Below are 70,754 nucleotides of genomic sequence, written 5' to 3' on the forward strand. Positions count from 1 at the left end.
CACCTACTGCTGCTGCCTCTACCCTTTTGCTAGCGGAAGACCTCCAAGTAGAAAATCCATGAGCAGCCTCTTCTGGTGGTGTTGACCTCACTCGCTTGGAGAGCCTTCGCCCAGGACTCATGGCAGTGCTGCCTTTTGTCCTACTGGTAGAGCCTCCTCTATGGATTCTCCAACCTAGACACTGAAATTGGCAGTGTTTTCCTAAACGCTAAACGGTAAACAGTCGGTCACCTACCGTTTAGCTATTATTCGGGCTAAACGGTCCACTAAACGGGCTAAACGGTCAATTAAACGGGGTAAACGGACGATTAAACGGAAACGGATGGAAACGGCGCACCACCGTGTAGCGTGTACACGGCGTGTACACGGGCTACACGGCCGTGTAGGCGAACAGTGGAAATTGGAGATACAAACTTAAGTAGCAAGCATGTATAGATTCCATTGCTACCCAAACAGTAAAGCATTGCATGGCTACCTACACCCCTCTCTCCCTCTGAACTAAATACAAGATAGAACAAGCACCTCAATTGATAGGGGCACTGGCTCATCTTCTAAATCTGAATCTATTTTATTTGTATCATCAAATCCCTCAACCACCTCCCCTAGTTCAGGGATATATTCCAAATCTTCACCATCTACCCTTTGTGCTTGACTTTTTTGCCTTTGGAGACACATGTTTTGGGCCCACATGTATTCCAAGTTCTTCCATCTTTCTATAATTCCTTGCGATTGGTGCATCCCATGCTCGTTCATAAGCAGTTAGTGGATGTTCATCTAGATTACAAAGGCATTTATTAACTAAAGCTTCTACGGAATGTCAACACAACAGAGCAAGAGTATGCAAATAAGCACCTAACTAGTAACTACAACTTATACGAAAGTCATTAATCCAATAAAGCACATGTTAGCTATACTCAACTATAGGAAATATGTAACCCCATCGCTATCTACATATCCTTGGTTCAGCCACTACAGTAGAGCACACATCATAAAAGGAATTTGGATACCTCTTCCTCCATGTTCCCTAGCTTTGCTTTGTCGTCGGCACTGTCGTCCTATCATCACGGTCGTGGAGCTAGTGCGACCGGCGTTGACGAAGGGGTACCAGATCTGGCTTTGGCTAGGGATCAGATCCAGTCAGTCGTGATAGGTGCCGAGCTAGGTAGGGGATCTGGATCCGACTTGTACCGTCATCGAGGCGGTCCTTCCACCATCAACTGATCGACCTGCTGTTGATGAATCGAAGGGGATCCGGCTCTGGCTAGGGTTCAGAAATTATGAGAGAGGGTGCGGCTGGAGAGTGGAGATGGAGTTGAGCTGCTATTCTGATGGCTAACTAGTCACAGTCCATCCAAATAGGGCCTAAGACAGCCCGATACTAAAGAAATCTTGATAGGACGGATCATAGTTTTGATGAAACAACAAAATACAGATCGTGTCAACTCTTTCGCTATATATGTGGGGTCATGGGAGTGCAGCCATGCGCACGTGGGTCATAGGGTGGTCCATGACCCACAAACTATATAACAACAGAGACAAGGGGTGAGAGGAAGGCTCTCCAGAGCTCATGCTTTAGTTCCATCCCAAAGATTTTGCCCTCCTCCCTACTACTGGGTATCTTTGTTCTTTGTTTTTTTTCTACATATTGTTTTCTTTTTTACACAGATCATAGATAACTATGATCATTTTTGGGACATGTCTGTATATTGCTATGTCTTCCGCAAGCTTCATGTTCGCCATGGCCTACAAACAAGGGTTGTAGTGCTTGCAGTGCATTCTAACTTTTATAGTAGGTGGTACATTGCTTCTGTAGTTGTTCATCAAGTTCTTGGCCGTCGAAACTATCATCTTGCTAAGGATCATCTAGGACCCTATGTGTTTGTTGCAGTTCGTTTAAATGCAGATCTCTAGACATTGCTTTCATACCACTATGATTTCCGTGGTGTAGAAGTATTTTCTCATCGTATCTGCTATCTTACAATCCATCTGAATGATCCAGAGATTGGTGGAGTTCATGCAGTTCCTTTCAACTGAGTAGTAGCAACATGGTTAGATGATGTTAACGTTAGTATGTATGGCATTAGAGATATGCCCTTATTCTCTGTTTCTGAAATAGGTGTGATGTTCAAGTATCTCATAACAATGATGTTCTGATTTGTGTTTTCAATGTTCACTAGAGACAATTGTGATATTCTTTAGTTTATCTTGCTGTAATAATATCCATGCAAATGGACTTTTGTTGAACTTTGTAATAGGTGGGTTAAACTCTGTTGACCAAATATAATAGACAAGTATAGTATTGACAAAATGACGTTTACCTATTTCTTGTAAATCATATGCACGCCTCATAGTCCGAGTCATGTAAATTTGACCAGCCCGGACATTTTATGAGCTGTGACTAGAACTTTTGCCAGATCGGGTGTGCTACAAAGATCAGCTGCATCGGCTGTGGCTGCATGCATGAAGTACTAGTAAGGTAGTTGGATTTGAAGCGGTATCTTCAGCCACAGTCGAGCGAGTGTAGACGATCAGGACCTATGAAACCATGTAGCCATCTCTAGCTAGCTGCTGCTCTGCAAATCCAAGCAAGAGAAATTGATTATGGAAGCAAGAGCAACTCGTATTCATTCTTTAGTCTACCCCTCGATTGTTGTGAATGCTTGGAGTAAAATAACTGTAGAGGCTTTCCTCATGCATTCAATTCACTCATCGCAACCGCGCAAGGGTTGCTTTGTGCCTTGGTTTGTTGAACCAAACACGTATCAGTAGTACTAGTAGTCATGAGTGGCTTTGATCTTGCAAGAACTAAACACGTATTAGTAGTCTTCGTTAAAATTTGTTGAACTTGCAAGAACCATGCAGCGAGGAGTTCATCTCAACAAGTATCTCCTTAGATCTAATGCATAACGGATGAGACATTGCTGTTGAATTTTACTACGAACAGAAGAAAGTCAGGCCGCTATATATTTGATCTCATAGGACACAATATAAAGGGTCATCAGTTTTGAATGTCGTAGCAACCAGTCTGCCCCTCGACTATTGTGACTGCTTGGATTGGAGTAAAAAAGTACAAAAAAGACCCATCACAACCGCACTAGGCATTCAAGTCTCAAATGTGTCATGGTGGTCAAAACCTCCTTTTCTTGATTCCTTCTTGTGTCCCGCTTTCCTACCGCATTCACTTCACTCTCGTCAACCGTGCAAGGTCTATATGAAAGGAGCATCCCCCCTTCCCTCGTCCAATAGCATTGCATCAATATGCTTGCTTCCCCCTTCCCTCACCCATTTGCATTTTCCCAATCACGTTCCCTGGTGGTTTTAGGATTTGGATAAAGGTAATGTGCTTCATATCAAACTATACTATTTGTATGAACTTATTATTGTGTCTGCTAACCTCATTTCTTCCCCCTTTCCTCAATTGTCATTTGTTCTAACCGAAATCATGTTTACAGATGGCAACTACTTACCATACCATGGATGTGTACTCTACAACAAACGATATGTTTTGGCAGCTAGGTGTGGAGCTAGGAGAATAGAACAGGTTACTTGTGACTTGGGGGCGTCGTGTACATGACCGAGCTACGGATGCCTAATCGTTGAAGCTACTGTTCGTGCGGTTGTTAGGCAACAATGCATTACCAGAGTTGTTGAAGACCATGATTCTAGAGAAATCTTTATGCTTTGTAGCACTGTTGTGGATGCCCATTGACTCTCTGACTACAGTGTTGACGTCAGTGGAGACTGTGTCATTTTCAAGATGGTTCACCGTCTCAACTTGATCAGAAGTCCTTATGACCTCGACTATCTCAACAAGAGCAAACCGATTCTACGACATTGAGATTTTGTGTGCTTTAGGTACTATCCGTTGTCCTATATCAGTAGTACTAGTACTAGTAGTAGCCATGACTAGCTTTGATCTGTGGGATAGCACAAAGTCATGTAGTGTATGTGTTGAGCTCATGTAGTAGGAACCCTTGCTAATATATGTTGTGTTATTTGCATGTCTGTGTCAAACTTTGTTAAACTTGCCAGAACCTTGAACCGAGGAGCAAGTTTGGCCTTAATCTAATGTAGAAAAGAAGAGCCATTAGTGTTAAAATGTTACTGAACAAGCAAGAAAGTCTATCTGCCATTTTTTAATGCCTCGGACAGTGAAGATGCTGTAGTGGATGACATTTTCTTAGTTGGTTTCTGTTTGTTTTTTGTTGCCTTGGCTGTCTGTCCTGATGGCCTGAAGTCATGTATTTTATGTGTTGAGCACATGTACGAGAAGGCAACCGCCCGTTCCTCATGGTTTAGATCTACAGAGGGAATGGGAGAGCTCTGGGAAGGTAGGAAATAAAACAAGTGAAGTTGCAGATGAGATCGCGGTGGTTAGAGCGACGAAGCAGAGAAAGCGACGGAGCGGAGATTTACTCAAAGATTCTAAATTTTAATCAAATATATATAGAGGAGTATGATGCATAATAAGTATTTTAGACCCATAGAGTAGCCATCGCCATGAGGTCCGCTAGAGATCCTGCTGCCTAGTTTTCCACTTTCAAACACCGTGTTAAGTGTAGAACGACATCGAAGAACATCTTCATCATCAAGGATCCATCTGGCGGGATCGTCCTTGAAGCATCATTCTCTATGACCCTGGAATGCATGGTGACCAAGACCCTCAAAGCCGATGGTCACTGGCAGCCGGTGTACCTCCTATACGAAGGATGCAGTGCCACCAGGATCTTGAAGGCAAATCAAGCCGTGGGCATCTCCGGTGACCAGGAAGGTGTCAGTGATGTCCTCTGTGGCTTGATGAGTACATTAATGAGGCTGCCGAAACTCAACCTCGCCGACGAGTAGTGGGAGGACATCCTTCCTGAGCCTGAGGTTCCTGAACTCATGGCCCTAGCGCGCGAGGCCTACCGGGATGGCTACATCGCCCACGCCACGCTCGAGCTTTGGGTCGATGAATAGTTGAAGTTCATCGTGTCCGAGTGCTCTTGACACTCTGCGTGGAGGTGGAGGCGGTGCTAGCGGGGTGTTGGGACTACAACATCTGCCTGGAGGATGAAACAGGCAAAAAAAAATCAAAAAAAATCGGTGTGGAGTCCTGGAGTGGTCGTGGACCTAAGCCTAGGACCACGGCCTAATTGTGGTCCAGGAACCCAAGTACCCCAGTAATCTGGCCCAGGAACATCAAGGCCCAAGTACCCAACTAGAACACACCGACACCAGCGGAACGACTGAAGGAGCCTTGCGCTCGTTGACTCGTTCGTCCGGGCGCTGACCTCCGGAGTGCCGCATCCCTCGGATCCGTCCGCCGCCCTGGTTGAGCTCGCCAGATCAAGCGCTCGGCGCCTCGATCGGATTGAGAGCCGGCCGGGCAAGGGGCAAGGCCGGCGGCACCGCCGCTCGCGCGGTTGGGCTTTGGCGTGAGGAACGAACTGCCTCGGGTTCCGGGCTTCCGGCACTGTGCTAGGATCCAGGAGATTCGTTCTGCTAGGCTGCTCCAGCTCCAACTCGAGGTCTTTCTCTCTAGTCTCTGCTACTCGAATACTTCAATTTTTAGTTCCAATGGTAGTAGTAGTACAGTCTCTAATTTCCAACTCCAACTCATACATGTTTCCACTAGATCACCATTTTCTGCTGATTTCCAAAGTAATAGTCATCTTTGTGTACATCAGTCCGTTTCATTTTCAGACCGCAGCTATTCAGAAATTATTTGAATATTTTCTCAAGAACTAATTTGCAAATGTACAGGCTACTGCGGTCCGCGCGTCCAGCACGAGCAGCAGCGACGGCAATGGGCTCTGGTTCCAACTCCGAGGGAGAGGAGCGGGTGCTGAGCTACGGTGACGTGGTGCTCATCCGCTCCGACCTTGCAATCCTTCGCGGCCCGTGCTTCATCAACGACCGCATCATCGCCTTCTACTTCGCACACCTCTCGGCCGACCTCCAGGACGACGACGACCTCCTCCTGCTCCCGCCCTCCATCCCCTACCTCCTCTCCAACCTCCCTGACTCGGCCGCTGTCGCTGACCCGCTCCGCCTTGCCTCCCGCCGCCTCGTGCTGCTCCCTGTCAACGACAACCCCGATGCCTCCATCGCCGAGGGCGGTTCCCACTGGACCCTCCTCATCCTTGACAAGGCCACTAGCCCCTCAGCGCCCCGCTTCGTCCACCATGACAGCCTCCCCGGCGCGCCCAACCTCCCCGTCGCTGCTCGCCTCGCCGACGCACTCCGCCCCCTGCTGTCAGGCAGCGATTCCAAGAGGGACACTGTTCCGCTCATCGAGGGGCCCACCCCGAGGCAGACCAATGGCTATGACTGCGGTGTCTATGTCATGGCCATCGCCAGGGCTCTGTGCGCCTGGTGGAACAATGGCCAGTATCACCGGGAAGGCGATTGGTTCCAGGCGGTGAGGAGGGACGTGGACGCCCACAGCGTCAAGGCCATGAGGGCAGACTTGCTGCAGCTAATCAACACTCTCATCCAAGAGAAGGCCAAGGCCAATTCCCCATCCAAGGGCGACACTGACCCAGGGTCATTAGAATGATAGGCAGTAGATTAGTTGCTGGTAGGGATTTCTCAAACCTGGTGCCTCTTCTTTATCTTAATTAATCAAGGTCTTTGCTCACTGGAATTCAGGATTTGAGAACTACATTACAGGTGCAGGTACTTGTTTTCTTTTAAGTGTTTGTATGACATTTCAAAGTTAGTTGACAACAGACAAATGTTTCGCGGTTGGTTGAACAGTTTTAAGTATTGAAGTTTCCTGTGAACTTTGCTCACTGGAATTCAGGATTTGAGAACTACATTACAGGTGCTTTGGCTGGGTTCGTGCTGAAGTTCTATTCATTTGGAGTTTGGTTACTAGGCCAGTGCTATACATGTATTTCTTTGTGTGTTTGGAATTTGGATGACACTTGAGAGCTTGATAAGAGAGAAAAATGGTTGGTCGAGGAGTGCATGTGTGATTTCTTGAAACTAATTCACTGGAATTTTAGAATTCGAGAGCTAAATTACATGTGCTTTCACATGTCCCTCTTACTCAAACGTTTCACTCAATATGATATTTTGTTGCAAAACATGCTAGTATATCATCCAGGAAACAGCTGGTGTTGAACTAGGTAATCTTGAACCTGTTTTACCTGAGATCAATTATGTCCATTTATAGTTTAAAATTTTCTGTTATTTTTCGTATATCAGCAGCTCTAGAACCACTTTGGCATGGTGTATTATCAAATGTGTTGTAATAGTTTAAACTGCATGTTTTTATCTTTTTGATGTGATAGTCAGATTTGAACTGTAAAGTGCTGCATGATGGTAGATAATTCAAACCTGTGCTCTTTGTTGAACTGAAACAAGCTTACAATGCAGAAGGCAGATATGTAATATCCCTTGCTTTGTGTCCATCAAATCCACATACTTTGACTAGCTTCGTCACGATGTTTCTGGCTGCATGACTAGTCCCAGCTGCGAGCAAGTGTCTTTGAATCCATTGAAGAGAAGGATTGGGTGGTACAGAATGACAATTGTGGGAATCCTGCTATGAGGTAGCCGCAATAACTGAGTTAAGCAACTGCATGCTTCACCTTCAGGTTTGCCCTTTAAATGTGCTGGCTAATCAATTGTTTCAAATCTGTCTGTTACTCGAGCTAAGCCTTGTCTCTGATGCCCCCATCAAAACAAAAGGAATAAAAGCTTGTCTCCAATGCTGCTACACATATGCACCTTCGTTTCTCTCATATACTGACATCCAGAACGTTTATACTACTGTTCTCTAATATTTCAGAAGGATAAAGGTTACACATATTTGTTAGCAAGCAATTTAGGACTAAATATGAAAGATACAAATTCCCTTTCTCCTGATTGATGACAAGCGTGAGTCTTTAGATTTGAATCCTTCTTCACTTGTCTTAGTTCAATGATGCATTTCAGAATGTATTTTGTTGTCAACATTTATGTTGTTTTAAGTCCCATCATAGATATCTTAAATCTTAAGGTTGCTGTGCTAGCATGAAATGATCTTTAGTACTAAGTTTAGCCATGTTTTGCAAGCTGCACATAGCATGGAATGGTTTTACATTAGTACTAAGTTTAGCCACGTGTTTTGCAAGCTGCACATAGCATGGAATGGATTTACATTCTGGAGTTTCTGTTGCTTGCAGGTAGGTTATTAACAGCACTTGCATGCAAATACTTGAAGTGGGCGCAACTAAGTCACATGAAGAAAGTTTACCCTTCAGTGTAACCTGGTAAGTGGTGACTGTTCCTGACATTTTGTTTGTGCATTGCAGAAATTAACATTTACTAATGTTTCCTCGATTCATTTGTAAATTGGCCCAATGACTTCTGGAAGAATGAACTGATGGACTTTCTAACAAAAGTGAAGCTTAAGGGAGCAGGAATGCTTAATGCGTTTAGATGTCCTTGAAGGTTACCTGAAATATGAGGTTTATATCTCGCTTGATGATTATCATATTGCAGAAGCAAGAATCATCTTTTATGAAGGGCGGGCCTGGTGCAAGCGGTAGAGTCTTACCGCATGTGACCGGAAGGTCCCGGGTTCGAGTCGCGGTCTCCTCGCATTGCACAGGCGAGGGTAAGGCTTGCCACTGACACCCTTCCCCAGACCCCACACAGAACGGGAGCTCTCTGCACTGGGTACGCCCTTTTTTTTCCAAGCATATATTAAAAAAAAGGAAAGCTTTCGGGGCAATGTACCTAGTTTTTGTTCTCCCGGAAAACTCTCTTTATGGATCCTCTTATGCATTATGTTGGGTATCAAGTAAAGGTGGATAAAACCATTCAGAGAATGTAGACAATAATTCTTAGAACAACCAGAATCGATGAAAATTGTTATGGTCCTTGAGTTTGGTCAGTTGTCTTATACAGCATGCTATTTATGTTTACAATGCATTATCATTACCATCACACCGAGATTTGTTTACGTGTGATTTGTCAATCTCAACATATCAATGCAAGGACCTGTTGTCAATGTCTCCTTTTGATGGTCTGTGGTGCCTTACTGCTTGGGGTATGAGGCTATGAGCTGCATTTGTGCTGTTGTCTGCTTATGAACTTTTGTTCACTGCATATAAGAAATTTACTTTTCTTTTTCAGCTTGGGTTTTCGCTGTCCTCGAGCAAGTAAAGTAGCTTTGCATACTTTTTTGTTACTAACCCCCAAATATAGTCAATATGCTCTAAATTTGTTGTGTTGGTCAGAGTTTGTCTCAAACAAGGATGGACAGCAGGAGGAAAGATGTTTCATGTATTTTGATAACGACAACTTTTTGTGAATTGGAGCCTTCTAAATTCAAATATTTGTCTGTCAAATCTGCGATTGTTGAACTATCCAGGGTATCATCATGTAATCTTGTTTGAACTGTGCTAAACTTAACTTGCAGGATGCCGGGTCGGATGCCATATCTGAGGAGGTGGAAGTCAATGCAGAGCATTTCACGTGTTGTGACCATGTAACAGCATGCCAAACCACCGGGCGGGTTGGCATGCGCAGCCGTTTGTCACTTGATGGGTACAACTGGAGGAAATATGGGCAAAAGAAAGTGAAAGGCAGCGAGTTCCCACGGAGCTACTACAAGTGCACTCACCCTAGCTGCCCTGTGAAGAGGAAGGTGGAGACGACAATAGATGGGCAAATCGCTGAAATTGTGTACAGTGGTGAACACAACCACCTGAAGCCAGGCAAGCCTTGTCCCCCCAGGAAGCCATTGTCGTCGACAAGCACAGAGGTTGTGATGTGTGACGTGCATGGTATTGACGAGACGATGCAGGAGTAGAAACGAGGACAGACGATGCATGGTATTGTCAGATACTTTGTTCCAGTATATGGAGGCAGTTGCATTTTCTTGAATGAATTTGGAAAGAATAGTTAGCTTGCTGGTTGCTAGAAAATGGTATGTTCTTGTTCCAGGACATCAGTGGGCATCATAGAGTGGCAAATAACAGAGTAGCTGTTGTCGATGTACATATACTGTATGAATCAATCTGCATCCGATTCCGATGCCACTAGTGTGCTGCTGAAACTGCCCCCTTTCAATTCAGTTGCTGGTGTTTCTTCTCTGTATTTTTCTGTGATGAATAATAGATTAGTGGGAGGGGAGGAGGGGGTGCTCATCAGTTAAGAGAGTTTTGACCCAGTGCAACACAAGAATGCATACCGTACTTGTAATTAGCAGTTGATTTGAACCATGTGGATGAATGGAACAGAATAGAATGTTCATTCGGAGCCTTAGATGGTGATGAGACAAGGAAGGCGGTGGTGGAGAAGTGGGTGGTAGCGGGAGAAGCAACAGTGGTGCAACTTCAGCGGGAGCAACCGGGCTGCGGCCGCCATCTCTCTGCTCTGATAAGATTATAGTGAATCAACCAAAAAAGAGCGAATGCAGTAGCAAAGAAGAGGTCATGCTTCATCAACGACCACGATAGCCTCCGTAGCGCGTCCAACCTCCCCCTCCCTGTCGACGCCTGCCTCGGCGACACGCTCCGTATCGACACGCAGTCAAGCAGTGATTCCTTGAGGAGGGGCAATGCTCTGCTGTTCTGCTTTGATGAGGGAGGGGACCATCCCGAGGCAGGGCAACATCTATGACTGCAGCGTCTACATCATGGATTCATGGCCATCGCCAGGGCCATCTGTGCATGGTGGAACAACGACCAGGACCGCGGGGGAAGGGATTGGTAGCGCCGGACGCCCTGACGTGCGAGAGCGTGCGGTGCGTCAGCGTCACTCGGGGCGGCCCGTCCTCCGTCCGAACTCCACGCACCGTCCTCCGGTGACCGTCGCTTCCCGGCCATCGGCCCCGGCCCTGGCGCGCCCCACCCGGCAGCCCCGTCCCTATCCTCGGCGCGCCCCCGTCCCTCTTCCCCACCGCGCCCCATTCCCCCACCGTGTCCTCTTGAAAGCTCTAGTTTAGTTTAGGTGAATTGAAGAAACTCAAACTGCTAACCTAGTTTATTAAAGTGATCATGAGATAGGTAGCACTATTTCAAGTGGTAGAGCAATGGTGAAGATCATGATGATGGTGTGACCATGGTGATGATCAAGTGTTTGGACTTGAAAAAAAAAAGAGAAAAACAAAAGGCCCAAGACAAATGTGAAATTTGATAGGAGTTTTTTGGTTTGGTGATTGAGACACTTAGCGAGTGTGATCACATTTATGATCGATAGCCGTACTATTAAGAGGGGTGAAACTCATATCGAAATGCGGTTATCAAAGTACCACTAGATGTTCTAACCCATTACATATGCATTTAGATCTAGTGGAGTGCTAACACCCTTGAAAATATTTATAAAAATATGCTAACACATATACACAAGGTGATACACTTGGTGGTTGGCACATTTAAGTAAGGGTGGAGAAGTTGGAGAAGTGGAGAAGTTGTTTTTCACTGAAAAACACTGACCGAACTCTACTGTCGAAGTGACCGGACACAGGGTGGTGAGTCCAGTCAATTATAAACGAAGAAGGCGCGCTCGGACTCTGTTGGTGGAGTGACCAGACATTGGGTCAAAATATAACCTGATGCACAGGGGTGAGTCCGGTCACATATGACGTACGGTGACGTAGCTCGGGCGGCTGAGGCAGCGAGGACCTAACGCTCGGCTATGTCCGGTCAGGGCGAACCTAACGCATCCGATCGAGTTTTAGGCGCTCATGGAACTCTCTGGAAACGACCTGACGTGGCTCAGAAAAAAGAACTGAAGCATCCAGTCGCTAACAAGTGGCACGCGGTTTTCTGTTGACCTTACTCATAGGTGGTGCGTCTGGTCATTACGTGTGGCGTCCGATCATCACTTGATCGCTCAGGCGGGAAATTTCGACCATTGAGATCGTGTGGATGCGGTGGAATCGAGTGGCCACGTGGCGGCCATCCAGGGACCGAACGCTGGCTTGGGTGCGTCCGGTCGCCTCGACCAGTGCGTTCGGTTAGTGCCTGTTGGGCTGAAGTGAGAGCCCAACAGCTCTATTCATGGGGCTCTTTATTTAAGCCCCTTGGCTGGCTCAAGCTCACTCTCTTGATCATTTTCATTGACACAGCAACCTTGTAAGCTTAGCCAAAACTCTCACTCTCATCTTCATCATTGATTCATCATCTTTGTGAGATTGGGAGTGAATCCAAGTGCGTTGCTTGAATGATTGCATCTAGAGGCACTTGGTGTTCGTGTTTCGCTGCGGGTTTCGCTTGTTACTCTTGGTGGTTGCCGCCATCTAGACGTCTTGGTGCAGCGAGGATCGTCGAGCGGAGGAAGGTGCTTATCTTCGGCTCCGATCGTGGTGATTGTGAGGGGTTCTTGACCTTTCCCCGGTAGAGAGCCAAAAGATATTCTAGTGGATTACTCATGGCTTGTGTGATCCTCATCTTATGTTGGTTGTACGGCACCCGATTGTAGGTTTGGCATGTGATGCCAACTAGCGCGTGAACCTCCAAGTGAGTGAATCACCACAACGAGGACTAGCTTACCGGCAAGCAAGTGAACCTTGGTAAAAAATCTTGTGTCATCTTGTCTGAGAATTTCTTGGTATTCATTGTGATTGATTGTCATCATCTTGTGATTGGCTCTATTCTTGACACGACGGTATAAATATCACATCCCCTACCTTGTATTTATATTTCTAGTGTTGTTTCGCTCTTTAGTGTAGTTAGTCTTGAGAGCAAGCTTGTGTCTAGTCTAGTGGTTAGTGAGGCTCTTTAATTAGTCTTTGAGAGCTCACTAACTTAGTATAGTGACATAGCCTTTGTGTGGATAAAGACTATAGATACTAGAATTGTGGTAGGTGGCTTGCATTTTTAGTAGGCTAGCGCAACATTGAAAGCTCTAGTTTGGTTTTGATTAATTGATGAAACCCTAAGTGCTAATCTAGTTTATCAAAGTGATTATGAGATAGGTAGCACTATTCCAAGTGATGAAGCAAATAAAGATCATGACATGATGATGGTGATTCCATGGTGATGATCAAGTGCTTGGACTTGGAAAAGGAGAAAAAAACAAAAGGCTCAAGGTAAAGGTATAAGTGGTAGGAGCCTTTTCGTTTCGGTGATCAAGACACTTAGCTAGTGTGATCACATTTAGGTTCAATAGCTGTATTATTAAGAGGGGTGAAACTCGTATCGAAATACGGTTATCAAAGTGCCACTAGATGCTCTAATTCATTGCATATGCATTTAGGATCTAGTGGAGTGCTAACACCCTTCAAAATATTTGTGAAAATATGCTAACACACATGCACAAAGGTGATACACATTGTGTTTAGCACTTTGAGTGACTTTGGAATCAAGTTCAAGAAAGTACCATTGCTACGTGACAATGAGAGTGCAATCAAGTTAACCAACAATCCGGTTCAACATGTAAGAACAAAGCACATAGATGTCCGCCATCTTCACCAAGCCACTTGATGAGAAGAGATTTTACAAGATAAGGAATGAATTGAACATACTTGACTTCTCCAATATGTGTTGATGCACCCCCCATTATATGACATGCCTCTCCTTCGAGCAAAGCAAGATAAAGTTGATTGACATGTCATCCATCCATTGCTAAGGACTTGCTTAGTGCATCTAATCATTCCTATCATGTCCTAGGCTCATTCATGAAAATCAAATAAATTTGATGCTTGTATGGTACCACTATTGCTTGTATGTTTAAAATGATCTGGTGGTAGTATATGACATGTTTGTGGGCTTGTAAACCTAGTGTTTGATCTAGACAATAAGCTATAAGTGTTTAACTCAATATGGTACAAGATAACCCTCGTTTGGAGGTGTGAAGAAGCTTGTCCTTGGATCAAACCAAGTTAAATATCTTTTGCAAGTGATCTAGATTGAACCAAATTAGGAAAATGATCCTCATTTCACATGGTTTTACCTCAACCTCTATAATTTGAGCTCGCCTTTTGTGCTAATTGTTGACAAAGGGGGAGAGAAATTCATAAAGATAGGAGGAATAAACAAATGAAATGACATTGTAAGGGGATCAATAAAAAATGCACACAAGTAGAGGGAGAAAGCTCATAAACTTGTATGTTGTATTTGAGTGTGCATTTTATATGTTTGCTTGCATGGCACAAGTTTTAAATTTCAATATCCATGCTTATGTGGTGTATGCTAGTTATATGCTTGAATGGTGAAATGAAAAACTAACATGCATAGGCTAAAGTAACTAGACTTATGTTCATTTTATGGAAACTAGACCCTTACTTGTAATGTTGATCTCATGGGGTATTCTGGTTTTTGTGTATGTCTAGTTACTAATGGTGCTAAGGATGGTATATTGGTGCACTCCGATTGGTATCACGCTTCAAAGGTTCATCTCTTATACCTTAGCATCATTTGGTAGACATTGTCTCCTATATTTTCTATCTAAGCAAATGTGCAAGCTTCAATCCAAACTCTTAGCACATATGTAGGGGGAGCAATTGCTACCATATGAGATTCATGAAACTTGTCCATATCCTTTTACACATGGTGAATATGCTTGGGCAAGCAACGTGGATTCAATTAAATCTCAATTTATATCTTTGTGTAAGGGTTGTCATCAATTACCAAAAAGAGGGAGATTGAAAGCTCTAGTTTAGTTTTGGTTAATTGATGAAACCCTAAGTGCTAACCTAGTTTATCAAAGTGATTATGAGATAGGTAGCAGTATTCTAAGTGGTGAAGCAAATGAAGATCATGACATGATGATGGTGATTCCATGGTGATGATCAAGTGCTTGGACTTAGAAAAGGAAAAAGGAAAACAAAAGGCTCAAGGCAAAGGTATAAGTGGTAGGAGCATTTTCATTTCGGTGATCAAGACACTTAGCTAGTGTGATCACATTTAGGTTCGATAGTCGTACTATTAAGAGGGGTGAAACTCATATCAAAATGCGGTTATCAAAGTGCCACTAGATGCTCTAACTCATTGCATATGCATTTAGGATCTAGTGGAGTGCTAACACCCTTGAAAATATTTGTGAAAATATGCTAACACACATGCACAAAGGTGATACACATTGTGTTTAGCACTTGGGAGCAAGGGTTCGAAACTCCATCGGCGGAGTGTCCGCTCATAGAGTGCGAACAGTCCGATGTGCCACCAACGCCCTATACAGAAAAGGCAGGGTTTTACATAGTGCATCGGACGCTGGTCACGCAGTGACCGGACACTGGGGTCCTACGTCCAGTCAGTAGCAACAGTGAGCGCGCAGTCTCGATCTTTTGATCGGACGCTGGCGCGAAGTGTGACCGGACGCTCAGGGCCTGCGTATGGTCAGTGTTGATGTACGCTAATGTGGTGGCGCATAGAGGAGATGGTGAGTGACTAGACGCTGGGTGAGTCCGGTCGGGCATGACCGGACACGTCCGGTCGTGAATGGAACCTTATTGAAAACGACCAGACACTGGGGTCCCGCGTCCAGACACTTTGAAGCAGCATGTCCGGTCACAACTTAAATGTACTGATGACCATTGAGATCGGGTGATCAACATTTAAAGCAGGGGCCACATGGCACACATCGCACGACCGGACGCTGGGGTCCAGTGTCCGGTCGATCTGACCAGTGCGTTCAGTCACCCCATTTTTTAGTGGTATAAGGAGCCAACGGCTCTATTTCGTGTGGGCTTCTATTTAAGCCACATGTTCGGCTCAAGCTCACTCTCTTGGCCATTTGCATTGACATAGCAACCTTGTGAGCTTAGTCAAAGTCCTCCCACATATCTTCATCATTGATTCATCATCTTTGTGAGATTGGGGGAGAATCCAAGTGCATTGCTTAAGTGATTGCATCTAGAGGCACTTGGTATTCATGTTTCGTTGCAGGATTCACTTGTTTGTCTTGGTGGTTGCCGCCACCTAGACGGCTTGAAGCAGCGAGGATCATCAAGCGGAGTTTGGTGATTGTCTCTGGCTCCGATCATGGTGATTGTGAGGGGTCTTGTACCTTCCTCGACGGAGCACCAAAAGGTAACTCTAGTGGATTGCTCATGTCATTGAGTTACCTCACTTGTGGGTAGGTTCTTGCGATGTCCAATTGTGTGGACAAGGTTCATGCAACACCTCTTAGCAACCGAACCACCAAGTGTTGGTTGACACAACGGAGACTAGCATGCCGGTAAGCACGTGAACCTCAGGAGAAAAATTGGTTGTCTCTTGCCCTTTGGTATTCTCTCAGTGATTGATTTAGTATTCATCTTGTGATTGGTTCACTCCTCTACACGGTGGTATAATCACCCTACTCACTCATTTATATTCTTGCAAACTAGTTGTAGCAAGCTCTTTAGTGTAGCTAGAATTGAGAGCTTGCTTTGTAGTTTAAGTTCATCTAGTGGAGCTCTTTAGTGTAGCAAGTGTGAGAGCTCTTAGTGAGTAGTGACATAGCAAATTGTGTGTTTAGTGATCATAGTAACTAGAATTGTTGGATAGGTGGCTTGCAACCCTTGTAGAGCTAGAGCAAGTTTGCATTTCGCTATTTGTTATACTAATCAAATTGCTCTTGTTGGTTTATAGATTTTTAAATAGGCTATTGACCCCCCTCTAGCCATATTAGGACCTTTCAAACATTCACTTCGCCTCATATTTGTCTAACCAATTTGTTAAGTATTGTTTTAGAATTTTTTATAGGCTATTCACCCCTTCTCTAGCCATTAGGACCTTTCAAGTGGTATCGGAGTCGTGGTCACCGTGATTTGAGGCTTAACAATCTATGGTGTGAAAATAGTTCAAATCAACAACACCAAGAAGCCACCCCAATTTGATGGCTCTAATTATCCTTATTGGAAGGCTAAGATGACAACATACATCAAGTCAATCAATAGGAAGGTGTGGAAGGTGGTGGAGACCAAATTTGAGGTAGCTGATCTGGAGAATCCCACCACGGCAGAAAAAATATTGCTCCAAAACAATGATATTGCTCTTAGTGCCATTCATGATGTTTTGGATGAGGGAACATTTGAGCAAATCAAGAACATTAAGGTAGCTCATGATGCATGGAAGAAGTTGGAGGAATCACTTAAGGGCACACAAGCGGTGAAGGGTGCTAAGGCATACATCCTTAAGGCGAAGTTTGCTAGCTTCAAGATAAAGGAAGATGAGAGTGTGCTAGAGATGTTCCATAGGCTCAAAGTGCTAGTCAATGATCTCAAAGCACTTGGTGAAGAAGTGAAGGATAAGGACTTCTCCCACAAGTTCTTGAGATGCTTACCATCAAGATTTGGCCCATTGGTCACTATTCTAGTGAGTGGTTTGGACACCATGACATAAAACCAAGTATTGAGAGATGTGATGACCGATGACACATATAGGGATGATGATGAGAAGGAAGAAAAGAAAGATAAAAAGATGAGAAGAAGGATGAGAAGAAGAGTGTGGCATTCAAAGCCACATCATCTAAGGGCAAGGCAAAGCAAGAATCATTGAGTGAAGATGAAGATCTGAGCTTTGATGAGATGGATGATGAGAATATGGCTCTCTGTGAAGAGATTTGGCAAGTTCATGGTGAAAAAGGGCTACCATGCTAGAAGGAAGAAGTCTTCATCTAAGAACAAGGAAGAGTCAAGAAGATGCTTCAAGTGTGGAAGCAAGGATTATCTTGTTGCTCGATGCCCATACAATAGCAACAATGATGATGATGACAAGAAGAGCAAGAAGAAGGACAAGAAGGAAAAGAAAGAGAAGAAGGACAAGATGACCTTCAAGAAGAAGAAGAAGAAGGGTGGTTCATATGTGGTCACTTGGGATAGTGGTGCCTCCTCAAGTGATGATGATGATAGTGATGATGACAAGACCACCAAAAAGAAGGCTCCTGCAAGCTTTGCCATAAATGAGAAGCCTTCTCTCTTCGACGCTCCATCATGCTTCATGGCTAAGGCCACTAAGATACAAACTTGTGATCATGGTTGTGATGAGGAACATGATAATGAAAATGAAAATGAAAATGAAAGTGATGATGATGAACCAACTAAAGATGAACTACTTGACATGTTAGATGATGCTAAGGAATATTTTGACATTAAGAGAAGGGAATGCAAAGACTTGCAAAAGGAACTAAAAGCCCTTAAGCAAGCCTTTGATGAGCTTAATGCATCTTATGAGAGGCTAGAGGAAGCCCATGAGAAGCTTGGCAAAGCTCATAAGAAGCTTGAAAAAGCTCATTCCTCTCTACTTAATGAGCAAAATGTGAAAGAGCATGTTGTAACATGTGATGTAGGCTTAACTTATGATATAATTGATGAATCTTTCTATAAGCCTATCATTGTTGCTCCCACTAATACCTCTCATAGTACTTCCACTTCTAGCTCATCTAGTAGTGATGGTTTTACTTGTGATGCCTCACTAGTGGTTGAGAATGAAACCCTCAAGAATGAGGTAAATGAGCTCACTCGTGCCTTAGGCAATGCCTATGGTGGTGAGGCCTGCTTGCTCAAGTGCTTGGGTAGCCAAAGATTTTCTCTCAACAAAGAGGGATTAGGCTATACCCCCAAGAAAGGCAAAGTGGCCTTTGCTCCTCACAAGACTAGTTTTATGAAGAACAATGGTCGGTTTTGTAATAGATGCAAGCAAGTTGGGCATGAAGAGCAATATTGCAAGAACAAGAACAAGAACACTCATGTATCCTCAATTAAGTTTGATTCTTGTTATTTGCTTACCAATGGTGTGAATGGAGTGAAGGATAAGTTTGTTGGTACACCAATTGTGGGCTCAAAGAAGAAAGCCATTTGGGTGCCAAAGAGCTTAGTAACTAACCTTCAAGGACCCAAGCAAGTTTGGGTACCTAAAAATAATTGATCTTCTTTTGTAGGTCAATTATAAAGCCAGAGGAAGGCATTGGGTTCTTGATAGTGGATGCACTCAACACATGACCGGTGATGCAAGAATGTTTAACTCAATCAATACCAATGGCAATGATGGTTATGATAGTATTATATTTGGTGATAATGGCAAAGGCAAGGTCAAAGGGCCTGGTAAGATTGCAATATCCAATGACATGAGCATTTCTAATGTGTTGCTTGTTGAGATCTTGAACTTCAATTTGCTATCCATGGCTCAATTGTGTGATCTTGGATTCAAATGCATATTTGAGGTAGATGATGTAGAGATCATAAGTGTAGATGGCTCTAACTTGATCTTCAAAGGCTTTAGATATGGGAATCTATACTTGGTTGATTTCAATGCTAGTGAAGCTCAATTGTCAACATGCTTGTTGACTAAGTCTAGTATGGGTTGGTTATGGCATAGAAGGCTTGGTCATGTTGGAATGAAACAATTGAATAGATTGGTTAAGCATAACTTGGTTAGAGGCTTGAAAGATGTTGTGTTTGAAAAGGATAAGCTTTGTAGCTCTTGTTAAGCCGGCAAATAAGTTGGAAACACCCATCCTAAGAAGAGTATAATGAGCACTAGCAAGACATTTGAGTTATTGCACATGGATTTATTTAGGCCAACACAATACACTAGCATCGGTGGAAACAAATATGGCTTTGTGATAGTGGACGACTATACAAGATACACTTGGGCATTCTTTGTAGTGGACAAGAGTGATGTGTTTACAATATTTAAATCATTTGTCAAGGGCATACACAATGAGTTTGAAACAACCATCAAGAGAGTTAGAAGTGACAATGGTAGTGAGTTCAAGAACACTAGAATTGATGAGGTGTGTGATGATTTTGGAATTAGACATTAATTCTCAGCCAAGTACACTCCACAATCAAATGACCTTGTTGAGAGGAAGAATAGAAGTTTGATTGACATGGCAAGATCAATGTTGAGTAAGTACAATGTGAGTCAATCCTTTTTGGCTGAAGCTATCAACACGGCTTGCTATTGCAGCAACCACTTATATTGTCACCCATTGAAAGAGAAGACACTATATGAGCTCTTGAATGGTAGAAAGCCCAACATTGCATATTTTCAGGTCTTTTGGTGCAAATGCTATATCTTAAAGAAAGGCACTAGATTGAGCAAGTTTGATAAGAAATGTGATGAAGGATTCTTGCTTGGATACTCAACCACTAGCAAAGCATATAGAGTTTGGAATTTGGCAAGTGGTACTCTTGAGGAGGTTCATAATGTTGAATTTAATGAAACCAAGGGTTCCCGAGATGAGAATGAGAATCTTGATGATGTTAGAGGCATTCAACTTTCAAATGTCATAAAGAACATGGATGTTGGTGATCTAAGGCCTAGACAGATGATATATGAAGAAGATGATCAAATGCAAGTGATCTCTAACTAAAATGTGCAAGATGATACAAATCAGGCAAATACAAGTGGCTAGTACATTATCTAAACCGAATGATCAAGCAAGTGTAAGCAATGTTCCAATCCTCTAACCAACCAACATAGCAAGAGATCATCCATTCGACACTATAATTAGAGATATTTCTAGAGGTGTACAAACAAGATCAAGATTGGTTTTATTTTGTGAGTATTTTTTATTTGTATCATCCATTGAACCAAAGAAGATAGAAGAAGCATTGAAGAATGTTGTTTGGATCAATGCTATGCATGAAGAGTTGAACAATTTCACTAGAAATCAAGTATGGGAGTTAGTCGAGAGACCAAAGGGACACAATGTGATTAGAACCAAATGGGTCTATAGAAACAAGAAAGATCAAGATGGAATAGTAGTAAGGAACAAAGCAAGATTGGTAGCACAAGGCTATACACAAGTTGAAGGTCTCGACTTTGGTGAAACATATGCCCTAGTTGCTAGATTGGAAGCAATTAGAATCTTGCTAGCCTATGCTTGCGCCCACAACATCAAGCTCTATCAAATGGATGTCAAGAGTGCATTTCTAAATGGCTACATCAATGAAGAAGTATATGTTGAGCAACCTCCCAGTTTTGAAGATGACAAGAAGCCCAACCATGTGTACAAATTGAAGAAGGCATTGTATGGATTGAAACAAGCACCTAGAGCATGGTATGAGAGGTTGAGGGACTTCCTACTCTTAAAAGGGTTCATGATGGGTAAGGTTGACACCACACTTTTCATCAAGAAGATTGGAAATGACTTATTTGTGTTGCAAATCTATATTGATGACATCATATTTGGATCAACTAATCATAACTTTTGTAAAGAGTTTAGGAAGATGATGGCTAATGAGTTTGAGATGTCCATGATTGAAGAGTTAAGTTACTTCCTTGGTCTTCAAATCAAGCAATTAAAGAATGGTACATTTGTGAGTCAAGGCAAGTACATCAAAGACATGCTCAAGAAGTTTGACATGAATGAAGCAAAGGCCATAAGTACACTAATGGGAATAAATGGCAATTTAGATAGTGATGCAAGTGGCAACATGGTTGATCAAAAGTTGTATCGGTCTATGATTGGAAGCCTACTCTATGTGACCGCATCAAGGCCAGATTTCATGTTTAGTGTATGCATATGTGCAAGATTTTAAGCCTCACCTAGAGAAAGTCATTTAAAGGCTACAAAGAGAATATTGAGGTACTTGAGACATACATAAAATATTGGTTTATGGTATCCCAAAGGAGCAAAGTTTGAGCTAGTTGGTTACTCTGACTCGGATTATGCGGGATGCAAGTTTGAAAGGAAGAGCACCTCGGGCACTTGTTAATTGTTGAGAACATCACTTGTTTCGTGGTCATCAAAGAAGCAAAATAGTGTTGCCTTATCAACCGCCAAAGCTGAAAACTTATCCGTCGGTAGTTGGTGTGCACAAATTCTTTGGATGAATGCCACCTTGAATGACTTTAGAATTAAATTCAAGAAAGTGACATTGCTATGTGACAATGAGAGTGCTATCAAGCTCACCAACAATCTGGTTCAACATGCAAGAACAAAGCACATTGATGTCTGTCACCATTTCATTAGAGATCATCAACAAAAAGGGGACATTTGCATTGAGAGTGTAGGCACCGAAGATCAACTTGCTGACATATTCATCAAGACATTGGATGAGAAGAGGTTTGCAAGCTAAGGAATGAGTTGAACATATTAGATTTCTCAAATATGAGTTGATGCACCCCCACTTATATGACATGCCTCTCCTTCGAGCAATCCAAGGTAAAAGTTGATTGCCATGCATACATCCTTTGCTAAGGACTTGTTTAGTGCATCTAGTCATTCCTCATGTTTAATAGGCTCATTCATAAAAATCAAATGAATTTGATGCTTGTATGGTACCACTATTTCTTCTATGCTTGACTCGATCTAATGGTAGCATATGACATGTTTGTGGGCTTGTGAACCTAGCGTTTGATCTAGAAAATAAGCTACAAGTGTTTAACTCAACATGGTACAAGATAACCCTTATTTGGAGGTGTGAAGAAGCTTGTCCTTGGATCAAACCGAGTTAAATATCTTTGGCAAGTGATCTAGATTGAACCAAATTTGGGAAAATGATCCTCACCCCATTGATTGACATTGATAATCTTAACCTATCTAAAACTAAACCTTTGTGGTCACTGATGACAAAGGGGGAGAGAAACAAAGATATAAAGTGATAGGGGGAGAAGTAATCACTAAGGGGGAGAAGTATGACAAAGAAAAAGGATCAATTAAAATTTAAATTTGAGCACACAAGTAGGGGGGAGCAAGCTCATAAACTTGATTGATGCATTTGAATGTGCATTTCATATGGTTGCTTCCATAGCACATGTTTTAAATTAAAATTCCATGCTTGTGTGGTGTATGCTAGTTGTAGGTTTGAATGATGAAATGAAAAATTAGCATGCATAGGTTGAGTAACTAGACTTATGTTTATATTGTAAAAACTAGACCCTTGCTTCTAATGTTGATCTCACGGGATATTCTAGTTTTTGTGTATGTCTAAGTTACTAATAGTGCTAAGGATGGTATATTTGGTGCACTCCGATTGGTATCACGCTTTAAAGGTCCATCTCTTATACCTTAGCATTATTTGGAAGACATTACTTCCCCACAACTAGCATACACTTGTGCATGAATGGAACAGAATAGAATGTTCATTTGAAGCCTTAGATGGTGATGAGACAAGGAAGGCAGTGGTGGAGAAGTGGGTGGGACAGGAGAAGCAACAGTGGTGCAACTTCAGTAGGAGCAACCGGGCTGCGGTCGCCATCTCTCTGCTCTGATAAGATTGTAGTGAATCAACCAAAAAGAGCCAATGCAGTAGCAAAGAAGAGGCCATGCTTCATCAATGACCATGATAGCCTCCGCAGCGCGTCCAACCTCTCCCTCCCTATCGACACCTGCCTCGGCGACATGCTCTGTATTGACACGCAATCAAGCAGTGATTCCTTGAGGAGGGGCAATGCTCTATAGTTCTGCTTTGATGAGGGAGGGGACCATCCCAAGGTAGAGCAACATCTATGACTACAGCGTCTACATCATGGATTCATGGCCATCGCCAGGGCCATCTGCGCATGGTGGAACAACAACCAGGACCACGAGGGAAGGGATTGGTTCGAGTTTCGGCATAGCTAGCGTCGGATGCCCTGACGTAAGCCAGCGTCCGGACGCACCTGCTGTCCGTTCGATCCGAGTCGTGATACACAACCCACGCGAGAGCGTGCGGTGCGTCCGTGTCACTCGTGGCAGCCCATCCTCCATCCGAACTCCACGCACCATCCTCCGTCTGAACTCCGACGCTACGTTCTTCGATGACCATCACTTCCCAGCCGTCGGCCCTAGCCCTAGCGTGCCCCACCCGGCAGCCCTGTCCCTATCCTCGACATGCCCCTTGTCCCTCACCGTGCCCCTGTCCCTCTTCCCCACCGCGTCCCTGTTCCCCATCGCGTCCCTGTTGAAAGCTCTAGTTTGGTTTTGGTGAATTGATGAAACCCTAAGTGCTAACCTAGTTTATCAAAGTGATCATGAGATAGGTAGGACTATTCCAAGTGGTGGAGCAATTATGAAGATCATGATGATGGTGTGACCATGGTGATGATCAAGTGCTTGGAATTGGAAAAGAAGAAAGAGAAAAACAAAAGGCGTGCTCGAACTCTATTGGTGGAGTGACCAGACGTTGGGTCAAAATGTGACCTGACGCATAGGGGGTGAGTCCGGTCATGTATGACGTATGATGACGTAGCTCGGGGGGCTGAGGCAGCGGGACCTAATGCTTGGATGCGTCTGGTCAGGGCGAACCTAACGCACCTGATCGAGTTTTAGGCGCTCATGGAACTATCTAGAAATGACCTGATGCGGCTTAGAAGAAAGGACCGGCACGTTTGGTCGCTAACAAGTGGCACACGGTTTTCCGTTGACCTAACTCACAGGTGGTGCGTCCGGTCGTTACATGTGGCTTTCGATCATCACTTGATCACTCAGGCGGGAAATTTCAACCGTTGAGATCGTGTGGATGCGGTTGAACCGAGTGGCCACATGGTTACCATCTAGGGATTGGACGCTGGCTCGGGTGCATCTGGTCGCCCTGACCAGCATATCCAGTCAGCGCTATGTTGGGCTACAGTGAGAGCCCAACGGCTCTATTCGTGGGGTCTCTCTATTTAAGCCCCTTGGCCGGCTCAAGCTCACTCTCTTGGCCATTTGCATTGACATAGCAACCTTGTGAGCTTAGCTAAAGCCCTCCCACTCATCTCCATCATTGATTCATCATCTTTGTGAGATTGGGAGTGAATCCAAGTGCATTGCTTGAGTGATTGCATCTAGAGGCACTTGGTGTTTGTGTTTCGCTGCGGGTTTCGCTTATTACTCTTGGTGTTGCCGCCACCTAGACGGCTTGGTGCGTCAAGGATCATCGAGCAGAGGAAGGTGCTTGTCTCTGGCTCCGATTGTGGTGATTGTGAGGGGTTCTTGACCTTTCTCCGGTGAAGAGACAAAAGGTACTCTAGTGGATTGCTTATGGCTTGTGTGATCCTCATCTTGTGTTGGTTGTGCGGCACTCGGTTGTGGGTTTGGCGTGTGATGCCAATTAGCACGTGAACCTCCAAGTGAGTGAATCGCCACAATGAGGACTAGCTTGCCGGCAAGCAAGTGAACCTCGGTAAAAAATATTATGTCATCTTGTCCAAGGATTTCTTGGTATTCATTGTGATTGATTGTCATCATCTTGTGATTGGCTCTATCCTCGACACGGCGGTATAAACATCACATCCCCTACCTTGTATTTACATTTCTAGTGTTGCTTCACTCTTTAGTGTAGTTAGTCTTGAGAGCAAATTTATGTTGAGTCTAGTGGTTAGTGAGGCTCTTTAGTTAGTCTTTGAGAGCTCACTTAGTGTAGTGACATAGCCTTTATGTGGGTAGAGACTATAGATGCTAGAATTGTGGTAGGTGGCTTGAATTTTTAGTAGGCTAGCGCAACATTCATTTCGCCTCATATTTGTCTAACCGGTTTGTTAAGTGTTATTGTAAAAAAAATTATAGGTTATTCATCCCCCATCTAGCCATTAGGACCTTTCACCTGTCCCAAGAGCACGAAACACTTCAAGTCCGAACGGCAGTGCTAGCGCCCGCACGTCTGAACGGACGCCCGCGCCTGCACTCTGTCTCCCCCCACGCACCTGCATCCTATGCCCGCCTACGTGGGGCTCGCGCTGCTTGGCCTGCCCAACTGCACATGGGGAGTCCGTACTCGCGCCCTCTCCGCTTCTCACACGCATTCACGCGGCCAACAGGTGGCTACACCAGCATCTAGAAGAGGGGGAGGGGGCAGCGGATGCCCAACCGGTAGGAGGAGGAGGCACCGAGGCGAAGGTGAGGCAGTAGAAAAGTGAAGACATAGATGCAACACCCGATCTACTTTTGAAACATCCGGATGCAACACTTGCAAAATACATATGAAGGCAGATGAAACACATGAAACATGCATCTGAAACACTAGCTGCAACACCAGCTCTACTTTTGAAACATCTAGATGAAACACTTGCAACATACGCACAAAACAGCTGAAAACACTCGCAACATGTGTATGAAACACTTACAAAAAAACACCTGAAAAACACTCCATATGTGTGAAAACATATGCAACATTCAGATGAAACACTTGCAAACATACATCTTGAAAACAAGATGAAACATTTGGAACATACATTTGAAGCATACATGTATAGCCAGTACAACATGTGCAACATTCTGATATACTTTTGCAACATCAAGATGAAACACTTGCAACATCCAGATGAAACATCTGAAACACTTGAAACATACTCTTGCAACATGGGCTTTGCTTGGACGAATGGAGTCATGCTGGCGCTAAGGTCGACGACGGCGCATGGACCTCGATGTGCGGCAGCGGCACGGGCAACTCGCCGGCGGGCGCGGCGTCACACGAATCTCATCCCCCTCACCTGCTTGTTGGAGCATCCGTTGTGGAGGCTCGTCAGCTCGGTGGAGGCGGTTGCGGCGAGCTGGCCGACCGCAGCGAGAATGCAGCGCGGTGGAGGCTGGCGAGGCAGACTGGGCCCGATGGGGAATGCGGTGCAGAGGCCATAGGGGATGGGGCGTGGCGCGACGGGGGCGCGGCGCTGCGGGGGACCGGTGACAGCGAGGCAGAGTGGGGTGGGCGGATGGGCACGGCGACGCAAGGAGGAAACGACATAGCGACCATTGTGACGCTCGACCGAGATGGGGAATGCGGCGCAAAGGCCACAAGGGATGGGGCATGGCGCGACGAGGGCGCGGCGCTGCGGGGGACCGGTGACGGCGAGGCAAAGTGGGGTGGGCGGATGGGCACGGCGACGCAAGGAGGAAACAACACAACGACCATTGAGACGCTCTGGACAAGCATATAGGGTCACTGGGCAAGCGACACGTGCAGAAGTAAGCGGTGGGAGACATCTGTCCGGACGTCTTAATTGTATTATCGTTTTATCATAGCCTACTAGAATATTTATTGGTCAATAGTATCCTTGTGGATGATGTAAAAAAAAGCATAAAATCCAGCAAAATATGATGTACACAACAACAATGGTCCTTATGACAAATAAAGTAACTTTGAAATAGATATTGATACAAACAACTCTGTTAAATTCGTATTAACCATCCGCCTCACAAAACTAGCATTTTCTCAGAAATAAAAATACTTCACTCACAAAACTAGCATTTTCTCATAAAGAAAATACTTCACGCACAACCCATGTACAGCCGCCCACCGCCACAAGTGATCCTTCACTCACTTAGCACTTAGCAGTTCATTGCAAGATGAACTCAGCGCTTAAATATAGCTAAGCTGCTGGTTTCACAATTCCATTAAAAATTGCTACCTTAATTTATTTTATTTACAACTCCAAGTCATTCTGACACTTGGCATAGCTAACTGTTGGATTCATCATTCATTCATACAGATCAATGGCAATTGCATGCTCTCTGATCTCCTAGCCTATACCCTCGTCTCAGAACCTGACAACTTGCTTTGGCTGGCTTCCATGTTTACCCAGGGCCTTCTCCAGAGCCAAGCTGAACTCACCAAAAGAAATCGACTCCATCCTGCAAACAAATTAATATGTTTCCAAAGGCACTTATTTTTTCTCTTTACAGATACAGCAATGCCTAGATGAGGGCATGTCAACAAGATCTAACAGCAACCCTACAACAGAATGACATTAACAATACATACTCGTATTTGAGTTTGCCTTCATGCACAAGGCCCAAGAGGTAGTCTATCATTCTTCTGCAGTCTTCTGTTTTATCTGAGTTCACCCACTTCTGGAGCCAGAACCCTCGTAGCGAAAGATCCTTTAAAAACATATATTGCATTGTGTTAAGTAATTTTAGACATATGGGGCAATATCATATAAACAATAGGACTCACCATCCCTTGAACACAACGTGAAACCATCTATCAAATAGTTTGTTTGTCTCGACATGCTGATAATTCAGCACTAGTTTCTTAGCATTGTCATCTACTGAGAGTAACATTGCTCACATTGAATAGGCAGTTTACTATAATAAGCATTAAAAATGTTTGAAGTTGCCTAACAATATAAGTAGGGAAAAACTGAGGATGCATAAGTTTCACAAGCAGGGTCTTGTGTACATACCTTAAAAATGAAATATGAAGTAGGGACAGTGACAGGTCTCTTGGACATTCCACCATATGTCACCATGGTGCCTCCTTGCCTACAGAACAAGAGTTATGTCTATGTGTGGGAGAAAAATGGATTATTCTACCCTTTTTCAAATTCAGCACATTACTTCAAAAGCTTGAGTGTTAGAGAAGCAGCATTTCCTCCAACACAGTTAAATCCTAATGCAGGCTCCGGCAAAGCACCCTGAGAACACAGGAAACAAAACATTAACTAGATACATGTTGGTTCAAACTTGAAACAATCCTACTCTACAGGTAGAAGAAAAACTGCAATTTGTATGTCACAATGCCAATGTCAGGCAGTAATAGCACAACATGAAAAAAAAAACAATGAACTACACAGTTCTACCGCATTTGAGATTGGGTTTCCATAAACTACTACAACTAATCTCTAATAATACAAATCTTGCACCAAAAGCGGGCCACTCGTCCGTCTGATACGGATCGGTTTAGGTCTCGCCCACTCGAATCGTCACGAAGTTTTGTGGCACATCCTCTCCGCTGCTCGAGCTTGAGACGTCATTCCCCTCCACTACTTGAGCTCGAGACGCCCTTCCTCCCCGCTACTGTCGTCTCCTCTACCTCACCCATCCTCCATCGTCCAGGCCCACCGGGCCGCCATGCACATGCAGCGTCTCCAGCCTCAACCCCCTACCCCGCTTGCTGCCTCACAACAAGGCTTCCCTATGCCCACGAGTGCCAAGAAAGGCCGAGACACGGCGCCACACCCTCCACCGCTCCCCTTGTCGCCCACCTTCTCCCCCATGAGGCGCCTCCTCGGCCATCCAGTTTAGTATCCTCATTGCAACCAGGCTGAGGAAACAATTGATCACTTGCTCACTAGCTGCGTGTTTGCAAGGCAATTCTGGTTCTCCCTCCTAAATCGCTTTGGGCTGCAAACTGTAGTGCCGTCGATGAATGATACTTCTTTTGAGGACTGGTGGAATAGAACTAATGAGATGGTCGATGGACAATTGCAAAGAGGCATCAATCCCATCATTATCCTAGGGGCTTGAACACTTTGGAAACATTGGAACAAATGTGTCTTTGATGGCTTTGACGCCAATACGGCTACTGCCTTGCTGCTTGCTGAGGAGGCCCAGCTTTGGGCAATGGCTGGAGCGCAAGGGATCTCCTTGTCGGCCCTCATTCTTAGGGGTTAGGTCGATCCAGGTTGTGTGTATTTGTAACAAAAAGGCATGTATGTAATTCTGTGATCCTATGGGTGTGTATGGGTGTAACCGGGGCTCTTTACCCTTTTTCCTTCTTCTTTAATATAATGATACTCAGCTCTCCCGTATCTTGGAGAAAAAATGTGTACCTTTCAATATTCGGTTGCTGATTTTGTACAGTCCCCATCTCTATCAGTTGTGCTTGAAATATTCAGGTTAGATTATTTCAGTGCAATTGATGGGGTCGGAACTGTACCCAAGGCTTGCATGTTATTTTGATTGGTTCACCAGCTACATTAGTGCTCCAGTCTTAAATCACAAGGTGTGGCCTATTTTACCTTCTTCCTACACATGCTTGCGTATTGTATGCTTCAAACTGTATGTATGCACATTTCAAATGGACTGGTAGTCGTTTCTTGATTTCCTATAGACCATTAATGATTTTCTTTAAAATTGCAATAGAAGGATCATGACAATATTGTGTGATATGATAATGACCCATCATTCCTTCTTCACTCCTACCTTAGCATTTCTACAAGAATATATACAGAATTTCGGTAGTGCAGAGTACAGAGTATATGCAGTAACTTCTCTGTTACTGCTTGCTTGGATGTCTGAATTATGGTGAAATTTTTTGGAGCCTAGTACCATTTGAATCAAAGATCATAGAAGGACAATTGTCTCCTTTATCATGAATCTAATTTCAACTGATTGCTCTAATGCTTTCACCTAACATTTTGGTTTTCTTAAGACATACAGTTGACCTGTACTCTGAAATCTTGTTACGTCGACATTTTTATCTGTGAACAGCTTTAGGAATTTAGCAGTATGGCAATTGCAATTTTACCTGTAATTCCTATGCCACTGGGAGCTACAAACACAGAGATACAGCAACTACCCTATATTTAAGAATTCCCAATGCTAACTTTTGATGTTTATCTGCTACGGAGAAACATGTTAGTAAATTCATTCATGCAGATATGTATCAAACATGTTTGTTCACAAATATTCTATACCTTGATTTATCGCATTATAGGTAGCACAAACCATGAAAAAGAAATAAACATGAAATCACAAATAGTTCATCGTTAGTGCAAATTAGCTAATATCTAGCTCACCCCAAATTCACACTGCAGCTTGTCATCTAACAAACCATATACCCTTGGCAGCTGAAAGCACCGGTCTTATGGCTCCAAATCTGTTTGTTCCATATGCATGCTTTGACTCATTTCTTCATAGCTAGCTTTGTCTCGGCGAACTATTGATAGTAAACTACCGTTACTTATTAGCTTAAGCAAGCACCTCCCTACGTTGCACCTTATGCATATGTCATTGCTTGGTGGTCCCCATAAGCTTGGTTTAATTTCTTCCCAATAAAAAAAGTTTGTTAATATTTGACGGTTTGAGCTCCACTTTGGCAATCATGCCTGCTTCCAGTGTCAAATAACAAAGTGGTAGTAATTGAGTTCGGCTTGTTTGCTCTTGTTATGTGCAAACAAAGAGGATGGAAACAACCACACACTGTGGATGTCCTGAAAACGACATTTGGGTTGATGGCGAATTCAGTTGTATGCGCCAGAGCGCCAGAAATTATGGGAGGATAACCGGTTTATGAAAATGGTATCTAAAAGGAAGACTCAGGTGAATTGATTTCTTCATGGCTGTTTGGATCTCCTAATTAGAAGCTAGTTTTATTAAAACGAGCTTTATTTGGAATTTTAGAAGAAGAAAAAAACAGTTCCTGGTTGTGGTTAGTTCATTACTTAATGTTTATGTTTGGCTGTGGAGGAGGCAACACACCACCAGCGATGGATAGCACTTTCTCTGATCTAAATCTTTGTTCAATAGTTAGTTTATGCACGCGGCACGCCATTGCTGCCAGGAGAATTAAAAAAAATCAAATTGAGGTATAGGCCCTGGGTGAAGAATGATTGCTAGATTTGTTGGATGTTGGCAATTGAGATACCATACATAAGCCAGTTCTCTGAAAACCACAAAAACTCGTTTTTATTAAAGCTCACTTTTCTAGGTTATCAAGAACTTTGTTTCAGATAAACCCATGTTAGTTATAGTGTCCAGACATCATCGTGCTGCATCTTGGGCTAAAACTTATTCTATAAAATCTAGTTTTTATAAAACATGGGATCCAAATAACCCCTTCAAGAAACACCTCTGTATATGTTTCTTTTATTTTCCGTAAGTTAGTTTTCTTGGCACTTCTTTCTAAAGGAATATCATGAGAACTGTGTTTATGTTTAGGACAAAAACTCCTATTCAAGTTTATCTGAATTTAACCTTTTTTAAAAAATTGTCCTCTTTCTCTTTTTCTAAAATTCTCCCGCTACTAGATCCTTGCCTCTTCATCGCTACCCACACCTCTACTGACAACCATTTCTAATTACGACGCTGCCTCTGAGCTACGATGAATGTGTGATGAATGACAACCCAAAATTGGCTGAAACTGGCAAGCTCTCTAAGCATGTGCGGCGCAATGCCGCGCGTAGTTTTCTAGTCTAAACTGCATTTGTCAACATCAGATCACAACCTTCCTATTTGGCAAAGCTTTTAAGTTCTCACACAGAATTTTAATTTTTATGCACACGTAAACAGATACTAGCTGGCAAGGATGACAGCAATTTGGAAAAGCAGGTAGTGGAGCAGTACCAGCAAGCTCTTGACATTCTTCATGTCTAGCTGAGATTCTGTGAACACCTCATCTGCACCAAGTTGTTTGAGTTTGCTTTTTGCTTCCTCTGACCCAGGCCTGCATCAATTCAGCTACTACAGATTACTATTGAACAACAGTGGGATAAGAAGATGGGTATCGAAAGTGAATCATAAGAGATAATTGGCACAGGAATCATGTACAAAGGCAAGACACCAACAGAATCCTTGATCCTTGTTGATGGCACCCAACTTTGGGAAGGAAATTTGTAATGTACCTGTCCCTTATAATGTTGATGGTGTGCATTCCATGTACTTTGGCGAGCTGAATAACACACTGGCCAACAATGCTGGTAGCGCCATTCTGAACAATAGCGTCACCTGGTGACAGTAGAGATTGGAGGTCACGAGATGACTAGCATGTGAATTCTAGGACGTGTCAAATGTCAAGGGAAGGAAGGAAGAAACTACTTGAAAGAATGGTCAAAAGAAGCAAAAAGAGCACCAGGATTGAGTTTTACAAAGTCTTGGAGCATCCTGAGCGCGGTCGAGGGGTTGACAGTGATGGTGGCAGCGTACTCCATGGGTACATCGCTGCGGACCTTGTGCCAGACGCTCTCATGCTTGACAATGTACGTCTGCCAGGTCCCTGAAGAGCATAAAAACGGTACTACTAGTTGAAATTTGAGTCGAAGAGACCCCCTCCCGAACCCGAAGCAGCAAGGCAAGGCAATTACAATTACCGACCAAACGATGGAGGGGACGGTATGACCCAGTCGCCGGGCGAGAGCGGGGCGGTGACGGCGGGGCCGACGGCGTGGACCTGGCCGACGCCCTCGTAGCCTCCGACGGCGGCGGGGAGCGGGGGCCTGACGGGGTAGACGCCCTCGATGCGGTTTATGTCCGAGGGGTTGATGGGGGCAGCCAGCATCCTGACGCAGACGTCGCGGTCGCCGACCTCCACCGGTGGCACGTCCGCCGTCCTCAGCACCTTCTCCGGCAGACCGTGCTCGTCGTAGACCACGGCCTTGGATGGCGGCGAGACGAGAGTGGGCGCGGTAGAGAAGTGGGAGCGCGAGGCGCGGCACCGGCAGCGGCGAAGCATCTGCAACGCCGGCGGCAGCAAGCGGGACTGCGGCGCCATCTGTCTGCTACCTTGCTCTGCATAGGATAAACTGATACATGAGAGATTGAAGTGTAGAACAGTAGAAGGCACGTAGAGGGGTGATAGGGCATCGAACATTCTAACTACAGAAGAGGAGAGCAGGGAGCCGAAAATGAGGCAGTGGAGTAGCGAGAAGGAGAGGAACTCACACTGGAGGGCGGACGGGGAGGCCTCCGATTGCGCGATTCGAGGGAGCGGCAGGGCAACCCTAGAGGGAGAGGGAGGAGTGGGCGGTTGAGGTGGCGGTGGCGGCGGGATCAAGCAGGAGGGCGAGCGGGGGAGGGGATTCGTAGTCGGATGGCGCCGCGGGGCTGGCCGGGGACGCAGCAAGCGTAGGCGGCGGCGGCGGCGCGACGCGGGTGTCGAGACCTCCAGGACACGGGCACACGGCATCAGAAGCCTATGGGCCGAGACGCAGCGATCGGGCTCGTCGTCCAAGCACGAAAACCTCCGGCCCAGGATGGGTTCAGGCAGGGTTTTTGTCTATAACTGGCATATATTAAGTTAACAAAAAAAAAGTTAACAGCGTCTTACGGGTAGGATATTACATGGCTCCCAGCGTATACAGAATAAAGTGCCATTTGGAAGGGGCACTGACGAAGGTGCTTATGATAGGCAGCACTACCGTTCACAAAAAAAAAAGGAAAAGAAAGAAAGAAAGAAAGATAGGCTACAAGTAAATACCGTTGAGACAGAGTTTGCATTGTAGGCTTGTTGAGCTAAAGAATTAGCCGTCATGTTCATTGCCCTTAGGATTTTGTGAACCTCGAATTGGGAATCCTTCAGAGCTAGCAAGAAAGTACTCCGTAGTTGTGATGCTTTTGATGTTCCAATGAGGTGGACCGGAAAGATCAGTGGAGTTGTAGAAGCTTGCCATGATGTGACTGCCTGTGAAGAAATTGGCTGGGCTGGTGTTGAGTCTGCAGGTTAAGCAGCGGCTGGGTTTGTAACTGTGCGTAACTCTGCATATATATAATAGTCAGTCTGATCGGAAGAGTTATTATGCGTAACTCCACTTTATAATAGTAAGGCCGATCGGAAGAGTTTTTTTTTTTAAGAAAGGCGGCAAGAGTTTTGTCAATTTTTATTAGACGAGGGAAAAGAAAAAAAATAGTGTTACAAGAAAAACTACTGCACTATTGGGTCCGCAATTAAGGGTGTGTTTGGTTGAGCTGTGGCTGTGGGAAAAAGTTGACATGGGTTGTGAGCTGTGGAAAAGCTACTGTGGGCTGTAAGCTGTAGAAAAGCTAAAAGTTGTTTAGTTAAACAAGTATAAAATATATCTTCTATCTTTATCTCTCTTGAAACAACTATGGAAGAGCTTTTTATTCCATCAATTTTGAAAAGCAGAAAGCCAAAAACCAAAAAATAGGATCAAACTAGCTTTCAAAACTATACTAAAAAAACAGCTACTTCTAAAAAAAAACAACTCATTTAATTAGACTTTTGGCTTTTAAGACCAAAGGCCAGAACCAAAAGCCCAACCAAACACACCCTAAAACTACTACGCGTTGGTGTAGCGTCGATCGGAAGAGTGAGCGTTGCGGACTGTGGCTTCACGTCAACCTAGCTTGAGAACTGTAGCACTAAGCGTCGGTGTGTATAGCAACAGTCACCGCGCTGCACAAGTTGCATAACCAATCACAGCGAGTAGATAATTAGCTGCCGCACAAATAGCATAACACAATCGCAGCGAGTAGATAAAATACTGTGGTGTTGAGGGGATGAATTAGGAAGGAAAGGAAACATCTAAAACTACACATGAACAAATACTTCTACTAAGCGCGAACGGATCATAGATCAGTTGATTGAGTTTCCTTGTGGTGAAACCTGTTCAGCTAAGTTTAAGTCCTCGACTTGGCACAGGTGCTCGCATTTTTCTGGATTTATTCCAAGATTTAACGGTGCTATACTTTCAATGGTAGGCGACGACGTCCCTGTCGACAGCGGGGTGTCTGTGCTGACTTCATCAATCTCGAGATGTGTGGGCTCAGTCCTTCGGAGATGCTCGTAAGGATGGGGTTTGCGTTCGTGTGTTTATAGGAGTGAGCGCGCATGAGTGTTATGGGCGTCTATATTACTGTGTAATTTAAAAAAAAATACTTCTACTAACCTTTCATCCGATCCTAGTACTGTTTAGGCAAGACCATCGATCTACGTTCCGGTCCAGCACAGCTCCTCGCCAGTCTGCGAATTCCTGTAATTCCTAGCTCACTAACGTACGGACAATACATACGGATACTACTAGATAATTCCTGTATAACGTTTCTCTCGCAACGTACGGATACTACCTACTACTCCGTAGAGAACAAATCACGAGACGTGGCTGCAACGTCCGGCGGCTCGGCAGGCAACCAACGCGGCTGTGTTGCGGCCCACGCGAGCCACGAGAGTGCCGGGATACACGTACAGCCAGGGCAGGCCAGCGCAGCAGCGGACACGCGCTGGACGCACCGCGCGGGCCTACGACGCCACCACCAACTACCCAGCCCGGGCTCCGGTGGCAAGCGCGAGCTCGAGCGGCGGCACCGTGGATGAGTATCCGTCCTCGTCCTCGTCCTAGATGGTCATGTAAAGTATCGGATTCATAAACCTAGAGTTCTTCGGAGATTGGCTTCTGCGCCAAGACTCAACCTAAGAGTCTAAAAACAACAGGACAAAGAGACGGTCCAGCAACCGACCGGAAGGCCAGGCCCAAGAAGAGCAACACCCACTCGTCGGCCACTTTGGCCCACCTATCCGACTGAAGCGTTTGATTCGGGCTCCAGCCGTCTCCGGACGGCCTCTGATCGGAAGGCCTGCCCCGAGCCCTATTTCCGACTCCGACCCCGTGTCCCTCCTGTCGGGGCTCGTAGGAACCCTGCTCATCGCTCTTCTCCGACCGGCGCACTCAGAGCCGACTGGAGCCATCCGACCGGGGACGCCCGTTCGGTAGGAACCAGAAGACGTGCGGAGAAAGACAAGACAAGACTCACAAGTCAAAACCACTATACCATGGACCATACCATGCACGGAACAGTACTCTGTAGCCACCCTGACAGAAACAGTATTGTAGGCGCCGACATCTCCCTCTACAATATTGTAGGGGCCGCTAAAACTCACATACGGTAAGACCCCCCGCGTGTCTCTGGACATCGATAGCAGTATAGGCACCAAGATTTACCGTACCGGGTGAACATAGCGAGACTCCTCATATTCCTCTAGGTATCAAACAGTATTTGCAGGTACCGACGTCCACCGTCCCTGAAAAAGGCAGCGCGACCTCCCGTGTGCATCTGACATTCTACAGCGACATCAACAGTATTATAGGCGCCCACCATTATCTAGTACCCGCCGATGTGGGCAACAAGGCTCGGTAAGCGTGGACAGCAAGGCTCGGTAGCATACGCACCCTTTCTCTCTCACTTGTAAAGCCGTCCTGTCGGGTACCATAAAACGGGGTACCCCTAGCGTATATCGAAAGAGCCTTTTCAACCCTATAAAAAACAAAGCCATTGGTTAAATACCGGCCCCGTCCGAGCCCACCGGCTCTCCGCCTCGCCTGCGGCCTCGCACGGGAGGCCTTGACGGCCTGACGAATCTCCGCCTCGCGCGAGGCCGCGCACGGGAGGCCTCGACAAGGAACCCATTCTCCGTCTCGCCCGAGGCCTCACACGTACGGCCTTGGACGAGACAGCGATTCTCCGTATCGCTCGAGGCCGGCTCGGCAATGGCCCGTCGCCCCCGCCTCGATCCGTCTTCCCGACAACGCGCCGCATCCCATTAATGCGTCAACCACCCCGCAATCTCAGCCGGACGACGGCTCGACACCGTGGAGTGGCCGACGGGACGGGAGGTCACGTGTAACACCCCGGTGTTACGATCCTTTTTAGCGCCACGATTTTGGCCTCAGTAAAGTTTTCGAAACGAGTTTCTCGGATTTTTGATTTAAAACGTATTCGACGCGATACGTGAATCCAGTGTGACTTAGTTCGCGAACTCAAGTAAACGCTTAACTTGAATCACGTCGGGCTTAGAAATAATTAGGAATGCCTCGATCTCCTTGAAAGGGTCCAGTGCAGGTTCCTACAATGACCCCCAAGTATAGTAAAGCACAGCATAGTCTTAAATGCCTTCAGTTGAGATGCTAAGCCATGTTCAATGAATCAGTGTACTCACGAATGCGGTGAAGTCGTTGCATTTCCCTCCACTTGAATGGCACAACCATACATCATCTTTGAAGTCATATGTGTCGAGCATCAGTGCCCGGACCCCGTTCTGCATAATTAATGACAGACCCGCCCATGTGCCCTTGTCTGCCCCTATGTTTCGTGGACTGCCTTCGAATGGTACTGTCTCTGCTTGCCTGATATGGCCTGTCTCTATCTGTCTCTTTACTCTCTCACTGCTTGCCACGTTTTCTTCTCGCATTAGTACGCCCAATCCACGCCGCGCGGTCCTGAGTAATGAAAGTTGCCAACTATCGCGTTGTCTTCTTTCTCTGCTGGTCGTGTCGTGACTCACGACACATCACGCGAACGCCACGCCACCGGCCTTGCCTCGTCCTTTCTTGTCTCCGTTGTCCTCGGGCGGGCGTTTTACTTTTCCCCTCTCTTTCTTTTGCTTCAACCGAGAGGAGACGCCCAGCTCCGATTCCCCGCATGGGCGGTTCTCTCCTCTGCTGGCGCATGATGCCTTGCTGCTGCGTCGTTGCTGGCTTCACACCTAGGAGCGCGTGCCGCGGTCCACTCCGCAGCCGCAGCGTCGTCTCCAACCATGCCATAGTCGCGTCGCAGTGCATCGTCTCGCGCCGAATCGGCGGTTTCTCCGCCATCGTCTCTCCTTCCCCCCCCCCCTGCCTTGGTTCGCCGCTGTGGCCAGGCGCCAGTGCCATGCGCGCCCGTCGTTCGCCTCCCGTCACCGAGCCGTAGCGCCTTGCTCCACCTCCACCGCATGCCTTTTTCCGCCTCGCTGTCGTCCGCGCCAGTGAAGCGCTCCTGCCTGGCTACGCCGTCGATGCCGGCCGTCCCCGAGCGCGCTGCTCTGCCACCCGGCCAGCGCCATTGCATGCCGACACAGCCGTCCGCGTCGCCCCCATGCGCCGCTCCATTCCCGACCCCGCTCGGCACCCCGGCGTCCACACCCTCCATCTCCGTGCTTGGCCAGCGCCTCAGTTGCTCAGGCCGAGCATCACCGTGCCTCGTGGCCATGCCGGTGCTCCGCCCTCGGCGCCCTGGACGCCCGTACCCTGCCATGCGCGAGTGCGCGAGCCTCGCCGTGCTGGACCGCTCCACCGCACAGCCGCGCTCCCTCTCCCTCTGCTGGCCATGCCACCGCGCCCGAGCCGCGTCACGCCCGCCCGCCGAAGCCCATGGCGCCGCCTCCTCTGTTTCGTTCCGTGCCCCGCACCCCACCTCTCCATGGCCCGCGCTTCGCTCGGGAACGCCGTCACGCCCGTGCCGCTCGCCGGTGGGCCTTCTGCTGTCGCCGTGACATTCCCGGCCGGGATTGGTTGTCGGCCGGAACTCCTGGCTCCGCTGTGCTCTGTTTTGGGGAGGAGCTGAGGTGAGAAGTCCAAGAAAAACTTTGTACAGGGTCTTATTTGCACAATACGTGACTCTTATAAATAGTGTTTATGGATCTCCGAGCGAATAGGGAAAAACTCAGGGGCCTCTTCGCATAGTTGCCGCCGATGAATCGCGTGGGCCACGCTCGTCCAGCGCTGGCCGGTCTGCCTTGGCCGCATGGGCTGGTTGGTGGGCCGTTGCCCGCGCCCCTGCCCCTGGGCCTGGCGCCGCGCTGTTGGGCCGTGAGCGCTGTGCCCCGCTTGGGCCGCGCGAGCGCCTGTGGGCCTGTCCGGTGATCCGGTCATGGGCAGCGTTGGGGCTGCCGTTGTTGGGCCACCGCCTGCCCGCCGCTGGGCCTGGCCAAATGGGCCACTGGGCCGGCTATTGTCTGTTGGCCCTTTTGTTCTAAGCAATTGCTAATTTAGTCTCGAGAATAAAATCGTAAAATCAATATAAAATAGTATAGGGATCCAAAAATTGTGAAACTAGTTTTGTTAAGTCCCTAAAATCGTGACCTACCTATTAGTATATTTGGTTCACATAGTTCGACGATATTTTTGGGAGCCATATAATTAATCTAAGATACTTAATATTGCAAAATATAAACTTGTAGGAACTTTCGTGACAAATTGGAAATAGTATTAGATATGAAATCTTTACAGTAGGTTCCTAGCAATATTAGCTGCTCACCATAATTTTGTAGCTCTAGAATAATTAGTTGCTAGATAAATAATAATGTCCTATTGCGAATAAAGAAACACCGTTGGTTTATATAACTAAAAGAATTGTTGAGAAATAATGCCTTGTTCGACAATATGGATATGTAGCCTAAGTACAGTCGTCGTTAAAACTAGCTCGTTCACTTGAGAGACGTAGAGCGTATTTACACAAGTCACGATTGCAGTCAGTTGATCATACCCTTGCATTTCATTACATTGCATATCATATAGGTACGTCGATGGATCACGGAGTCATCGGGAGTTGCTGGAGAAATGGTGCTTTTGGAGATCCTGTCGCCATGATGAAAAGCTAACTTCTAATTATATTTTACCCAGGCAAGCCCCGGTGCATAATCCCTACCTTTCTGCAGTTTAAATTATATATGTGCATTAAGTTTTAAGGAGTTGAATGAAATCCACTTGCATATATATCTTTATCCTATGAGTCTTACTAGTATGACAGGATCGTGTAGATTGCTATGCTACAGGACTTCGGTAGAAGTCGAGTGATTGCCTGTCACTCGCGAGAGATAGGAAATATATTATTGGATTACTATCACTTGGAAAATATGAAAATGGTGACCGAGCAGGGATATGGTTTGGGTATTGGTGGGTGTAAGAAGTTGTGTCGCCGCGGAGGCGGGTCATAACTTGGTTACACCGTTTCTCCCTATCTGGTCGATTAAGGACCGATCGTGCATATGACTCTAGGCAGGTCATAGACTTATTATCTCGAGCACATACTTGTGTATGGGCGCTTGGAAAGCTTGTTGCTCTCTTGTCGCGGATTCGGCTCTTTCAGGACCGACTGTCAGGGTTTTATTTTGGTGGAGGAGGTCCTTGCGCCGCACTGAGTCCGGGACTCAGGGGCGGGGGCTTGGAGTCCCAGTTTGGACGGGGACCTAGATACCCAGGATAGGAGAGTGATGGGTTGGTCCTGCTTGTGCCCGGGGTACAAGCGGGGCATGTGTTTTCGGGGTACCCAGCTGGGGGCATTGATTCGCGAATCACCGGGCTATCCGGTATGGCTTGTCTACGGTTTAGCATTGTAGTAAGAACTGAAGATGAAAGATGGAAGATGGAAAAGGAAATCTGATTGCTTACCACCTGCTTGAAAGTAGCACAGGTGCTTACATAGAATGGTTAGTTAATGAACCAATGCGGCTATTATTAAAAATCAAATATAAGGACGCACGCTTAGTAATGCTTTCTGCAAATGCAACCCACAAACCAGATAGCCTTGCATATCCTTGGAGTCTTTTCTTTTCCCCTATCGGGTAAGTCTTGATGAGTACAATTGAGTACTCAGGGTTTTATTCCCCCTGTTGCAGGTAATAGGTGGAGGCTTGAGCTGACCTTTGTGTGTGGATTCCTCCTGGTGGGCTCAGAGAGGATTTCCTTTACGCTGCGATCGTAGTTTTTATTTACAACTCTCACCGAATGCTTTTATAAATGAAAGTTTCATAATCTACTGTCGTAGTCTATATATCAATATTTCATCATGTCATTAATAGATGTTTATTTCCGCTGTAACTCTGTTCATATGTTTCTATTCCGCTATTCAATCAAATTGTTTATAACTCTGATAATATGATTTTATTCCGTTGTTATATTAATAAATCTTATACTCTGATGATGTATTAAAAGTGATGTAAGAAATGGTTCAGACTGATGTAAGCTTTATTCTCTCATTTGTGATCCTGATGGCAAAAATGTGGATTTTTGGGTTCTCCCTTGGGGTGTGTCCGACGAAATCGAGTAATTTAGTGTTCTCCCTTGAGTGCTTAGTGTCTAATGGAAGATAAGCACTCCTGTGAGGCATTAGATTAAGCGGTTCTGCCACATCACATCGACGCCATACCGTCCAGAGCAGGACGGGGTAGGGGTTACCGGCCACTGTGCGCTGGTGCTGTGCACACGATCAACGTCTAGACTACACTGTGCCACCTAATCCCTGCCCCAGGAACAACGCGGCATGGGAAGTCAAGTCCGGGTCACCATAGCCTCGGAATTAGCATACAAGCCCAACCGCTCCCTCCGAGCCACAGCAATCTACTTCAGGGTCTCGACAACCTCGAAATTCGCATCTGCCGAGCCTCCCACGATGGCTCGGCCTCAGCACCCGCTGAGCCTCGGCCTCTCTCGTAGTCAGCACACGATGACCGGCGCGTCAACCGCTACGCCCCGCTTCAAGCAAACACTGGAGCCCCCACGACGCACAGGAACGGATGTGACCGGCACGTTGCCCCAGTACTTCAAGGACAGGACCACTCCGGCGACCACGCCGCCACAGCAACGGGCTACAGGGCTCGGACAAGCCACCTCTGTTCGCACGACGCATGTAACTAGTGCATGTATCACCCTTGTCCCCTCTTCAACTATAAAAGGGAGGGACCAGGGCCGTTTTGGGGGATCGGACACTTATGATTAGGCCTAGGCTCACGCGACTGACTCACACACAAACGCATGGACGAACGCTCGAGTTCTCCCACGGCTTGAGATCAACATCTCAGGCAATCCACGCCACACCACGAAGAGACCTGGGACTAAGCCCCCTCTCTCGCCCTGCTTGTAACCTCATACTACGAGCATTTTGGTGCAAAGAATACAAGATCGATCTTTTGAACTGGACGTAGGGTACCCACTACACGAACCAGTATAAACTTTGTGTCTCTTTGCATCACCACCCGGAATTGGGAACACGCAGTACAAATTTACTAGTTGGTTGTGGACCCCCCGGTCTCAAACACCGATAGTTGGCGCGCCAGGTAGGGGCCTCTGCGTGTTAGTTTTGTCATCCCAACAAGTTTCGGATGGCAGACCCCGTACGACCGCTGCGTCTCAGCACGGTGATTTGGTTTGGGAGCCTAGAGTTCATGTCTCTAGGGCATGAGTACGACATGGTACTCCTCACGCCCTGAGCCCCACCAACCGACGACAACGTCACGCACCGGCAGCCCAGGCGTAGGCGGCGCCCGGGCGGGCGCTCTCGCTGCGCTCGTTAGGCATGACGCGAGCAGGATCACCCCGATGCTACGCGAATCTAGGGCAACACGCCGCTCTCCGCCGGTATCCTACGACCAGCTGTTGGCACAAGGTCCTTGGTTGGGGACCTGTCTAGCCTGAGCCTGGACAAGGGAAAAACGCCGGTGGCGCGCGGCGACGCCCCATCATCAAGCTCTGCTCCACGGCTCCCTGAGGAGCCAACTCTGGCGGAGCAGAGCCCGGCGACGGCACCATCCCCATACCCCTTTGGGTTGAGAAATGCCAACGCCTCTTATGCTTACGCCTACGCTTCCACTCACGAGGATCCCTTAGGACGCCGCCAGCGCTTCGCTCTCGACTTCGACACCACCACGTCGACTCACACCCACGCCGACTCCTCGGAGGAGGATGAGGCATGGGCCGGAGCGGATGTCTCCGAACTCCACGACCCTGAAGCCATGCGCCGCTTCTTGGCCGCAAGCGACTACTGCTTCGGCTACTCCGACTCCGACGACGAGGGCATCTACGACCCCACTCGCGAGTGTTTCCACGTCGGGCTCGGGATGCCGAGGGCGAGCGAGGAGGACAAGGGCGCAGGCAACTGGTCCCCTCCTCACCAGGGAGTGGACGCCGCCACACCTCCACGCATTGTCCCACCGGCAGCGTGGAGCAGGAACCTTGCCCCCGCACAACCTCAACGCCCAGACCTGGAATAGCTCCGCGAGCTCTAGGCCAAGGTCGAACAAGACCGACTCCTCCTGCAACAGCTTCGAGACTCGCTCGAACAGGAGCAGCGAGGTCACGGTGATGGCGGAGGAGCCCGACGGAGGGCCCGCGATGTGCACCATTGCATCCACGACGACGAGGGGAGTGAGCAACCCCCAGTCTTCAATCGCGCTAGCCAGAACGTCGCGGCTGTGGCAATGCTAGTCCGCGCGATGCCCGAGCCTTCTACCACGGAGGGGCGATGGGTCCGCGGTGAGCTCCAAGATCTCCTAGAGACCGCCGCAGTGCAGTAGGCCAAGAGTTCCGCCTCTCGACGGTGCGGGGGCGCCTCGGACCTACCCGCGGCACCACCTCGGTAGGATAGGGAAGCCTTGGTTCATCCCGAGCCCACTCGAGCACCGATAGCCCACAGGGTCCCCTTGCTGCTTGACTGCCTCGGCAACCAATGCGAGGTGCAGGGAGACCATGAGGTGGTCAGCAGGCGACGACGCCACGACAACGAGGGGCCCGCCCGGGGCTACCACCCACAACAAGGTGGCCGTTATGATAGTGAGGAGGACCGTAGTCCTTCTCCTGAACCGCCAGGCCCTTAGGTCTTCAGCAAAGCTATCCGCGCTGCTCATTTCCCGGCCCAGTTTCGGCAACCAGCCAACCTCATGAAGTATAGCGGCGAGACCAATCTCGAACTCTGGCTTGCCGATTACCACCTAGCCTGTCAGCTAGGTGGCGCGGACGATGACCTGCTCATCATCCGCAACCTCCCCTTGCTCTTGTCAGACTCGGCGTGAGCCTAGCTCGAGCACCTTCCTCCCTCACAAATCCACGACTGGCGCGACTTGGTTAGGATCTTCATTGGGAACTTCTAGGGCACATACGTGCGCCCTAGAAACTCCTAGGATCTTAAGAGCTGTCACCAGAAACCAGACGAGTCTCTCCGAGACTTCATCCGGCGCTTCTCCAAACAGTGCATTGAGTTGCCCAGTGTCGGCGACTCAGAAATCGTCCAGGCTTTCCTCTCCGGCACCACCTGCCAAGACTTGGTCCGAGAATTAGGTCAGAACGTACCGCGCTCAGCTGCCACGCTCCTCAACATCGCCACCAACTTTGCCTCAGGCGAAGAGGCTGTTGGAGCCATCTTCCCCGATAGCGACGCCAAGGGGAAGCAGAGGGACGAGGCCCCCGAGGCCTCGGCCTCCCACCTCCCCAAGAGAAAGAAAAAGGGCCACCTGGGGAAGCAGGAGGTCCTGGAGGCCGATCTGGTCGCGGTCGCAGAACGCAAGAATCCCTGAGGCCTCAAGGGCCCTAGGCCCTTCGACGACATGCTTAGGAAACCTTGCTCGTACCATCAGGGCCTGGTAAAGCACGCCCTCGAGGATTGCTCCATGCTCTGGCGTTACTACGCCAAGCTCGGCCCCCTCGACGACGGCACCAAGCCGAAAGGAGCCGGCGACCAGGACGATGACAAGGACGACGGGTTCCCCGAGGTGCACAACGCCTTCATGATCTTTGGCGGACCCTCGGCATGCCTTACGGCATGCTAGCGAAAGAGGGAACGCCGAGAGGTCTTCTCGGTCAAGGTTGCCACTCCTCGATACCTTGACTGGTCTCGGGAGGCGATCACCTTCGATCGAGATGACCACCCCGACCATATCCCAAATCCCGGGCAGTACCCACTCGTCGTCGACCCGATCATCGGCAACACCCGACTCACCAAGGTGTTGATGGATGGAGGCAGCGGCCTCAACATCCTCTACGCCAGCACCCTGGAGCTCCTAGAGATCGACCGGTCACGGCTCCGGGGTGACGCCGCGCCCTTCCATGGCATCATGCTGGGGAAACGCACGCGACCCCTCGGGCGCATCGACCTTCCCGTCTGCTTTGGCACCCCATCCAACTACCGCAAGGAGGTCCTTACCTTCGAGGTGGTCAGATTCAGGGGAACCTACCACGCCATCCTGGGGCGGCCATGCTACGCCAAGTTCATGGCGGTCCCCAACTACACCTACCTCAAGCTCAAGATGCCGGGCCCCAACGGCATCATCACGATCGAGTCCACGTACGAGCATGCATACGACTGCGACGTCGAGTGCATCGAATACGCCGAGGCTCTCGTGGAAGCCGAGACCCTTATCGTCGACCTCGACCGACTCGGCAGCTAGCTGCCTGAGCCCAAGCATTGAGCTGGGATGTTCGAGCCCGCGGAAGCCATCAAGCTCGTCCCGGTCGACCCCGCCTGCCCCGACGACCGGGCGCTAAGGATCAGCGCCACCCTCGACATCAAATAGGAGGCCGTGCTCGTCGACTTTCTCCGCGCGAATGCCAACATGTTCGCGTGGAGTCCCTCGGACATGCCGGGCATACCAAGGGAGGTCGCCGAGCACGCCTTAGACATCTGGGCCAGCTCCAGACCGGTGAAGCAGCGCCTGCGCCGATTTGACGAGGAAAAGCGCAGGACCATCGGCGAGGAGGTATAGAAACTTTTGGCGGCCGGGTTCATCAGGGAAGTATCCCACCTAGAATGGTTAGCTAACCCTGTGTTGGTCAAGAAGAAAAATGGGAAATGGAGGATGTGTGTAGACTACACCGGTTTGAATAAAGCCTGTCCAAAAGTCCCCTTCCCATTACCTCGAATCGATCAAATTGTTGACTCCACTACGGGATGCGAGACCTTGTCTTTCCTTGATGCGTATTCTAGTTACCATCAAATCAAGATGAAAGAGTTCGACCAGCTCGTGACTTCTTTCATCACCCCATTCGGCATGTACTGCTACGTGACTATGCCTTTCGGCCTCAGAAACGCATGGGCCACATACCAGCGGTGCATGACCCAGGTCTTTGGCGACCACATCGGGCGAACCGTCGAGGCCTATGTGGACGACATCGTGGTCAAGTCCAGAAAGGCTGGGGATCTCGTCAACGACCTAAAGATAGCCTTCAAATGCCTTAGAGAGAAGGGCATCAAGCTCAACCCCGAGAAGTGTGTGTTCGGGGTGCCCCGAGGCATGCTCTTGGGATTCATAGTCTCAGAACGCGGCATCGAGGCCAACCTGGAGAAGGTCTCGGTCGTGACCAACATGGGACCAATCTGAGACCTCAAGGGAGTATAGAGGGTCATGGGATGCCTTGCGGCCCTAAGCCGCTTCATCTCGCGCCTTGGTGAAAAAGGCTTGCCACTATACTGCCTCTTGAGAAAATCCGAACGCTTTTCTTGGACCCCCGAGGCCGAAGAAGCCCTCGCCAAGCTCAAAGTGCTGCTCACCAATCCTCCCATCCTGGTACCGCTGACCAGGGACGAGGCCCTCTTACTCTACGTCGCCACAACAACCCAAGTGGTCAGCGCGGCCATAGTAGTAGAGAGGCAGGAAGAGGGGCATGCTCTACCTATCCAGCGACCTGTCTACTTCATCAGTGAAGTGCTCTCCGAGACCAAAGCACGCTACCCCCACATCCAAAAGCTTATCTACATCGTAGTCTTGGCTCGACGCAAGCTGTGCCACTACTTTGAGTCCCACCCAGTGACTGTAATATCATCTTTCCCCCTGGGAGAGATAATCCATAACCAGGAGGCCTCGGGTAGGATAGCCAAATGGGCCATCGAACTCATGGGGGAAACCCTGACCTTTGCGCCTCGAAAAGCAATAAAATCCTAGGTCTTGGCCGAGTTTGTGGCTGAGTGGACCGACACCCAACTGCCACCTGCTCAAATTCAGACGGAGTGCTGGACCATGTACTTCGACGGGTCCCTAATGAAGACCGGGGTAGGCACGGGCCTGCTCTTCATTTTGCCCCTTGGAGTACACATGTGCTATATGGTTTGGCTCCACTTCGTCGCCTCCAACAACGCAGCCGAGTATGAAGCCCTCGTCAACGGCTTGTAGATCGCCATCGAGCTTGGAGTACGGTGTCTCGACATCCGGGGCGACTTGCAGCTCATCGTTGATCAAGTCATGAAGGAGTCAAACTGCCTCGACCCCAAAATGGAGACGTACTACAAGATGGTACGTCGCCTAGAAGACAAGTTCGACGGTCTCGAACTCAACCACATCGCCCAGAAATACAACGAGGTCGTGGATGAACTGGCAAAGATGGCCTCGACACGGGCTCCGGTCCCCCCGAACGTCTTTGCCAAGGGCCTCCACAAGCCTTCCGTTGACTACGCCTCGACAGTGGAAGAGGGCCCACCGACCGAACCCACCGTGGGGCTCGACGCCTCCTTGGCTGTCGAGACTCCTTCGGCCGAGCCCGAGGTCATGAAAATCGACACGGGGCCTCCCCAGACCGACCAGGGCACGGACTGGCGAGTCCCATTCCTTGATTGGCTCGCTCAGGGAGAGCTTCCTAGTGATAGGACCAAAGCTCGACGGCTTGCGCGACAAGCCAAGACTTACATTCTCTGCAATCACGAGTTGTACAGGCGAAGTCCCTCTGGTGTCCTCCAACGATGCATCACCACCGAGGCAGGCCAAGCCCTACTTTGGGACTTGCACGTAGGGGCCTGCGGGCACCATGCAGCGCCTCGGACGCTCGTCGGAAACGCCTTCCGCCAAGGGTTCTACTGGCCAACGGCGGTTGCCGACGCCACCAAGTTAGTACGCTCCTGCGAGGGATGCCAGTACTACGCGTGGCAGACTCACCTCCCGGCCCAAGCCCTCCAAACCATCCCCATCACTTGGTCATTTGTCGTATGGGGGCTCGACATGGTCGGGCCTCTGCAGAAGGCGCCCGGGGGCTACACCCATCTTTTGGTAGCAATCGATAAATTTTCCAAGTGGATCGAGGCTCGTCCGATCAATCAAATCAAATCCGAGCAAGCAACGCTATTCTTCACTGACATTATCCACAGGTTCGGGGTCCCGAACACCATCATCACCGACAACGGGACACAGTTCACCGGCAAAAAATTCTTGACGTTCTGCGATGACCACCACATCCGTGTGGCCTGGTCGGCCGTAGGACACCCAAGGACAAACGACCAAGTAGAATGTGCCAACGGCATGATCCTACAAGGCCTCAAGCCAAGAATTTACAACTGGTTGAAGAAGTTTGACAAGAAATGGCTCGCCGAACTCCCATCGGTCACCTGGAGCCTGAGGAACACTCCAAGCCGAGCCACGGGGTTCACACCTTTCTTCCTGGTCTATGGTGCCGAGGCCATCCTCCCCACTGACTTGGAATATGGTTCCCCGAGGCTATAGGCCTACAACGAGCAAAGCAACCGCACCGCCCGCGAGGACGCCCTCGACCAACTGGAGGAAGCCCGAGACATTGCGCTGCTACATTCGACCAAGTACCAGCAAGCCCTACGACGCTATCAGGCTCAGCGCATTCGAAGCCGAGACTTGAAGGTAGGCGACCTGGTGTTGAGGCTAACATAGAGCAACAAGGGCCGCCACAAGCTGACCCCACCGTGGGAAGGGCCGTACATCGTCGCCCAAGTACTGAAGCCCGGGACCTATAAGCTAGCCAATGAGAAGGGCGAAATCTTCACCAACGCTGGGAACATAGAACAACTACATCGCTTTTACCCTTAAATTTCCAAGCATTGTATACATTATTTCTCGAAATACAATTAAGAAGCGTTCTTTAGTTGTTCTAATTATTCGAGAGACCCCCCGAGCCCATCGTGGGTCTCGGCAATACGATAACACTGTAAGGGAGGCTCGGCTCTGCCTCTGCAGAACCAAGCCTCACTTGGGGGCTAGATGGGGGACTCCCCCCTAAGTCCCACGCACCATTCTTCAGTCGTTTTTCGAAAAAAATCCTACGCCAAGCCTCTCTAGCACGCTCTGACGAATCGGTTGTAAAAACACCCACGGACTGAAAAGTCTGTTTCCTAAGCAGGAGGCTGGTCGAGTCACGAGACGGCCTACGCCTCCGGGTTATGGCACTCCCTCACCACCTCTCGCCCAAGGGACGGCTTAAGCTCCAAGGTGTTTTTTTTGCAAAAGAAATCTGATCAGAGGCAACAGAGGGCAGAGGCTCGGAAACACGAGAAAAACAACTAAGAAACACGAGTACTTTAAAAAGAGGCCTCGACAGCCATAAGCGTTACGAAACAAAGTTAATTCCTACTCTATTTACATGGCCTCTTGGGCCTAGGTCAAGGCTCAGGGCCTCCAGCATCGGCAGACGGCAGGGGAGGGACCACCTCCTCTTCGAACAGCATTGCCAGCGCCATGCTAGGGCCTTCCGCCGCCTCCATCAGCTTTGTGACCGCCGCGCCGGCCTCCTCCTCATCATCAGGCAGGACATAGCCATCACTGATGGCCGGGAGGTCAACGCCGATGTAGTGAGAGGCGATGACGGCCAACGCGTGCTTGACACCCGTGTGCAGTGCTCCTCGGAGCCGCTCACGCATTTGGTCGCTCAGTGCAATCAAATGCTCCCAAGGGAGCTGCCTGGCTGAACCCCCTCGACCTCCAAGGCCTCGCAGGCGGTACGGGCGACACCTTTCAGCGTCTCGTGCTCCCCAATCTCGGTCTCGAGCACCGCCTGCACCGCAACGGAATCCTCGGCTACCCGGGTGACCTCCGCCTCCAACCCTGCGCCCAAGGAAACGGAGTGAGATTGAGCACGAAGAAAAACAAGCCAAAAAAGGGATGGAAGCCTGCGGAACTCACCCCTGGCCTTCTGCTCCTAGCGTCGGGCCTCGACCCGAGAGGCCTCGGCTTTCTCTCCCCAGCGCTGGGCCTCGGCCCGGGAAGCCTCGGCCTTTTCCTTCAGACGCTGGGCCTTGACCTGAGAAGCCTTGGCAGCCCTAGAAGCCTCTCTTCCCAGCTCTGCATCACACCAGGGAGGTAGGAGGCGAACACAAGAAAAACAAAGAAAACGAAGGGGACAATACTCACCCTCGGCCTTTCCCCTCTAGACCATAGCCTCGGTCCGGGAGGCCTCAACCATCGTAAGGGCCTCATCCAAGGCGCCTTTCATCAGCTGGTGCGCACTCTACTCGGCCCCTAGCTGCCCGGCAAGGGCCTTGCTCGAGGCCGTCGCTTCTTCAGCCCGGGACCTGAAGGCATCCCGATCACCGACGACGCGGGTAAGCTCCTCCTCCAACTCCTTGACCTGCGCCACCAAAGGGGTGACCTGCTCCTGGGCCATGACCACCTCGACCTTCGCGTCAGCACAACGAAGCCGAAGGTCCTCCACCTCCGTGCTCCGCGCTGCCAGAAGCTCGTTGGCACCCGCAAGCAGGCCCTTTTGCCGCTGGAGTTGGTCCCAGACGTCCCTCTCCCACCGAAGAAAGACCGACTTCCCAAGGGACCGGGTCTCGAGCTCCTGGGGAAGCAGAACAGGGGTCATTCACTACAACAAAACTCAAAAAAAGACAACATCGCATGAGAAAAGAAAGCGCGAACCTGGGCGACTCTGGGTAGTTCGTCGGCCACCACGGATAGCGCCGTCCGTAGTGACCGAAGGTGTCCCAACGCTCGCCCTCGGCTGCATCCTCGAGGGCGAACAGAGGCTCCTCCTCAGGGTCGTCATGGCTCCACCACAGTACACGCGGGTGATCACACCCGCGAGGCTCGGGTCGCACCCGCATGAGGGCCGAGCTTCCCTCGCCCAGGGTCGGAACCAGTTGTTCCATGGCGCCGGTCTCCTCGGCGTCGACCAGCTCCTGTGCCCGGGAAGTATCATCAGAGGAGATCGGATGGACCTCCGCCTCCCGGGCGCTCTCCCGTAACGACGGCGGGCCCTGAACCAAGGGCGCCACCAAGGCCTCCACCGCCTTCATCTCCACCTCCTGGGCAGACAGCCTCACCGCCATCACGTTGGCCTCGGTGATCTCGGGGGCTCCGGCCTCCGCAATCATGGCCTCGGCGGTTTTGGGGGCTCCGGCCTCCTCCATTGTGGCCTCGGTGGTCGCGGAAACATCGACCCCCGCCGCTGCGGACTCGGTGGTCTTGGGCGCCCCGGCCTCTGTCGCCTCAGCCTCAGAGACCCCGAGGGCCTCAACCTCGGTGGCCTCGGCAACTAAGGGCACCTCGGCCCCATCCGACTCATGAGCCTCGCCCTCGCGGGGCGGAAGCGCTCCCTCCCCCGTCTGTGTCGGGGTCGCCTCGGCAGCCCCTCCTTGGGTGGCCAGCTCCTTCGGGTCGGCCCTCGCCGACGCCGCACCACGTTGTATGGTGGCTTGCGCCTCCGCCACCCAGTGGGCGGTGGAGCCGGGTCTCACCTTGAGCGCCTTGAGGGGCACCAAGGAAAGCACCTCCGCAGGTCGCTTCCGACTAAGGACAAATCACCTACAGGGTCAGCACGAGACCGAAGAACGAACGGAAAAACACTGCGGCTCTACCCAAAAATACGCTTACCCCGAGCGAGGCTGCAACCGCTTTGGCACTGCAACCCTTGTCTACAAAGGCGGTGGCGGTGGCATGGGCGTGGCCTCTGCATCTGCTGGCACCGGCCGGTCCCCAACGGGCCCCGGCGCCCCCTCGGTCCTCTACGGGGGCGGGGGCGTTGCACCCACCGCCGCCTGCTCCGCTACTGCCGTCGAGCCCATCGGGCTGACGGCATGCTTGCTCAGCACCCGTGCCTCGGGTGTGTCGGCCTCGACCCCAGGGCGGGCGACTACCGACCCTGGGATAGCTCCTCCTCCTCCCTCTGGGAGTGCGCGGACTACTTGCCGATGCCCCGGGCACCGTCTCCCTGACGTCAGGGAGATGGTCCGAGGGGCCTCGCCCCACCTCACCCTCGTCATCTCCATTCGAGGCATCCGTCGATAGCGACGGCGAAGGGGACTCCTCCAACGGGAGACCGTCCTTCATTTGCTGCCGACAGCGCTTGTCTAGTTCCTCACGCGCGAGGATCTTCTTCGTGCACTTCGCCGCCTTGGCGTCCTTCCGCTTTTTCTGCGCCTCGGCGTGCGCCCGGTTGATCGCCCGTCGCCTCGCGTCCTTAGGAACGGGCGGCGAGGAGGCTCGCACGTCCCTCATCCCCTGCGGGAACGGCGAACGTGGATAAGGGAACAAGAAATAATGAGAAACAGAGAGGGCTCGAGGACTGCGGTGGCGCATGACTTACCAACGAGAGGAACCCCCATGACGGACGCATCATGAGGGTGGTCAGACCACCGCTCCTCATCTTCGAAACCTCCACCGTCTCCCTCACTCGGTGAAGAATTTCCTCGTCAGAGAGGGTGGAGGCGGACATCCGGATGCCCGCGATCGGCTCATCCGGCCTCATCTCAAACAGGCACCGCCGCCGAGCCATCAGTGGCAGCACCCTCCGGCAGTGGAAGGCGGCCACAACCACAGCCGCGGTAAGGCCGTGGTCCCATAGCCTCTCCAGTCCTTCCAAGAGCGGCTACAACTTGGGCTGATCCTCCATCGGGACGCCATACTTCCATCTCTCTAGGTAGCTCCCCACAATCCGCCCAGTGTAGGAGGGGAGACCACCGTCGTCGTTGCGGTGGTAGAACCAGCTCGTGTACCATCGACGATTGGATGACACGAGCTGGGCCGAGATGTAGAGGTGCTGGCGGTCCTGGCGCACTTGGAGAGTGCAGCCACCGGCCCTCACCGCCTTCCTCATGCCCGACGTGCCCGTTGGCTTGGTGGTATGCCCTGCCCGAAAGAGATGGAGCCACAACTCCCAATGGGGAGCAATCCCCAAATATCCCTCGCAGATGGCGATGAAGATGGCCGCCTGCGCAATAGAATTGGGGTTGAAATTGTGGAGCTCCACGCCATAGTAGTGCGGCAGCGCCCACAAGAACCGGTCCACCGGGATGCCGAGGCTGCGCTCATGAAAAGACACGAAGCTCACGACATAACCGTCGCGAGGCCTCGGCTCTGGCTCGCCCGGAGCGATCCACTCCGGCCTATTGGGGTCGGTCACTGGATGAAGGAGTCCGCCATCGACGAGTGACTGAAGCACCTCCACAGTGACATTGGATGGATCCCAAGGGTCCGCCTCGATGACACCAATGTCGCTGGCCATGAGTGCGGTGGAGGGTTCGAATATGGCGGTGAGTCTCTCTCCCTGTCTCTCTCTCTCTCTACCTCGCCCTTCTCCCTTCTTCTCCCCGGTGCTCGCTGCTCTAGCGACGGCTCAAGGAGGGCAGAGCTAATGCAGGCAAGGTAACGAGGGGAGGGGCGAGGCTCGTTGCGTATTTATGCAGGGTGAAGGCGAAACGGACGGGCAATGAAATCGGGGAAGTTTCCCCCAGATCTGACACAGTTAATCTAGATCCGATTTTGCCGCCCACGTGCCCACCTTTTCCTCATTAATCGCAGGAACAGTTACGTTCCATCCACTGACACCACGTCGCGTCCAACCGCTACGGCGGTAGGCATCGTTTCGCCTCCCCAAGAAAATCGCCTCAAAAGGCGCGCCGGCCGTTGTTGAGCCAATGGGTGAAATATCCCCCCATCCTATTCCTTTCAGACGAAGGAACGAGGCGCCGAGCCCATTACGGTCTAGGGGTTTGAAGGCTGGGCCCCGAGGGGTTTCGATAGCCGCCCTAGGGCAATAGAGTCAGGGACGACCGCGGGTAAGCCCATACGGGGCTGAGACCCAAGCAAGCGAAACACTTGGGATGCCCAAAGTCATGTCCGAGACTGGCAGGGAGGTCTCCGAATGGGATCCCACCGTAGGGAGGCACTGAGCCACCGGGGCCCAGCGAACGGCCCCAACACCCACTAGAGAAACCCTTTGGTACTCTTGGAGTGCATCTCTAGACCGCTAGCCGACCCCTAGCGAACGGGGTATGGGCCTCCACTCGACTACCCGATAACAGCTCACCGGAAGTGCCACTGCTCATGCCCACCGAGGGTAGCATGGCACATTCCACCTCTCCTTCCGGGCGAAAAGGAAGCACGAGGGTCGTACAAAAAGCCAGGGGAACCCCTGACGGCCTTCTTGCTCTGTGCAGAGGCTAAGGGGATCTTCCTGCACCCTTGCCGAGACCTAGCGACCCCGGCTCGTACTCGAGGGGGCTCGACAAAACAAACCCTCCTTCCGAGCGAAAAGGAAGCGTGAGGGTCGTACAAAAAGACAGGGGAGCTCCTGACAGCCCTCTCGCTCCATGTAGAGGCTAGGGGGCTCTTCCTGTAGATGTGTCGAGACCCTGCGACCTAGGCTCGCACCCAAGGGGGCCTCGGCAAACAAACCCTCACGCGCGAGGGGCGTACAAAAAGCTAGGGGAACTCCTGACGGCCCTCTCGCTCCATGCGGAGGCTAGGGTGTTCTTCCTGCAACCTTGTTGAGACCCAGCGACCCAGGCGCGCACCTGAATGGGCTCGGCAAACAACCCCTCCGTCCGAATGAAAAGGATATGTGAGGGTCGAACAAAAAAGTCAGGAGGACCCCTGACCGCCCTCTCGCTCCACGCGGAGGCTCGGGGGCTCCTCCTGCACCCAAGACAAAGACAAACGACCAAAGCCCGCGCTGGAAGTTTTGTTAAAAACACGATAAAGGGCATCGAGCCCGTTACGGTCTAGGGGTTCGAAGGCTGGGCCCCCTAGGGTTTCGATAGCCACCCTAGGGCAACAGAGTCAGGGACAACTATGGGCGAGCCCATGTATGGCCAAGGCCCGGGCAAACGATCGCTCGAGACGCCCCAAGTCGTGTCCGAGACCGGTAGGGAGGTCTCCGAATGGGATCCCACCGTAGGGAGGCAACGAGCCACCGGGGCCCAGCGAACGGCCCTGGCACCCACTAGAGAAACCCTTCGGTACTCTTGGAGTGCATCTCTGGACTGCTAGCCGACCCTTAGCGAATGGGGCTCAGGCCTCCACTCGGACTACCCGATAACAGCTCACTGGGAATGTCACCGCTCGCACCCACCGAGGGTAGCCTGGCATATTCCACCCCTCCTTCCGAGCGAAAAGGAAGCACAAGGGTCGTACAAAAAGTCAGGGGAGCTCCCGATCGCCCTATCGCTCCGCGCAGAGGCTCGAGGGCTCTTCCTGCGACCTTGCCTAAACCCCGCGATCCAAACTCTCACTTGTGGGCTCGGCAAATGCAAAATCTCTCGCTCAAAGTGAGAAAAAAGACCCTGGGGGAATGAATCCACTCCCCCAGGGCCTCGGGGGCTACGCCCAGCGGGTGCGCTCGTGCGCACCCACTAAGGCCTCGAAGTACAAAAACATCATTCCGCTAGGAGCTACCGCAAGTCGAGCCTCGTCAAAACCTCAAGAAGAGCGCCCACGCTCTCCCTGAGGCTCGGGGGCTACTATCGGGTACCATAAAACGGGGTACCCCTAGCGTATATCGAAAGAGCCTTTTCAACCCCATAAAAAACAAAGCCAGAAGGTAAGCCATTGGTTAAATATCGGCCCCGTCCGAGCCCACCGGCTCTCCGCCTCGCCTGTGGCCTCGCACGGGAGGCCTCGACGGCCTGACGAATCTCTGCCTCGCGCGAGGCCGCGCATGGGAGGCCTTGACAAGGAACCCATTCTCCGTCTCGCTCGAGGCCCCGTGCGTACGGCCTCGGACGAGACAACGATTCTCCATATCGCTCGAGGCTGGCTCGGCAATGGCCCGTCCCTCGACCCATCTTCCCGACAACGCACCGCATCCCATTAATGCGTCAACCACCCCGCAATCTCAGCCGGACGACGGCTCGACACCGCGGAGTGGCCGACGGGACGGGAGGTCACATCGACGCCATACCGTCCAGAGCTGGACGGGGTAGGGGTTACCGGGCACTGTGCGCTGGTGCTGTGCACACGATCAACGCCTAGACTACACTGTGCCACCTAATCCCTACCCTAGGAACAACGTGGCATGGGAAGTCAAGTCCGGGTCACCATAGCCTCGGAATCAGCATACAAACCCAACCGCTCCCTCCGAGCTACGGCAATCTACTTCAGGGTCTCGACAACCTCGAAATTCGCATCTAGCGAGCCTCCCACGATGGCTCGGCCTCGGCACCCGCTGAGCCTCGGCCTCTCTCACAGTCAGCACATGATGACCGGCGCGTCGACCGCTACACCCCGCTTCAAGAAAACACTGGAGCCCCCACGACGCACAGGAATGGATGTGACCGGCGCGTTGCCCCAGTACTTCAAGGATAGGACCACTCCGGCGACCACGCCGCCATAGCAATGGGCTACAGGGCTCGGACAAGCCGCCTCCGTTCGCATGATGCCATGTAACTAGCACATGTATCACCCTTGTCCCCTCTTCAACTATAAAAGGGAGGGACCAGGGCCGTTTCAGGGGATCGGACACTTACGATTAGGCCTAGGCTCACGCGACTGACTCACACACAAACGCATGGACGAATGCTCGAGTTCTCCCATGGCTTGAGATCAACATCTCAGGCAATCCACGCCACACCACGAAGAGACCTAGGACTAAGCCCCCTCTCTCGCCCTGCTTATAACCCCATACTACGAGCATTTCGGTGCAAAGAATACAAGATCGATCTTTTGAACTGGACATAGGGTACCCACTACCCGAACCAGTATAAACTTTGTGTCTCTTTGCATCACCACCCGGAATTGGGAACACGCAGTACAAATTTACTAGTTGGTTGTGGACCCCCCCGGTCCCAAACACCAACACGTCCCTTCATCTATAAAAGGGGGGGAGACCGATTCTAGTAGGCCAGAGTTCCTTAGATCGGTAGCTCACAACCACAGAACCACCAGGTTTGGACCTCAAGCACCTGCTTGAATACTTAGCTCATAGCAAAGTTCCTATCACTCTCGGCCCTTCCGGTCGGAGCCGACCGAACCTCTTGTACACCCCATCTTTCTCCCTTTCGTTTGTAACCCTACTGCAGACTTCGAGCACCTGGGCTCGGGAATAAAGTCACCGATCGACCCCGATTGGACGTAGGTCATGTTGCCCGAACCAGTATAAATCCTATATCATTGAGTGCTAGGCCACCTCCGATCACAACGTACAGCAAAACTACAAATATTCACTAGTTGGTCACTTTCTGCACCGACAGTTGGCGCCGTCCGTGGGGAAGACGTTGTACGTTCAACACTTTTTTGGTCATCGGATGGCTCATTCTTCCGCCACCCTCATCGTGGTGGGCTCGGGCGATACGATTTGCTTTGGCTTGTTGGAGTTCCTCGCACTCTCACCCGCCGGGATGTGGGTTCCACCCGTCTTCGAGCCATCCCAGGCCTTTCTCTTCGAAAGCCTGGACTTCGTCGCCGACCGACTCGGCGTACTCTACCTCTACGAGGAGACTCGCGACCCGGCACCCATCGGGAAGACGTCCTCCATCGACTCCAGGATCCGCAACTTCGATGGCGCGGCATCTACGCTTCATTCCGAGCAAACTCTCTGCTCAAACCCCGCTATGAGTAATATACATGCTGTTATTCACTTACTACATTCTGTCCTCCGCCAAATACCCGGTGGAACCCCGTTATCCCCAACGCAACCGTCGTACGACTGGTTTTCCTACGTCCTCGCGTCTTCCGCGGGCGCATATGCCCGGGGACTCCAAAAGTTGTTGGCGCCGCACCCTCTCACGTCTAAGTTCATGGGGATGGCGAGCTATGCTCCCACCTGTTTCCTCGACATCATAGATGATGACGTCGGTAGTGACGGCTCCAGCATCGGCGATGTGGCGCCTAGCCACCGTCCGTCCTGGGAGTATGCTGTGGTGGACGCTCCGAAACAGCCGCCAGGGGTAGCGGAGTCCTTCCAGACCCACGCCCCGTCGGGCCCTCACACGGAGACCCCTGAGCTCACACGCGAGCACGGGGAGGATCTATGACGACAGTGGCCGCATCAGCCACCGACTACACTAGTGCGCTCGGTGCACCACACTGCGCCCCATGCGCATAGACCGATGAATGGTGCTCGGGGTCGCGCCCGTCAGCCCTAGCGCAACACCCCGGTTAGGGGGACCGACCCCCTATAGTTTGCTCGGGCCAGTTAGAATGTTGCTGCCACGGTAATCCTCCCGCGTGGCCTGTCTGAGCCAAACGACCCTCACGAACGGGCGATCCACCAGAACCTCCGGGCACTGCTGGAGACCGCCACCGTTCAACAAGCAGAGTGCTCCGTATCATGATGCTGACTCACGACCTCGCTCCCCGTCCGAGGAATAGGGACGCAGCAGATGGGGCACTATACCCTATCACTGCAACAACCACAGAGTGCGGCCTAGGAAGCCGCAATGGCACCTATCGATGCGGGACCCATAGGATACCCCTCAAGGAAGAGAGAAGATCTAGTCTAACTAGGATTTTTTCCATGTAATCTTAGTAGTAGTATTATTCTGTAATCCTACTAGGAACTCTCATTGTAAACCGACTAGGACTCTGGCCTCCTGACTATATAAAGGAGGGCGGAGTTCCTAGAGAAGAGAGTTAGAGAGAACACTTTACAATCAATCTAACATAAAGGCTAACGCTAACTGGACATAGGGCTATTACTCGATCACGGTCGAGGGCCCGAACCAGGATAAATCGACTGTCTCTTGTGTTTACCATCGAGTTCTACATACGCTGAAGCCTGAACAAACTACCCTGGGTACCCCTGTGGTAGGCTATCGGTGGTGAAACATTGACAGCACCTCACCTCGACTTGACGACTGCTCCGTTCTGACCATCTGTCCATGCGAGGCTCGGGCCGAACCGAGATACACACAGCGTTGACTAGAGTCCTAGCCCTGACAGCCTAGGACCATGGACCTTTGTCCAACACCTCTAGCAAACGCTGTTCCCACCACGCTTCAACAGAGGCCGCGACAAAAGGTAAGGCTAAGCGCCAGGATCAAGACGAGGGCCCCTCCACACAGAGGGAAAAAAGAACATAAATGATCGCCGCCAACCGGCCAACTTCACGTCGGTCGCCGCGGCCGATCACGCGGGCACGCAGCCCCAGCAAGACCCTCTGGGCCACTTCCACGATCTCATGGAGAGCCCGTGCACCAACCACGACTACCCCGTCAAACACCTCTATAAGGATTGCCAGCTCCTCAAGCGCCTACAGAGGTAAGCTGGCAGGCCAAAGGAAGAAAAAGCCGAAGAAGGGGGCGCAGCAGGCAAGGATCTAGATGACTGAAGGACAACAACAACGACGCTCTCTCCAAGAACCTTGGAACAGCTATGTCATTCTTTCTTTTCCTAAGTTTCAGCCTTACCTTTGTTTACTTAGCGAACGCTCCTATAAGAGCACCCCGATCCGAACACTTTTCGGCTCGGGGCGCTTGGGGGGCTCCACTAGGGGGCTCTACTACCCCTCTGTTTTGTTTTTACGTTAAGTACTCTTTTACTTTCATATGGAGAAACTCCTTTCTACCCGAACAAAAGGGCAATTCGTTCATTTGATTTACCTTACGTAGCTTTGCTTTAAAACATTATGACCGATCGCACCCTGCCTTTTCCTACAGTTACTACCGGCCGTGCCTCGCGGGCCATGCCCCGAGCTCACAAAGTTGCAGCCTACGGGACAAACAGGCAGGTATGAGAAAGAAAGAAATAAAAAACAAAATTATGCTAAGGGAGAACTAAGGAACAAAAGGGAACAAGCTTCCCCGAACGGAGCAACTCCATCACAAAAACAAAAACCGATTGCAGTCATTAAAACACACACGAATGTTTTACACAGGGGCTCCCCCACGAACTTAAACTTTTTACGTTCACTAACTACTTACATTCTGCAAGGTATTAAACCGGCCCGGTGGCATCTGCTGACAGCGCAACCGACGAAGGCGCAGGCTGCTCACTCCCCGATAGCACGACGTTTGGCTCGATCGGGGCCGAAGCAACGTTCCCCCCTAAACCAGGCTCCGTGCTATCTATAGGCTCAGAGGCATCCTCCCCATGCATGCTTCGGGCCATGTCTTCACAGTGAACATCCATCACCCACTCGGTGGAGACTTGCTCCGACACCGACCGCGCATGCGGCAGCAAGCTCTCCTCGATTGACTAGATGTCCTCCATGCTTAGGCCTTCAGCATACCCACCGTAGATAGTGGCGAAGTCTAGATTTAGGTGGTACGTCGCCACCGAGGTCAGCACCCTCGATGCCCCATAAAATATCCCGCTCCTGACAAGGTCCTTGACCACGCCCGGGACCTCCGCTAGCTGGACAGTAGGCGCGCTAGTGCTTGGCACTGACCCAAAGACTTCCGAGACGACGAGCTAGGCAACATTGCAGATCTAGTCAAGGTCCCCCTCAAGAGCACGTCGCTCTCATGGGACTTGGCCAGCTCCTCCGCATTCTGGCTGAGGGTCACCTTGGTCGTCTCTAGGTCCTGCTCCAGTGTCTTCACCTTTCCATCCAGCTCTGAAGGAGGGACGATAAGCTCAAGAACAGGCTGAAGAAAGAAACCAACACAACAAAAAAAAGAAAGGGGATGTACCAGCGTGAGAGTTCTCAAGGGCGGAGAATTCCTCCGCCTGTCGAGTCACCTGCGCACATAGACGGGCGTTCGCCTCCTCCGTCCCCATCATCCGGCCTTGGAGCACGAGCACCTCCTAGTCCACCTCCGACCGGGCCCTCTGCTCTGCCTCTAGGGCCTTCCTTGCCAACTCCAGGGTGGTCCGCTCCGACGCCAAAGCACTCTGCTCTGGCTCAAGGGCCGCCAAGGCCTCCTGAAGTGCCGTCTCGGTGCTCGCTAGGGATGCCTGCAGCTCCGCCTCAGTCTTCGCTTGGCACGCTGCCCCTCCACCCGTGCCTCGGCCGCCCGGTCCTAGGACTCGCGGCGAGCAGACTCTACCCGGCGCTCGAGCTCAGCCATCCGGGCATGTTCCACCCGGAGGAAGTAAGACTTGCGGGACAACATCTTCCTTATATCCTATGAAAAACATGCATGCTAAAGACAACCGACAAAAGATTCAGAGGGCAAGGACGAGTACCAGACACTCACCTCCACGGCGAGCTGTAGGTCACCCTCAACCAGCTGCCGAGCGAACTGAGCCTGCTTCCGAGCACTTTCAAGCTTCGCGGACAGCTTGGTGAGCTCGGACACCACGACATGCCCTTGCCCCCCAAAAATGTCCTAGAGCTGACGCTCCCGGGAATCCTGGAGGACGAACTATGCCTTTGATGGGTCCTCAGGGCAGGGCCACTATAGGTCACCCTCCGGCGAACCACCGGAGGGCCCAGCCTCCAACTGGATCGCCGCCAGCTCATGCAGCGATGGTGCCAGCTCCCGCGGCGACACCACCAGCTCCCGCGGCGACACTGGTAGCTCCGCCGCGACGTCCGCCTTGTTGTCAGATGGGATATCCACCACCTCATCCGCGTGGAACGCCACTAGGCATCCCAACTCCATCCTGACCGCCCTTCCCTCCGGCGCCTTCGGCTCCGATGACAAGGATAAGACATGCGGTCCTCCACCCGGCGAGATAGGGAGCTCGCCCTCCCTCATCTCCTCCACCATGACCGATGGAGGAGGGGCCGCGAGGGTTACCTCCGACGCAACCCCCGCCATCGGCATCGGGATTGCCACCAACACCGATGCCGCCGCTGCCGCCTTATCAGCAGCTGCCCCAGGGGGCACCACCCTCGGGAGGGAACGCTGCAGGGTAGGCCTCCAAATCTCCTGCACGGGGGTCGGAGCAACGCTCAACCCTGGCATCCCCCGACCACTAAACAGAAAGTACGGGTGAGTCACACTCCAAAAAGACTCGACCGGCAAAAGATCGAAGAGCAACAAAGGGAAACATACAGGGAGGTGAGTGGCACGACCCTGAAGGCAGGCCCTGATGATAACGGACCAACGGGACAAGGGCTGCTCCCAGACTACGACCCGCGCCCCCTCGCTTCAGATAGGGGCAGAGTTGTCCCGACTGGCTCTTGCCCGGCCTGCGGGTCACTACGACCTCCAGCTTGGGACTCCCCGACTGAAGCAACGGGCGGAGCGTCCTTCGAATGCAAGTCACGCGTCGTCCGAGCGCCAGTCTGCTCCTCAGACCGTCCAGACTGCTTGACCACACCCACGGCCAGCAGGGCCTCCTTCGGCTATGAGCCAGGCGTTGGCACCGGTCCCATCGGCGCACAAGGGCCAGTCCGCTCCTCGGATCACCCGGCTCGCTCAACCGCGTCCGCCATAGGCGACGACGGAACTGGCGATGCCACCGAGGGGTGCGGTGACTGCGTCCGCTTCGCCACCCATTCGCCGATGACGTCCACGCTTGCTACGCGCTTCCTCAATGCAAGAACCTCCACACGCCGCATGGCCTCGTGCTCCTCACCGGTGGATGTTGCCGTAGGGTCGCGATGCTCCGCCCAGGTCACAGCGACCCCCTGACTCTCCTCCTCATCGGAGAAGACCATGTCATCCAAATCTGTAGGATCATCCGACATGAGTTCCGACTCAACGTCGCTCCTACGTTCCCCAACCCTCATGCGTCGAGCGACCTCCTTCTTCTGTTGCTTCCGCTGAACCTCCCTGGTTCTCTTCTTCTTCTGGGCATCTGCCACCTCCTTCTGGGCGGCCTACCAAGCCATGACCTCCGGTCCCTTAGGAAGGTGCGGCCGGGACTTGTACCTTCCGAGCCCCTATGGAACGGATGGCACGGGATTAGGGAATAGGAAAAGCAGAGGAAGAAACACGAACAAAATAAAGGATCATACCAGGTTAGACACGACCAAAATGTTAAACGGTATGGGTTTCCCCACAACCATATCCCTGGGCCTCAGCTGCAGCACCCGACCAAAACAACTCTAGACCTCGTCGTCTTATAGGTCCTTCGGCGACACATGGTCCGGGTCCGACCAGTCGTCGTACATCCACATGGGCCGCGACCGCTCCGCCAACGGTGCAACCCAGCGGTGGAAGAGGGTGTGGAACACCCGCACCCCACCAAGGCCGAGCCTTATGAGCTTCCGCAGCTCCTCCTCAATGACCTCCACCTTGTGCCTCTCTGTGCAGGCGCAACCCCATGACCAACTTCTCTGCTTCACCGGCCTCCCACCGGTGAACGCCAAAAACAGCGCCTCCGCTAGATTCCGGATGTAAAACCACTCCCCATGCCATCCCCGGTTGGAGTCACATGGGGAGTACGTAGGATACACACCTCCCGCACTCGGCTTCTTCTGCAGGGCAAACCCTCCCACCGATGCGGTCTCGGTCGAATTCCCCGCCGTCATAGCTCTCCTAGAGAAGAAAACCCGAAAGAGATCCACGTGCGGCTCCATCCCAAGGAAAGCCTCGTAGATGGTGACACAACCAGCAATGTGCAGCACCCTCGTCGGATTGAGGTGTTGCAGCTCCAGACCCCACTCATTAAGGAGCCCACGCAGGAACCAGTGCGCGGGGTATCCTAATCCGCGCTCATGAAAGGTAAGGAAAGAAACCACCTCATCAGGTCGAGGCTGTGGGAACTCCTCCTTACCGGGGACCCTCCAGTGCGCCACCTCCTACGACGGCAGAAACTCCTTCGTGACGAAAGCCTCCAGCACCGACGCCCTCATGGTGGACGACCTCCAGTCTGACATTTCGGTGAGTTCCTCTTTTCTCCCTCGCTCTCTCCCCTTCCTTTCCTAGAAACGTCCGTGGCTCTTAGGAACGCTCACGGCAAAAAAGGAAGAGAGAAGGCGGCGGCAGATGAAGAACAGGCGAAAGAACAGAACGAAAACCCTCTCCCTTCTCCTACTTAAGGAAAAGGGAACAACGGTTAGGGATGGACGCGCCGATCGGGGAAGCCGGAACGACGGGGCAAGAATTTCTCTCTTTTCCATTTAATGCAGATAAGACATGCCCAGACCGATGAGACATGCTCTGCCTGATGGAACGGCTCCTGATCAGAAGGGATGTGGCCTGGCCATGGCCCACCACTACCGCACAATCAACCACTACCACACGACGGGCACAGGGACCGAAGCGCCACCGCACGTGGGCGGCTCCCTGCTTTCCTAGGTCAGACTTAAAAGAACCCAAATGACAGGTAAGGAAGCAAAGGAGCGCCCCATGTAGGCCACACCGACTCCATCATGAACGACGAGCATGGGTCCCGGTCAGACATTTCCGACTGAAGCTCTCCGAACCCCATCACCTAGGTCGTCAAGGTTTCGGTCGGACATTTCCGACCGAAGCTTTCCAAAACCCTGTCACTCAGGCCATCAAGGTGAGCATGTGTTCATTAATACAAAAAATGTTCACACAAGGACTCTCCTGCGATTGACAAGCGCAGGTTCCGGTCGGACATTTCTGACTGAGGCGCCACGAAGCGGCGGTTGCCTCATTCGACATGAGCAAACAATAGAGCCAGAGGAGAAAACCGTAGATGAGCACCATGCAGCCTTCGTCCGGTCCGACAAACCGGGTTATCTCAACCTTCTCGTTCGATCCTGAACCTCTCGCCAAGCCCACAGAATCTCCATTGAGGGGAGGCCATTAGGTCACCCGGGTCGGTCTCCGGAATGACCTAGGCATCTATCGGGTTGTAGATAAAGGAGTAGTGGAATGTCACAAGAGGGCTATGCCGACCCCGTCACAAACGACGGACCCGGATTCCGCTCGATCATACCCGTTAGCGAGCTCACCGAGCTAGTCTTCGAGCCCGAGCGATCGGGACAAGCGACGAAACTTAGCCCTTCGGTTGTGAGGAACCGGATGGGGTAACGCACACAAACTCACATCGACCCCCACGAAGGCCCGACAGGGCTCAGGGGCACAAGCCAAAACCTTGGGACCGCGACTCCGAACTCGCATCGGCATGATCTATGACATCTGGCTACGGCTTGGGACCGCGACTCCGAACTCGCGTCGACAGAATCTATGACATCCGGCTATGGCTTGGGATCGCGACTCTGAACTCGCGTAACAGCTTCACTTAGGACTGCGCTACAAAAAAATCGGGGACCGCGACTCCAAACTCGCGTAACAGCTTCACTTCGGACTTCGCTACAAAAAAAATCTGGGACCGCGACTCCGAACTCGCGTAACAGCTTTACTTCCGACTGCGCTCCAAAACCCCTGGGACCGCGACCCTGAACTCGCGTCGACAGGATCTACGACATCCAGCTACGGCTTGGGACCGCGACTCCGAACTCGCATAATGGCTTCACTTTCGACTACACTCCAAAAAAACCCTGGCCAGGGACCACGACTCCGAACTCGCGTGAAAACTAACTGAACTAACTACCTCGGCTGCCGAGGCCGCACCGACATCAGGACCCACGGGCTCCGTCTCGTCCGTCCCCGGAACTAACCATTTCAAAACCACGGCGGGCACCGACGCTAGGGTCTGTCCGCACTAACTCCCTCATCCGATCCCACGGCGCACATCGACGCCAGGATCAGTGAGCTCTCTCGCGTCCAAACTAACATCCTCGCCCGATCCATGGCGTGTGTCGGCACCGGGATCAGTAAGTTCTGTTTCAATCCAATCTTCGCGTCTAAAAACGCCTCGGCTGCATAAACGTCACATTGGTTGATAAAATTCCATCTCAGACTAAAAACACGCACACACGCCCACTAAAACAAAAACCTCTAGACGGTTCTGCCCGAACCGCCCGGGGCTCGGGGGCTACACCCGCGGGTGCGCTCGCGCGCACCCGTCGACAAAACAGAAAACTTCCCCTGATGACACAGAACACCCCCAGACGGTTCTGGCCGAACCACCTGGGGGCTCGGGGGCTACACAAGCGGGTGCGCTCACGCGCACCCGTCGACAAGATAAAAATTCCCCGGACGATTCTACCCGAATCGTCCGGGGGCTCGGGGGCTCCTGTCGGGTTTATAAACCCAGGGTCCCTCGGGGACTGGCTTCTGCGCCAAGGCTCGGCCCAAGAGTCTAAAAACAACAGGGCAAAGGGGCGGTCCAGCAACCGATCGGAAGGTCAGGCCGAAGAAGAGCAACACCCGCTCGTCGACCACTTCGGCCCACCTATCCTACCGGAGCGCTCGATTCGGGCTCCAGCCGTCTCCGGACGGCCTCCGATTGGAAGGCCTGCCCTAAGCCCTACTTCTGACTCCGATCCCGTGTCCCTCCGACCGGGGCTCGTAGGAATCCTGCTCATCGCTCTTCTCCGATCGGCGCACTCAGAGCCGACTGGAGCCATCCGACCGGGGACGCCCCGTTCGGTAGGAACCAGAAGACGTGCGGAGAAAGGCAAGGTAAGGCTCACAAGTCAAAACCACTGTACTAGGGACCATACCCTGCACGGAACAGTACTCTGCAGCCACCCTAACAGAAACAGTATTGTAGACGCCAACATCTTCCTCTACAATATTTAGAAAACCAAAACAGAAAATAAACTGAGAAGAGGAGAAGCCAGATAAGCTCGTTTTAGGCTCCTCCGACTCCTGCTACAGTGCAGAAAGCGGAGGCCCAGAAGGCCTGCCAAAGAGAGCCTTAATTACACTGGCACCACACCATCATGAGACCGACGGCAAAGGACATGCGAGTGACGAGACCTGGACTACGGTAGCGCGGCAGCAACCCGCGGGCGCGGGCCCGGGGCCCGCTCAAGTCCGCGTCACCCGAGGCAGACGAAGCCCGAAGACGCGGCGCGCACGTTCGCCTGTGCTGGCAAGTAGTACACCGAGACTTCGAGGCAACGCGCCCGTGTCGTGTCGGCAGCCAGCGGCGCACCGGGACCCGGACCCGGCCCGGACGGCGGGAATTTTTTTTAAAAAAACAACTGGTAAAGCGACGCGTGTGTGTGCGGTGCGGGAGGGCGAGGGCACCGTCCAACCCCCTGACAGCGGCGTGACGGCTGCTCCCCGCGATGCGCCTGCCGCCGCCGACGACGTCTCCACCAACCGCCGCCCCCGGCTTTTAAGCCCGTGTTTAGTTCCGAAAATTTTTGGCTTTTGGCTACTGTAGCACTTTCGTTTGTATTTGACAAAAATTATCCAATTATGGACTATTTAGGCTTAAAAGATTCGTCTCACGATTTCTCGACTAACTGTGTAATTAGTTTTTTTTTTCGTCTACATTTAGTACTCCATGCATGTGCCGTAAGATTCGATGTGACGGTTACTATGCAAAAAATTTTGGCTTTTGGATGGAACTAAACGGGGCCTAAGAAAGTCCACACGACCCGGCGGCGCCGCGGCTGTGGGCCGGCGCCGTTCCGTCGGTGCGCGTGCGGCTGGGGCCGTGGGGGCACTCGCAGCCGCAGCCGCAGCCGCCGCCGCCGCCGCCGCCCTCGCCCACCTACACATATTCCCTCGCGCTGCGTTTCTTTCTTCTTCTCAGAATCACGACGTCGCTTTTTTTTTAAGGGAAAAATCACGACGTCGGTTTAAGGACCAGTGCCTTTCTCTTGAACCCTTGGGCAGAGATTTTTCAGCTGTTTGGAAAGAGCAAAAAAACGCCTGCTGACCTGCCGATCTAGGCATTGGTAGTTTTAGCATGCACTGTCCTAGGAAAATACTCTCTCTGTTTTAAATCATAAAATGTTTTGGCTTTTTCTAGATATTACGCTATTAAATACACACTATATATATATATATAGCAAAAGCAATGAATCCATAAAAGCCAAAATATTCTATAATTTAGAAAGATACAAAACAACAAGTGTTATATTCGGCATGCTCGGGGGAAAGCTTGCTGCGTCGGCTGCGGCTACAAGTAAGCATACCTACTATTAATGTTCTTCTGTCTGTATAGAGCAAATAAAGACACTCCCGGTATGAAAAAAAACAGAATAATTTCTATGTGCATTAATTACCTTGTTATATACGCTTTCATCGATGTGGCAAGAATTCTAGAAGAATGAAATAAGAGCGTGGTTGGTTGCCTGCTCCTGCCCTCAGCCAGGCCGGCCCTCCACATGCAAGAACAAGTGATTGTTTGGTTACCACCTGTCGTATCTGGCTCACGCGGTGCAAAAGGAGCACGCCAGACTGCCTCCCGGGATATAGATTCTTGCTCCTGCCCTCGGCCAGGCCCTCCACATGCGAGAACATACGATTATTTGGTTGGCATCCTTATTGCTAATGTTGTCAAATTGCCGATTATACCTTTACATACGTGGTTACCGGCTGTCGTATCTGGCTCACGCGGTGCAAAAGGAGCACGCCAGACTGCCTCCCGGGATACGGATTCTTGCTCCTGCCCTCGGCCAGGCCCTCCATATGCGAGAACAGACAATTGTTTGGTTGGCATCCTTATTGCTTATGCTGTCAAATTGTCGATTATACCTTTACATGCGTGGTTACCCGCTGTCGTATCTGGCTCACGCGGTGCAAAAGGAGCATGCCAAATTGCCTCCCGGGATACGGATTCTTGCTCCTACCCTCGGCCAGGCCCTCCACATGCGAGAACATACGATTATTTGGTTGGCATCCTTATTGCTAATGTTGTCAAATTGTCGATTATACCTTTACATATGTGGTTACCAGCTGTCGTATTTGGCTCACGCGGTGCAAAAGGAGCACGCCAGACTGCCTCCCGGGATACGGATTCTTGCTCCTGCCCTCGGCCAGGCCCTCCACATGCGAGAACATACGATTATTTGGTTGGCATCCTTATTGCTAATGTTGTCAAATTGTCGATTATACCTTTACATATGTGGTTACCAGCTGTTTGTATTTGGCTCACGCGGTGCAAAAGGAGCACGCCAGACTGCCTCCCGGGATACGGATTCTTGCTCCTGCCCTCGGCCAGGCCCTCCACATGCGAGAACATACGATTATTTGGTTGGCATCCTTATTGCTAATGTTGTCAAATTGCTGATTATACCTTTACATATGTGGTTACCAGCTGTCGTATCTGGCTCACGCGGTGCAAAAGGAGCACGCCAGACTGCCTCCCGGGATACGGATTCTTGCTCCTGCCCTCGGCCAGGCCCTCCACATGCGAGAACATACGATTGTTTGGTTGGCATCCTTATTGCTTATGCTGTCAAATTGCCGATTATACCTTTACATACCTGGTTACCGGCTGTCGTATCTGGCTCACGCGGTGCAAAAGGAGCACGCCAGCCAGCTTCCCGGGATACGGATTCTTTCTCCTGCCCTTGGCCAGGCCCTCCACATGCGAGAACATACGATTATTTGGTTGGCATCCTTATTGCTTATGCTGTCAAATTACCGATTATACCTTTACATACGTGGTTACTAGCTATCGTATCTGGCTCACGCGGTGCAAAAGGAGCACGCCAGACTGCCTCCCGGGATACGGATTCTTGCTCCTGCCCTCGGCCAGGCCCTCCACATGCGAGAACATACGATTGTTTGGTTGGCATCCTTATTGCTTATGCTGTCAAATTGCCGATTATACCTTTACATACCTGGTTACCGGCCATCGTATCTGGCTCACGCGGTGCAAAAGGAGCACGCCAGCCAGCTTCCCGGGATACGGATTCTTTCTCCTGCCCTTGGCCAGGCCCTCCACATGCGAGAACATACGATTATTTGGTTGGCATCCTTATTGCTTATGCTGTCAAATTACCGATTATACCTTTACATACGTGGTTACCGGCTATCGTATCTGGCTCACGCGGTGCAAAAGGAGCACGCCAGCCAGCTTCCCGGGATACGGATTCTTTCTCCTGCCCTTGGCCAGGCCCTCCACATGCGAGAACATACGATTATTTGGTTGGCATCCTTATTGCTTATGCTGTCAAATTACCGATTATACCTTTACATACGTGGTTACTAGCTATCGTATCTGGCTCACGCGGTGCAAAAGGAGCACACCAGCTAGCCTCCCGGGATACAGATTCTTGCTCCTGCCCTCACCCAGGCCCTCCACATGTGAGAACAGGCGATTGTTTGATTGGCACACCTGTCGTATCTGGCTCACGCGGTGCAAAAGGAGCACGCCATCCTGCCTCTCGGGATACGGATTCTTTCTTCATTTTTCACAGGCCAGGCTCGCTGCATGCATCCACGCACATGCGCCTACACCAACCAGAGAGGAGCGATGCAGAAGGAGCAAACCAAACAATTTCTTTCTCGGGCCTGGCTCGATGGATACAACTAAACACAAGGCCATTGCATCTGGGCAACCTCGCACTTGTTATCGCTCTATACCAAACGAATTATATGTTCGTGGATAAGCATATTTCCATCCCTATTTAGGCTGCATTTAGTCACACTTCTTGGGGCTATATATACCTCCGCGCTTCTGTATGGAAAGACTTTGAGCCATAAATTGTGATTTCTTCGGTCTCACATTCATTTCGTATGGAGAGAAATAAATAGTTCCCATGAAAGGTAGTACTATATTTGCAGGTGTAAAACACTCGGAACCGCAACAAATCGAGCCAACCCGGCACATGTTATCGCTATAAATCAAGTATATAGTTTCCAAAATTTCGCTCGGAATGGTCTAACGCTATCAATACAATGATATGGTCCTCCAAGATATGGCCCTGTTCGACTTGTTGAAACTTAGCTAAAATTGGCTGAAAAATATTGTTCTGGCTGGATTGTTGTGAGAAAAAAATACTATTTCAGCTAAAAAAACAAGCCGAATAAATTAGTTTCTGAGTAAGCCAAACGGGAGAAGGAAAAGGGCTGACCACACTTAGGCCCCGTTTGGGACGGCTTCAACCGGCTTCGGCTTATCTGACCAAACACTGTAGCAACACTGTAGCAAAAAGCCGGTTTTCTCTCTCCTACTTTTTCCTCTCACTGTAGCAAAAACACTGTAGCGCGCGGGGAGAAGCCAGGGAAACTGGCTTGTGCGGCTTTGATGAACAGTGACGACGTCAGTGAGAGGGTGAGGGGAGGGGAGAGAAAACCGGCTTTTGCTACAGTGTTGCTACAGTATTTTTGTCAGATGAGCCGGAGCCGCTGGAAGCCGTCCCAAACAGGCCCTTAGACGAACCTGCAGCGACCTCACCTCAAGCTCTATTCACACAGATCATGAAGCGTCAAACATCGATCCGACGGCTGCGCGGGCAAACCTACGAGTACACTGCTGCGTCCAACGTGAGCCACGAGGCGGATCC

At 50.5% G+C, this 70,754-nt stretch overlaps 4 protein-coding genes across 7 annotated transcripts; 3 read left to right on the forward strand and 1 right to left on the reverse strand.

Moving 5' to 3' along the window:
• The first annotated feature begins 5,239 nt into the window (after positions 1-5,239).
• On the forward strand, positions 5,240-7,381 carry LOC136471845 (NEDD8-specific protease 1-like). Of its 4 annotated transcripts, none has more exons than XR_010762130.1 (3): positions 5,240-5,510; positions 5,746-6,654; positions 6,809-7,357. XR_010762130.1 is itself a non-coding variant. In XM_066469592.1 (3 exons), the coding sequence occupies exon 2, from the start codon at positions 5,789-5,791 to the stop codon at positions 6,539-6,541; it is 753 nt and encodes a 250-aa protein (XP_066325689.1). In that variant the 5' UTR covers positions 5,240-5,510; positions 5,746-5,788; the 3' UTR covers positions 6,542-6,562; positions 7,366-7,381. The 4 variants fall into 4 exon arrangements, 3 of the variants coding, with proteins under 3 accessions (XP_066325689.1, XP_066325688.1, XP_066325687.1); XM_066469592.1 differs by lacking the exon at positions 6,809-7,357 and adding an exon at positions 7,366-7,381 and having other exon boundaries at positions 5,746-6,562; XM_066469591.1 differs by having other exon boundaries at positions 5,746-6,562.
• A 9,397-nt stretch (positions 7,382-16,778) lies between these two features.
• On the forward strand, positions 16,779-17,252 carry LOC136468978 (uncharacterized). Its single transcript, XM_066467352.1, has one exon. The coding sequence runs from the start codon at positions 16,779-16,781 to the stop codon at positions 17,250-17,252; it is 474 nt and encodes a 157-aa protein (XP_066323449.1).
• A 9,654-nt stretch (positions 17,253-26,906) lies between these two features.
• LOC136471846 (enoyl-[acyl-carrier-protein] reductase, mitochondrial-like) lies at positions 26,907-33,435 on the reverse strand. The gene is made up of 9 exons (XM_066469593.1): positions 33,142-33,435; positions 32,575-32,988; positions 32,333-32,476; positions 32,106-32,208; positions 31,828-31,927; positions 28,099-28,175; positions 27,945-28,023; positions 27,521-27,639; positions 26,907-27,390 (listed from the first exon to the last, which is right to left on the reverse strand). Exons 2-9 carry the CDS (start codon positions 32,969-32,971, stop codon positions 27,297-27,299), a joined length of 1,113 nt encoding a protein of 370 aa, XP_066325690.1. The 5' UTR covers positions 32,972-32,988; positions 33,142-33,435; the 3' UTR covers positions 26,907-27,296.
• Positions 33,436-37,924: 4,489 nt separating this feature from the next.
• LOC136468979 (uncharacterized) lies at positions 37,925-38,464 on the forward strand. Its single transcript, XM_066467353.1, has one exon. The coding sequence runs from the start codon at positions 37,925-37,927 to the stop codon at positions 38,462-38,464; it is 540 nt and encodes a 179-aa protein (XP_066323450.1).
• The last annotated feature ends 32,290 nt before the right edge of the window (positions 38,465-70,754 follow it).

This window comes from Miscanthus floridulus, chromosome 8 (assembly GCF_019320115.1).
Source record: "Miscanthus floridulus cultivar M001 chromosome 8, ASM1932011v1, whole genome shotgun sequence".
In the NCBI taxonomy this organism is placed as follows: domain Eukaryota; kingdom Viridiplantae; phylum Streptophyta; class Magnoliopsida; order Poales; family Poaceae; genus Miscanthus; species Miscanthus floridulus.

What these genes read in the sequence shown, in the direction of transcription:
- LOC136471845 (XM_066469592.1), top strand. Translation starts at nt 5,789, where the DNA reads ATGGGCTCTGGTTCCAACTCCGAGGGAGAGGAGCGGGTGCTGAGCTAC.
- LOC136468978 (XM_066467352.1), top strand. Translation starts at nt 16,779, where the DNA reads ATGACAACATACATCAAGTCAATCAATAGGAAGGTGTGGAAGGTGGTG.
- LOC136471846 (XM_066469593.1), bottom strand. Translation starts at nt 32,971, where the DNA reads ATGGCGCCGCAGTCCCGCTTGCTGCCGCCGGCGTTGCAGATGCTTCGC. An exon ending in CTAACACTCAAGCTTTTGAA is followed by an intron (nt 28,024 to 28,098) that starts GTAATGTGCTGA and finishes CTTGTTCTGTAG; the next exon opens with GCAAGGAGGCACCATGGTGA. An exon ending in CTTCATATTTCATTTTTAAG is followed by an intron (nt 27,640 to 27,944) that starts GTATGTACACAA and finishes ATGTTTTTAAAG; the next exon opens with GATCTTTCGCTACGAGGGTT.
- LOC136468979 (XM_066467353.1), top strand. Translation starts at nt 37,925, where the DNA reads ATGCCTTTTTCCGCCTCGCTGTCGTCCGCGCCAGTGAAGCGCTCCTGC.